At 31.2% G+C, this 72,089-nt stretch overlaps 6 protein-coding genes and 2 non-coding genes across 8 annotated transcripts; 2 read left to right on the top strand and 6 right to left on the bottom strand.

Annotated features, from left to right (window-relative positions):
* Positions 1-2,926: 2,926 nt before the first annotated feature.
* Positions 2,927-3,497, bottom strand: LOC114179293. Its single transcript, XM_028065579.1, has one exon. The coding sequence runs from the start codon at positions 3,420-3,422 to the stop codon at positions 3,111-3,113; it is 312 nt and encodes a 103-aa protein (XP_027921380.1). The 5' UTR covers positions 3,423-3,497; the 3' UTR covers positions 2,927-3,110.
* Positions 3,498-30,053: 26,556 nt separating this feature from the next.
* On the bottom strand, positions 30,054-30,511 carry LOC114176733. Its single transcript, XM_028061867.1, has one exon. It carries the CDS (start codon positions 30,446-30,448, stop codon positions 30,185-30,187), a length of 264 nt encoding a protein of 87 aa, XP_027917668.1. The 5' UTR covers positions 30,449-30,511; the 3' UTR covers positions 30,054-30,184.
* Positions 30,512-30,869: 358 nt separating this feature from the next.
* TRNAH-GUG lies at positions 30,870-30,941 on the bottom strand. The gene has a single exon. It is a non-coding gene; the product is annotated as a tRNA-His (tRNA).
* Positions 30,942-32,712: 1,771 nt separating this feature from the next.
* Positions 32,713-32,784, bottom strand: TRNAH-GUG. The gene has a single exon. It is a non-coding gene; the product is annotated as a tRNA-His (tRNA).
* Positions 32,785-33,929: 1,145 nt separating this feature from the next.
* Positions 33,930-35,646, bottom strand: LOC114175843 (probable bifunctional TENA-E protein). Its single transcript, XM_028060672.1, has 3 exons — positions 35,368-35,646; positions 34,851-35,068; positions 33,930-34,497 (listed from the first exon to the last, which is right to left on the bottom strand). Exons 1-3 carry the CDS (start codon positions 35,521-35,523, stop codon positions 34,182-34,184), a joined length of 690 nt encoding a protein of 229 aa, XP_027916473.1. The 5' UTR covers positions 35,524-35,646; the 3' UTR covers positions 33,930-34,181.
* A 6,176-nt stretch (positions 35,647-41,822) lies between these two features.
* Positions 41,823-44,153, top strand: LOC114175443 (ubiquitin-conjugating enzyme E2 32). The gene is made up of 5 exons (XM_028060201.1): positions 41,823-42,050; positions 42,545-42,676; positions 42,787-42,871; positions 43,121-43,284; positions 43,433-44,153. Exons 1-5 carry the CDS (start codon positions 41,943-41,945, stop codon positions 43,871-43,873), a joined length of 930 nt encoding a protein of 309 aa, XP_027916002.1. The 5' UTR covers positions 41,823-41,942; the 3' UTR covers positions 43,874-44,153.
* Positions 44,154-45,509: 1,356 nt separating this feature from the next.
* On the bottom strand, positions 45,510-48,422 carry LOC114174914 (UPF0481 protein At3g47200-like). The gene is made up of 2 exons (XM_028059646.1): positions 48,308-48,422; positions 45,510-46,953 (listed from the first exon to the last, which is right to left on the bottom strand). Exon 2 carries the CDS (start codon positions 46,909-46,911, stop codon positions 45,667-45,669), a length of 1,245 nt encoding a protein of 414 aa, XP_027915447.1. The 5' UTR covers positions 46,912-46,953; positions 48,308-48,422; the 3' UTR covers positions 45,510-45,666.
* Positions 48,423-55,756: 7,334 nt separating this feature from the next.
* On the top strand, positions 55,757-71,625 carry LOC114177656 (aldehyde dehydrogenase 22A1-like). The gene is made up of 14 exons (XM_028063094.1): positions 55,757-56,250; positions 56,325-56,368; positions 56,500-56,604; positions 57,821-57,948; positions 58,201-58,323; positions 58,595-58,748; positions 59,217-59,320; positions 59,408-59,486; positions 59,627-59,722; positions 59,833-59,970; positions 60,616-60,831; positions 60,992-61,183; positions 70,904-71,047; positions 71,185-71,625. Exons 1-14 carry the CDS (start codon positions 56,139-56,141, stop codon positions 71,344-71,346), a joined length of 1,797 nt encoding a protein of 598 aa, XP_027918895.1. The 5' UTR covers positions 55,757-56,138; the 3' UTR covers positions 71,347-71,625.
* The last annotated feature ends 464 nt before the right edge of the window (positions 71,626-72,089 follow it).

The following is a 72,089-nucleotide window of genomic DNA, read 5'->3' as shown; positions in this document are numbered from 1 at the left end:
TCGAGTAGTGGCTTAAACTTGGATTTCTAAATTTTATATTATGAAAAATATTCCTTCTACTTATGAATGTTCTGAATTTCTCAACACAACAAAAGTTCTTCTCGTACAAAATTTGTTTATGTTAAGCAGGAATTTATCAAAAAAATTATGAATTCCAAATTAAAATAGAACATTTTCAATAAAAATAAAAGATTGGTGGAAGTATGATATTATCAAATTTTATCATGTTGGAGATCTTTTATTCACGTTATTTAGAAAACATCTCTTACAACTTTATTATATCTTTTCACCGCATTTAAATACATTATTTTTGTTTGAGGAATTATGTTTTTCTATAAGAATAGTGAGTCTTTAATATTGTTTTTTTTTTTTTCATCGTATGGTTACTATGGTTACTGTAGGGTTTATATATATTTTCATATATGAATTATAGTTATTGAGATATTGTGATTCTATATTATATGACATTAGTTTTATACTTATAAGGCATTTGATACCACTTTTATTCCAAAATCTTCAAACAATGGTGTTATATACCTTTATTCTTATATAGTGTTTAACTGTATCCATTCTATCTAATATAAGAATTTTAACTCACACTTAAACTATTTCCAATAATATGATTATCTAAGATGACAAGTAGAATCATCTCAGAGTATTTTTCAAATTTGTTTAGATTGATGGATCTTCAAAGAACATATTTAGGAGTCAATTTTTTTTTTTTTTTGTAATTATAAAATTTTTGAAGGTGTCAAATAGTTTATCATAATTAAAAATTATTACTTTTATTTATTTATACATTAAAACAGTCTAGGGTGCCAAGCCCTTTTCGTTACCAAAAAGATTTGTAATTGTTCATTTGCATTTTAATGAAGAATCTCAAATTGAACGAAAACAAAAATGAATATAAGTAATATCCAAATTTTTAATTGGGTATGAAAACGGAAATAAATCTGTGTATATTCGTCTCGTCTTAATTTCAACTACCATCCCCATTTTCATTTGTATCCTGGTTTAAATTTACTAAAATATCTATTAAATTACTATAATATATATATATATATATTATATTTCGAAGAGTATACAATAATTTTTAAAATTTTGATAAATATATTATTATTATTCTGTGAATTTAAATTAAAATTATATATTAAAGTTATCAATAAAAAATTATAAATTATTATTATTATAAAAATATTACTTTTTTATATAATTTATTATTAAGTATTGATAAAATATTTTCAAGTATCAAACACAGATACACATATAGATAACCCAAATTAAATTATTAGCACATTATAGATATCAATATATACGTATTCTTACTTCGAAGTTAGAAATGAGATAATGAAAGCTTCGTCATTATATCATTGTTGTTTCCACGATAGTTATATAACTACATAGAAAGGGATTCTTCTTCTTTTGTCTATATTTATTTTCCAAATTTATCCTTTAAATGTATTTTTAAAATTAAAATAATTATTTTATCTATTTTACCTTTTTTTTCAACTTAACCTGTCAAAGTTTAATTATAAAAATACATATAAAATAAATAAAAATACTTACTATAAAATTATAAAAATTATTTATATTTAATTTAATAATAATAATATCTATAATAATAATGAAAAATTATTTTTTATTATCAGTTATATTTATTTAATTATAGTTTTCAAATTATATTGTTAGGGTGTGGAAAAAGGGATGAGGTTATATATTCATTCACGCGTCGAATAAAGATGTATGGATAAGAGAACCAATGCAAAGGTGATACAATTATACTGTTTCCTTTGCACATCATGTTAGCTTTTCTTTATTTCGTTTTCAAAATCGCTATCTCTTTTCATATATGCATTATTCTTTTTTCCGCAGAATTTGTTAAATTTTCGTTCAGTATAATTTTATAAAAGATCACGCGGTTGTTTTAGCTTAAGGGAATTTCGTCCAACTATACAACCTTTCCAAAAGAAAATTAAATTTAGAAGTTCATGATTTTAGCTTTAAACGGTAACTTTATAAAGAACCAAAAGCAATATAAAATTTGATATAAGGATATATAGAATAATTTGATATAAGAGTTAAGTGACCAAATCAAGATAAAATATAAATATTTTATTACTTAAATGAAAAAGTTTATGATTGGAAATATTAATTATTCAAACTTTATTTTATAAAAATTATTATCACTTTAAGAGTAAATTTTAATATATATTTTTTTTCTAAGATTCTAAAGTTAATGATTCATCATTTTTTAAGAATCGAGTTTATTTTAGTAAAGCTAGCAAATAGTAGAAAATATATTTATAATTTATATTTATGTTTAGAATAAGTTTCTCTTTGATGGTTGCATGTTGGATTGTTTACATAGATACTTGTATATGGGGTTTGATAAAGATGAATATCTATAGTCTAGAGTCACAGTATAATACCTTTAGTTTGATGATGTTTGAGTAAGTTTAAACTTTATGTACAAGATCATCTCAAAAGTACTTTTTATTAGATTAAAATGCATATGTTACCTAAGATTATCAAAAATGATTTTTTTGACTAATCACAATAAAGTTAGATTATGAATTGAAGTATGACTCTATCAGATGAGATTTTCTTTATTATATGTTGGAAGATTAGGATTTAAAAGTGGATTAGATGGATACCTTTTTTTTTTTTTTTGTTTTTGATTGTTCCTCAAGGTCTTGGATTGGACTTTCTAAATGCTTTCTATACACTATATTTTCTTGCTGAAAAAAAAAATATCGTAAACAATTATGCAAACCACCTTCTTATTTTTATTTTATCAGCAAAAGTTAAAAATAATTAAAGAAAACCCGTTAAGGTATTCTAACCCTTATAAAAAGGTACAGAACCTGTATATGTAGATACAAAAATTTTGCATTATAGCCTCAACATAACAAATCACCTATCAAAACGAGATGAACACAATCTAAAGCATTTTATTTATTTTTGTGAATAACAACATCTTTTGAACTTAGATAATAGTCATACACCGAAACTCCTTTTATATGCTACTATGGTTTTGACGTGTGAAACATATATGAAAACAATATTATAGGCAACATCATGATCATAGGTTTATATGAGAGGATTGTTGTTCATGGTTGGACACTGGGATCGGAGGCTGTCAACGTGCCAAAGTTGATGACTCCATTGGCGTTGCCTTTCACATATCCAGTTAGGTTGGTAAGACCTTTGATATCTTGCTTCGCAGAATTCACATAACTGATGAACTCTTCAGAAGTGTCACTGTTACTGTTACTGTCGGTTTTGGTATCAGGTTTGTTGGTGTCGGTTTTGTCGGTGTCGGTGTTGTTGGTGTCTGGAGTAGTTTGAGGTTGCAGTGATCGGCGGCGAGCATCATCTGAGCCAACGGCAAGCTTGCTGATTCCAGATGGAATACCTGCCATTGAAATATTGAAAGAAAACTCTAGCTTCTGAATTTCTTTTCGGCCAATTAAACTTGAAGATAGAGATAGCTTTGGAGGAATGGGTGGCATTTTATAATTCGGGAGAAGAACATTTTAGTGATCAGAATATATTCACTTCAATTACTGGTTTTGTATGTTTGTCCACATTATTTGATGTCATCGATGGCGGGGAGAAGTCATTCCAAGCTTTACCTGCTAAAAATAAAAATTAATAAATTGTTATCATATATATATATATATATATATATATATATATATATATATATATATATATATATATATATATATATGTATGTACGAAGGTCGAAAGATATTCTGTAAAATCTTCTAAGTAAGTTTTAGGGATCCATGGTTGTTTTCTAGTCACAAATAAAATGAGTTGAGTTTAACGGTTCAGTCTGTCAGCCCGTGTTAAAAGGAACGGGTTAGATTAAAGATTTCAACCCGTCAACCCGTTCTGATCTGTTCCGTCTAACTCGTCAACTTGACGGGCCAAAGTATGAGCCAACCCGTCTTGGCCCGTTGGCTCGTTTTAAAAATAATAAAATAAAATAAAAGTAATTAAAAAGATTAATTTTTTATATTATATATTTTAAATGTATAAATATATAATAGTATTGTAATTTAAATCACTAATACCTACAAATTAAGTTTGAATTATTAGTTATAATTGAATAATTTAATATGTAAATTTAATAATTATTTTAACTTATCTAATTAAAAACATTAACTAATCAATTAAAAGTTAAAAAAATATTTTATTTGACTAAATATGACTTTAATAATTTATATATAAACAAATTTAAAAAATAAAACAAATTAAAAAATTTGAAAATAAATTAAAAAACTTTTAAAAAATTAAAACAAAAAGAAAAAAAAATTGGACAGGCCAACCCGGCTCGGGCCGTTAGCCCGTACTATACAGGACATGTTGTAATTATTGACCCGTTTCTGTTTGACGGACCGAGCCAAAACGGATCGGACTGACTCATTTTGCCACCCCTAATGATATATAAGGGATCTGATGACAAAGCAAAAACATAATCTTGAATTTATCTTATCTGGAGTGATTATATTGACTTGGCAAACCGGTATGATATGAGTACATGTCGTCTTACAGAATTTTTCATATTTTTTTAGTTATTTAAAAGTAGAAGTATATTAAAGAGTAAACAAAGTTTAACTTGACACCAAAGAAAAAAAAAGAACGAAAGTCTAAATGAGCGGTCGAACAGACACCAAAGAAATGGGAAAATTTGATGATTTAAAAAAATGTAATAAAAATTGATAAAAATAAATTAAAAGAAAAAACATGGAGACAAGTACGAGCAAGGATTAATTCTCATCGGACCCAAAAAATTAAAAAAATATTTTTGTTTCTTTTGTAAATTCATTTATTATTATTTTTGGGAAAAATAAATATTTTAAAAAACCACATTTGATTATTATTTTAAAAAACTAATATGCACATATCAATTCAAAAGTCATCACAATCTTTCATTTGATCATTGTTATGATTATACTTAGAGATGGCAAATAAACCCGTCCCCGCGGGTATTGCCCGAACCCGTCCCCGTTTTGACGGAGAATTCCCGCATTGACTGGGTATGGGTATGGGTATGAGTATGGGGAATCCCCGACTTTTTCAGTTGGGTATGGGGGTGGGTATGGGGATGTACATATACCCGCCATAATACCTGTCCCCACCATATCTCCATTCTCGTTTAAATTATTAAAATATTCACAATTAATCAAGTAACCCCTATATATATATATATATATATATATATATATATATATATATATATATATATATATATATATATATATTCTATTTTTTATTTCTTTTAATTATTTCATTTGTCATGAAACTCATTCTTATCTCCAATATATTTTTTATCTTATCATAACCTTTATGTAATTATGTTAAAATGATGTATGTTAATTAAAAAAAATTATGCCTCACATTTGAATATTTATATTATTTTTTAATATTTTTATTTATTATAAATTTTCCTTTCACATGAGAATGTTTATACTCTCAATTTAAGGTAATATAAAAAAATTATTTACTTATTATTATTATTAATTTTTGTTTAATTTGAAGAACTCATTTGTTTCATTAAAATAATTTTCGTTATTTTTCAACCATTAAGTATATATGTTGATATTTGAAAAGTTTTCTTAATTCTCTAAGATATTTTTCGTCTTATCATACCTTACTTATACATTTGATTTGATTTTTTTCGATAGTCTCTCAAATTATTTCTAAAACACACATTTGTTAGTTTTTTAATATTTTTATTTATTGTTTTTATTTTCATCATGTAGAATAATATTTCGATATATTCTATCTAATTATTTTTTATTTTATAACTCATTATTAATCATATCAGTAACCCATATCAGTCACTATTTTTCGTCATTGGTGGTAGTAGTTGATTTATTGTCTGAATCAATGACTAAATTAGTGACCGATTCAATGATCGAATCGGTACTTGATTTAGTGACCAATTTAATTACTAATTTATTTGTAATTTAATGACAAATTTTTTGGTCACTAATGATATTTCTATTTAATTTTAACCACTTCAAACATAATTTAATAATTAGTTCTCTAAGGTATTTTTCATTTTATCATACCTTAATTATACATTTGATTTCCTTTGTGCGATTTCTTTCGATAGTCTCTCAAATTATTTCTAAAACACACATTTGTTAGTTTTTTAATATTTTTATTTGTTGTTTATTTTCATTATGTAGAATAATATTTCGATATATTCTATCTAATTATTTGTTATTTTATAACTCACTATTATTACTGTAATTTTTTTTTCACTTTAATTGTATAAATAACTTTTATTTACTACAATATAAAAATTTAATGTAATTGCTATGAATATTTTTTTGTTACTATCCAACATATATTGAAGTTCAAAAGATACAAAATCTATGTCAAAATTTTATTATTATGTTTATTATTTGTTCTTTGTGTCATTTTGATCAAGTGATGTATTATAACTTTTATTAGTGTATAAAAAAGAGATTCATTATAATTTAAAAAATTGAAATAAACAAACATTTAAAATATATTTTAATTTGAATATTTGTTTTCCTTTTATTATTATGTTTATTATTTGTTCTTTGTGTCATTTTGATCGAGTGATATATTATAAATTTTATTAGTGTATAAAAAAGAGATTCATTAGAGTTTAAAAAATTGAAGTAAACAAACATTTAAAATATATTTTAATTTGAATATTTGTTTTCCTTTTATATTTTTTTGAAATATTTTTTAATTTTATCAACTAAGTTCATCAATGTTGTAGTTTGCAAATTTAATAAATGTTTTGGTTCACATGAAATTTTATTTGGTATTCTAATATAAAATGTAAACAATTATAATTTATTTTAAGGTATTTGGCATCGAAGAAAATCCTTCTAATATTGAATATTTCATAATATTATGTTTTTTACTGTAATTTTTTTCTTTTATAAAAATTAATATTGAAGTAGTTAGAACTCGGGTACGGGTATGAGTACGAGATTATACCTGTTATCCGCTGGGGATGGGGATGGGAAAAAAGTTTGATACCCGTTGGGTTTGGGTATGGGGATGGGATGAATTTTTTATGCGGGGATGGGTATGGGATAGCGAAACCCGTCCCCGTCCCGCCCCGCCCGGTTGCCATCCCTAATTATACGATACAACCTTATTGTTTTGTTCTCATCTTCATTTCTTTTTTATCAATTTTAAAAAATAAATTTATTGTTTTATTTTTTTTTATCAACATACCTATTTATAAAACAAGTTTAAGACTAAAAAATAATTTATTATAATCTAATCAAAAATTGAGAGAAATAAATTACTAAAAAAAATTATGATAATCAAGTTACAATTAAAAACCCTCTATACAAGATCACATAATACATTATTTGCTCTTCTATATTCATGAATATATAAAAGGGTAATAAGATAAAAAAAAATAGGGCTAAATATTAAACAAGTATTGTACTACTAAGTGATTTATTTTCTTTTAAGAATAAGAGAAGATATGAAAAAGATGAGGACAAAAATAATGAGTTTATGTTTAACTTCTTCTTTTTTCTTAATAACAAAAGAAATCAGGAGTAAGAGATGAATACAACATGTAAAAAAACACAAAATATATTGTGAAGAAAAATAAAAATTATTTTAACAATTTTTTTCTTTATTATATTTAATTTTATATTGTACTATTTATTAATATTAAATATTATACTTTATAAAAGAAATAAAAAAATATCTAATTTGATTTTTATTAATTTTTGGTGGATTACTATCTAATTTAAAATGATATACATAATTTAAAAAATTTAAAAATACATATAATTTAAAAAGTTTTAAACACATAAAACTTAAAAAAAATAAGTTAAAAAGGTTGGACTCCACCCGCTCCTTCGTGACTCCGCACACTGGTAGTATAGATAGACATGTAAACATGAAAATTCTAAGCATGTAAATGTTGACAGAGATGAGACATAAGCTTCATTGTCTATATATATTCCTTTTTGTCTTTACAGTTGAGAAAACTGTATTACTTTTACATTAACGAAATGGATAAAACTTTCTGATATCTTTCTATATTAGTGACCGGACTTGTGTGTGACACCTCTAGCTACAACAATGAAGTCCCCTGCACATCTGATAATGTGATAATTAAGTCTCTCTATTTCTTATCAGCTTTTGATAAAAAAAATTAAAAAATTTAAACTTAAAAAAAAATATATGAACAAAAAACAAAACAAAAAATTTAATTTTTACAAATAATAAAAACAAGACAATTTTTTTTCATATTTTAAATTTTTTACTTATTTTGAAAAATGATATTATGATTTAATTGTTGGATTAGAAATAAATCATAATCTGTTTTTCTAAAGATTTAAATAATGTATGGTAAGAGTTTTATATTACATATTTAGAATATATATAAATTTTAAATATATTATTTTAATTCCTCTCTATTTATCATCAAGAAACCATTGAATACATATAAAATAATCATGCGACCCGGTTAACCCCAGTGACAAGCATCATGCTAATTCCATTAAGCTAAAACAACCGCATGATTTCCCATAAACATTATCCCGAACAAACCTCTAAAAAATCTGCAGAAAATAATGGTGCATAAATGGAAAGAAATAAAACGATTCTGAAAAGAAGCTAACAAAATGTACAAAGGGAAACAATATAATTCTATCAACTTTGCATTTGTTCTCCGATCCGAACATCTTATTCGACGTATGATGAATATATAACTAACATGGGTTCTGTTTCCACTCCCAGAAACAAGGTAACAAGAAATAATATCATTTTAAACCTATTGTTAAATATAATATAACTGAATTGAGAATTTTCTTCTTACTTTCTGGGGAATGCATATCCCTATATATATGTAATTAAGTTGATGGAATAACAGGTAAAGTTTGGAATGACTCATCCCCAATATCGGATCAAATCAAACTGATAGGTTATATATTTTTTTATATATGAGTTATTGTTATAGTCATCTATGACATAGTTATTAGTTTTACACATATAAGACTTTAGACACCACTTTTACACCAAAATTTTAAGGCAATGTTGTTATGAGCTTTTATTCTTATATAGTCATCTATTATTTCTTTTCCAATCACATCTCTCACTAAAATGTTATTCTCCCCGATAGTATAAAAAGGTGCCACCCATTTCTCCTACCGATATCCATCTTCAACTCTTATACAAAGTTCAGAAGGTAGAGTTTTTGCTTCAAGATTCCAATGGCAGGTGAGGCTCAATCCGGATCACAACAACCTCAAACCACTCCAGACACCAAAAACACCGACATCACCAAACCCAACAACGACAGTAACAAGAAGAGCGAGGTTTCTGAAATGTTGAATGCAGAATCTGCGAAGCAGCGTGTCAAAGGTCTCACCGACAGCGTAAAGGGGACATTTCCTTCAGTAGCCTATATTCCTTTCGATCCATGAACGTCAATTCTCTCATAATATATATAGCTGCAGCAAACTTAATAATTAACTAAATAACCTCTGCTGCTCATGTTGCCTCTATGTTGTTTTCGTATGTTTCACTTCTCAAAACCATCATACTAGGAATAAAACAGGAGTATGGGTGTACCACTATTATCTATGATCACAATGTTACAAATCTTGCTATTCAATAAAATAAATATATAGCAGCTTTGCATAATTATTTACTGATCTTTTTTCATCAGCAAGAAACTACAGTATATATATATATATATATATATATATATATATATATGCAAGTATATACCCATGAGCATGTAAACAATACACCGTATAATATTATAGAAAACACTAACAAAAAAAAAATTAAACACAAAATCTAATCAGAAGGATATATTTCACTATTTATCAACTTTACTAAAATCAATTAGATTGTTGAAAATGATAAATATTTAACTTAGAATATTAGATAAATATTGAAAACAATTAGTTCTAAAAGTATAACGATTTTTATAAAATGAAATGTAAATAATTAATATTTCTTTTTATATATTTTTAATTTAATTAATAAAATAGTTTCAATTTATATTCTTAGATTACTTCATCCTTATCATTTTATTTTTGCTTTTGGTTCTTAATAGATTTCTTTTTCAAAACTAGAATTTTGAACTTCTCTAAAGGGTAACTTTGGGATGAAATTACTCCATCCTTTTATAATTCTATATTTTGCTTTCTGTTCTTAATAGATTTATTTTGTAAAGCTAAATTTTTGAAATCATCTAAATTTTAACATTTGGAAAGGTTTTATGGTTTGGACAAAATTTCCCTTAAGCTAAACAACATTATGATTTTTCATAAAATTGTACAAACCAAATTTTAACAATTTGCGGAACAGAGCCGAACATATGGAACGAAATTTTCAAAATTCAGATTTGATAAAAAATTTATCAACAAAAAATAAAATAAATAATAGAAGAGCATCGAGGTGCTCTAATTCTTTTTTTTAAAAAAAAATGTTAAACCTGTACCGCAATGCAACACTTGACTTCAAGGTCAAACTAACATCAAATTAAGAGAAAAAAAAAAAACTCAAACCGGACCGCATCTCTAGTTGCACATAGATATACGCATACCATCCAACAAAGACTCATAATTAGCTAAAAGTAGGACAACCATTACTTAACTACAATTAATATGGATAAGATATAAAATAAACATTAATATGGATTTTTAATCTAAATTAAATCAGATTAAATCTAGATTTATTAAATTCAACATAGGATTAACTCAATGGGATCAACCCAACTTTCCTTGACTTGAAACCTTGTTCGACTAAGTTTAACTTGAATCTAGGACGATCCAACTTGATCCAGGCAAGAGTCGACTCACCTCGACTTTGATTGGTGAACTTACACAAACATGGACTAGGGTAGACTCATTGTGATCTGGGCCAGCCTAACTGTCGACTTGGATTAGGCTTACTCGGTTTGACTTGGACCCAAACTGACACAACTACCAAGTCTCAGGTTTATCTCGACCTAGGCCCGAGCTTACTTAGTTTGACCTTGGTCCAACCGACTTAATTGAACTTGGACCAATCTTGATAGGGTAAATTGGATGAACTTGGATGACAAATAAACTTGTTTTCGTGAGTATTGCTTGAACTCGTCCTCGTTTTGATAGGGAATCCCCACATTGACTGACTATAGGTATGGGGAATCCTCGACTTTTTCAATTGGGTATGGGGATGTACATATCCCCACCATAATACCCGTCTCCCCGTTTAAATTATTAAAATATTTACAATCAATTAAGTAATCCTATATATATATATATATATATATATATATATATATACTTTCTATTTTTTATTTCTTCTAATTATTTGGTTTGTCATGAAACTCATTTGTGTAACATTCCTTTTTTTTAATAAACTGTATTATTTATTTTAAATAAAACACTTAGAAAATCTTCTATGTTTACTAATGTTTTATATTTTATGTAGTTTAAACATTAAAAATATATTTTATTATGATGTAATTTTTACTTATTGAAAATAACAATAAGAACAAAACAAATATAATATATATATTAAACAAATATAATATATATATATATATATATATATATATATATGAAGAATCTTTTAAAAGAGATAAAAAAATATATAGAAAAAAAAAAGAAGAGATAAGAAGATAAGAAGAAAAGAAAAAAAAGAAGATAAGATGAGAAAAGATAAGAAGGAAAGAAAAAAAAAAAAAAACCTAAGAGATAAACATTCATTAATGTAGGTAATGATGAGAAAGATAAGCACATGTATAAGCTTATATATATGTATGAAATGAGAAGTTAGGGGAGAAGTGAGAAAAAGTGAGAAAGAAAGAAAGGAGAGAGAAAGAAAAGAGAAAGAGAAAGAAAGAAAGAAGAGAGAGAAAGAGAAAGAGAAAGAGAAAGAAGAGAGGGAAAGAGAAAATAGAGAAAAAAAAAGTTTAGAGCAAAGATTCAAAGAGATCCTAGTGCTCTTCAAATATTATTGTGCCCTTCAATCAATAAGGTAAGTGGGGAGTGAGGTTAAGCTCTTATATATTAATCTTGATAAGCTCATGGTTTTTATATTAATCTTTTATTTATTTTGAATCATATATTATTCTTTTTACTTTCATTTAACTTATTTTCATTTATTATCCTCTTATATTTATTTTATTTAATCTCCAATTATATACTGATCCTGTTTATTTATTTATTTTATTTAATCTCCAAATATGTATTGATCCTGTTTATTTATTTTATTTAATCTTTAGTTACGCATTGGTCCTATTTATTTATTTTATTTTATTTATCTCTAGTTACGCACTGGTCCTATTTATTTATTTTATTTTATTTTTATCTCCAGTTACGCACTGGTCCTATTTATTTATTTTATTTTTTATTTATCTCCAGTTACGCACTGGTCCTATTTATTTATTTTATTTTATTTTTATCTCCAGTTACGCACTGGTCCTATTTATTTATTTTATTTTTATTTATCTTCAGTTACTCACTGGTCATGTTTATTTATTTTATTTTATTTTATTTATCTCCAGTTACGCACTGGTCCTGTTTATTTAGTTTATTTTATTTATCTCCAGTTACACACTGATCCTATTTATTTATTTAATTTAATTTAATTTATCTTCAGTTATGCACTGGTTCTGTTTATTTATTTTATTTAATCTCCAATTACGTACTGCTCCTGTTTAATTTATATTTTTGTTTATTTATAACGTTCTTACCCTTATCTAATTATTTATTTAAAGTTCTTGCTTTGATTCTTATTTTATCATTATTTTTATAATTAAAAATAAATAAATGTGAAGTGAAAGTATATATTATTTTATTTAGTGAGCTTGGATATAAGAAAATTGTATGTACATTTTATCATTGTTTTATATTCTTTGTATAGTTTATACGATGACATGAATTGATAGTCATCACATTTAATGACCTTTGAAAATATCCAAGAATATGTCGGTTAAGTAAGAGTTAAGTCTGGTTACATTAAGTTGAGATTAAACTAGTGTCAAAGTGTTTGTATTTGGGAAGTCACAGTTTGGTACACTACGGGATGAAAGGCAGGGACCATGGTGGGGTCTAAGGAAGTTTTACCAAGTAGGTGAATATCTGGATAGTTCAGAATAGCGCCCTGGACTAGGATATTCATAGGCCAAACTTGGAACTATCTGATACCTGCTCGGCATCGCCAAGGTTAGGTAGTGAGTATATATCTCTTTTGTGAGCCGATGAATGGCTAGTATTCTCGAGAAAGAAATAATTATGATTGTACCAATATTTTATGAGAAATACTCAACTACCTAATCACTTCCCAAAGTAACTTTTGATGTTCAGATTGGATCATCAGAAGTGAAATATGGATCCATATGTCTGGTAAAACAAGATCAAGTTTTGTGGTTATAGGTCCAAATCTAGGCCCCCGGTGTCTGCATTGTTTGTTGAGTTTATTAAGATTGATATTTAAGGCTTATAAAGACCTCACTCCTTTCATATTTTTCTTTCATATGTACCTGTTGCATAAGCAGAAGAGGAACCTGCTCAGTGAGGGTTGTTCGGGATATTATTGGTGGATCTTCTGAAGATTGACTCATGGATAATTTCTATTTAGGAGATATTAAAAATATAGATAATCTTCTATTCTGAAGTAGAACTCTTAATATTTTACAAATATATATTTTTGTAATATTTCATGAACAATTATAGAGATGTAAACTATATATATAAATATGAAGTTATGTTATTATTAATGTTCTCTCAAGGATAATCTTATGGTAAAAAAAAAAAACAATTAATTCCATATCTTTTTATCAAATAATAATTATTTAGTATAGTAATCGGGGTGTCTTCCATGTTTGTAGTCTCTACTAGTAAGTAGAGGTGCAAGTTGTTTGTTCTTACATTTTTCTTGTAAAGGAGAAATGCAAGATAAGTAGATTAATAAAAGTAAGTAATAACAACAATTAATACTTGTAGTAAGGATAAGTTTTAATAATAGTTAAAAAAGAAGAAGAAGAAATCTAAAGAAAACTAAGGAAATTGTTCATTCTTTCAGGAAAAGATGGATAACGGACCAAACATTACCAATGAGTTGTTGGAAAGAATGACAATTGTCCTGGAAAATATGAGCCAAAAACAAAATGTTGAACCCATGGAAAATCAAGGATTAGAAACCTTTCGCAGGAATAATCCACAAAAATTTAAAGGGGGATTTAATCCTGAAGGTGCTCAATCATGGATAGCAGAAATTGAGAAAATTTTCATCGCAATGACGTGTGCAGATGCAAATAGAGTCACATTTGCTACATTTATGCTCGTTGAAGAAGCTGAAAACTGGTGGAGATTTACAAAACAACAATTGGAGGATGAAGGGAGAGAAATTAATTGGGAAGTCTTTAAACAAAAGTTTCTAGAAAAATATTTTCCAGAGGATCTTCGGAGGAGGAAAGAAGTTGAATTCCTTAATCTTCGTCAAGGAATCATGTCTGTAGGAGAATATGCAGCAAAGTTTGACGAGTTGTCAAAGTTTTGTCCTTACTTTCATGATAGAGTTGATGAACGCTCCCGTTGTTCCAAGTTTGAAAGTGGACTAAGACCTGATATTAAACAAGCAGTTGGTTATTTAGAGATTTCTTCTTTTCCCACTCTTGTAAATCGTTGTAGGATTTATGAGGATGATACTAAGGCAAGACAAACTCAGTGGAGACAAGGAGGGCCTTTGAGGCACAAAAGAAATGATTTTAATAATAAGAAACCCTACCAACGTCCATCTCATACTTCGTGGAATTCTTCAGGACAAAGACATTCCTCTGCTGCCAATAATTCAAGCATAACCAACCTTATCAAATGTTTCCACTGTGGAGGATCTCATTTGTCAAGAAACTGCACCATAAGGACTGTAACTTGCTTTAATTGTGGGAAATTGGGTCATTATCGTAATGAATGCAAAGAGTTAATTAAGGAGCAAGGAAGTGGGAGAAGCAACAACAAAGGAAATAATCAACTTGGAAGACCAAAGACAACCGGGAGAGTCTTCACGATGAATGGTACTGAAGTTGTTCAATCTGAAGATCTAATCCAAGGTAAATGCATCATAAATGGTCACCTCGTTAATGTACTATATGATTCAGGTGCTACTCATTCTTTCATATCACATGAGTGTGTCAAACATTTAAAGTTACCTGTCTCTTTATTACCATATGATTTAATTGTGTCTACTCCTACCAATGTTCCAGTCACCACTTCACTTACATGCACAAATTGTCATATTTCTATAGGGAATAGAAAATTTTCTGTAAATCTTATATGTCTACCCTTGTCTCATTTGGATATTGTTCTTGGAATGGACTGGTTATCTTCCAACCATGTTCTCCTAAACTGTCACGATAAGACTTTAATTTTTGAATCACACATAGGTGAAGTTTTTGACTCAAAAGATTTAAAAGAAAGTACTACCAACCACAATGAAATCCCAAAAGGATCTCAAGTATACATGATCTTAACTTCTTTAAAAGTCAAGGAAATTCCAGACATTATTAAGTTTCCTGTTGTTTGTGAGTATCTTGATGTTTTCCCTGAGGATGTTCTTGGGTTACCTCCACAAAGAGAAATAGAATTCACTATAGACTTGGTACCAGGATCAAGACTTGTGTCTATAGCCCCTTATAGGATGTCACCTCTAGAGTTAGCAGAGTTGAAAAAACAAATAGAAGAATTGTTGGATAAACAATTCATCAGACCTAGTGTTTCTCCATGGGGTGCGCCAGTATTGTTAGTTAAGAAAAAGGATGGCACTATGAGGTTGTGTGTGGATTATCGTCAGCTTAACAAAATCACCATTAAGAATAAATACCCTCTACCAAGGATTGATGATTTGATGGATCAATTGAGAGGAGCTGTGGTATATTCCAAAATTGACTTAAAATCTGGCTATCATCAGATTCGAGTCAAGGCGGAAGATATTCAAAACACAGCATTTAGGACAAGATACGGTCATTATGAGTACTTGGTAATGTCTTTTGGTATGACCAATGCTCCTGCCATTTTCATGGATTATATGAACCGTATTTTTCATGAATTTTTGGATAAATTTGTGGTTGTTTTCATTGACGACATTTTAATTTATTCCAAAAATCATGAAGAACATGAGAGACATTTGAGGATTGTGTTACAAATTCTAAGAGAGAGACAATTGTATGGAAAATGGTCGAAGTGTGAATTCTGGTTGAAAGAAGTTCAATTTTTAGGACATGTGATATCACAAAATGGCATTGCAGTTGACCCCTCAAAGGTTCAAGCGGTATTGCTTTGGGAACAACCAAAGAATATCACAGAAATACGTAGTTTCTTAGGATTAGCAGGCTACTATAGAAAATTCATTGAAGGATTTTCTAAATTAGCATTGCCTTTGACTAAGTTAACACGTAAGGGAAAACCTTTCGAATGGAATGAAGCATGTGAGTTTAGTTTTCAAGAATTGAAGAAAAAATTAACATCTGCACCTGTTTTAATCCTTCCTGACCCTACAAAAAATTTTGAGGTATATTGTGATGCATGCGGACAAGGATTAGGATGTGTGTTGATGCAAGAAAGAAAAGTTGCAGCTTATGCTTCACGACAACTCAAGCAACATGAGCTTAATTATCCTACACATGATTTGGAATTAGCTGCAGTGGTGTTTGCATTGAAAATATGGAGACATTACTTGTATGGGGCAAGGTTTGAAGTTTTTAGTGACCATAAAAGTTTGAAGTACCTTTTTGATCAGAAAGAACTAAACATGAGACAACGTAGATGGATGGAATTTCTTAAAGATTATGACTTTGAGCTGCAATATCACCCTGGGAAAGCAAATGTTGTTGCTGATGCTTTGAGTCGAAAGTCTATACATGCATCCATGATGATGGTGAAGGAATTGGATTTGATAGAATCATTCAGAGACTTGAACTTAGCTGTAAAACTTAGACCCAATAGCATATGCTTAGGAATGTTAAAAATATCAAGTGAATTCTTAGAAGAAATAAAGAGAGCTAAAGAAAGAGATCAATTTTTGCAAGAAAAGTTGATAGCAAAAGTTGAAGGAAAGGAATCAGAATTTCACAAGGATTCAAATGGAATCATCAAGTTTAGAGATAGAATTTGCATACCTGCAAAAGAAGAGTTGAGAAAGTTGATAATGGAGGAAGCTCATAAGAGTAGCTTAAGTATTCATCCGGGTACTACAAAGATGTATCAAGACTTAAAGAAAATGTTTTGGTGGTCTGGGATGAAGAAAGAAGTGGTGGAGTTTGTTGCACGTTGTCTAGTGTGTCAGAAAACAAAAGTTGAACATAGAAAGCCTTATGGGGAACTACAATCCTTAGATGTCCCAGAATGGAAATGGGAAAGCATATCCATGGATTTTGTGACAGGTTTACCAAAGACTGTGTCAGGTCATGATGCAATTTGGGTCATTGTGGATAGGTTAACAAAATCTGCTCACTTTCTACCTATTAACATTATATTTTCCTTAGAAAAGTTAGCTCATTTGTACATAAAAGAAATTATCAAGCTGCATGGAGTACCTTCTAGTATAATTTCTGATAGAGACCCTCGTTTCACATCTAGATTTTGGGATAGCTTACAAAAAGCCTTGGGAACAAAAGTTAGGCTCAGTTCAGCTTATCACCCTCAAACTGATGGACAATCAGAAAGGACTATCCAATCTTTAGAAGACTTGTTGAGAGCCTGTGTTTTAGAACAAACTGAAAGTTGGGAGAAATTTCTACCACTTATAGAGTTCACTTATAACAACAGTTTCCACTCAAGCATAGGAATGGCTCCATATGAGACTCTATATGGGAGAAGGTGTAGAACCCCGTTGTGTTGGTATGAGAATGGAAATTCCTTAGTTTTGGGTCCAGAGGTAATTCAACAAGCAACTGAGAAGATTAAAATGATCAGGGAAAAGATGAAAACTTCTCAAGATAGGCAGAAAAGTTACTATGACAAACGAAGAAAACCCATTGAGTTTGAAGAAGGAGATCATGTTTTCTTGAAAGTTACACCTGTAACTGGGGTTGGTAGAGCTCTCAAATCTAGAAAACTTACACCCAAATTCATAGGTCCTTATCAAATTCTTAAAAGAATTGGTTCTGTCGCATACCAAATTGCTTTACCTCCAAACCTTTCAAAACTTCACAATATTTTTCATGTGTCTCAACTTCGTAAATATATTCATGACCCTTTTCATGTGATAGAACCTGATGTAGTACAAATACGAGAAAACCTTACTTATGATGTGCTTCCTGTAAGGATTGGAGATCGAAGGATTAAACAACTTCGGGGAAAGGACATACCTTTGGTAAAGGTATTGTGGAGTCAACAAGGTGAAGGTGATGCAACTTGGGAATTAGAAAGTAATATGAGAGAGATGTATCCCCATCTTTTTGCAACCACGTGAATTTCGGGGACGAAATTCCTAGAAGGAGGGGAGAAATGTAACATTCCTTTTTTTTAATAAACTGTATTATTTATTTTAAATAAAACACATAGAAAATCTTCTATGTTTACTAATGTTTTATATTTTATGTAGTTTAAACATTAAAAATATATTTTATTATGATGTAATTTTTACTTATTGAAAATAACAATAAGAACAAAACAAATATAATATATATATTAAACAAATATAATATATATATATATATATATATATATATGTGAAGAATCTTTTAAAAGAGATAAAAAAAATATATAGAAAAAAGAAATAAGAGATAAGAAGATAAGAAGAAAAGATAAGAAGAAAAGAAAAAAAAAGATAAGATGAGAAAAGATAAGAAGGAAAGAAAAAAAAAACCTAAGAGATAAACATTCATTAATGTAGGTAATGATGAGAAAGATAAGCACATGTATAAGCTTATATATATGTATGAAATGAGAAGTTACGGGAGAAGTGAGAAAAAGTGAGAAAGAAAGAAATGAGAGAGAAAGAAAAGAGAAAGAGAAAGAAAGAAAGAAGAGAGAGAAAGAGAAAGAAGAGAGGGAAAGAGAAAATAGAGAAAAAAAAAGTTTAGAGCAAAGATTCAAAGAGATCCTAGTCCTCTTCAAATATTATTGTGCCCTTCAATCAATGAGGTAAGGGGGGAGTGAGGTTAAGCTCTTATATATTAATCTTGATAAGCTCATGGTTTTTATATTAATCTTTTATTTATTTTGACTCATATATTATTCTTTTTACTTTCATTTAACTTATTTTCATTTATTATCCTCTTATATTTATTTTATTTAATCTCCAATTATATACTGATCCTGTTTATTTATTTATTTTATTTAATCTCCAAATATGTATTGATCCTGTTTACTTATTTTATTTAATCTTTAGTTACGCACTGGTCCTATTTATTTATTTTATTTTATTTATCTCTAGTTACGCACTGGTCCTATTTATTTATTTTATTTTATTTTTATCTCCAGTTACGCACTGGTCCTATTTATTTATTTTATTTTTTATTTATCTCCAGTTACGCACTGGTCCTATTTATTTATTTTATTTTATTTTTATCTCCAGTTACGCACTGGTCCTATTTATTTATTTTATTTTTATTTATCTTCAGTTACTCACTGATCCTGTTTATTTATTTTATTTTATTTTATTTATCTCCAGTTACGCACTGGTCCTGTTTATTTAGTTTATTTTATTTATCTCCAGTTACGCACTGGTCCTATTTATTTATTTTATTTAATTTAATTTATCTTCAGTTATGCACTGGTTCTGTTTATTTATTTTATTTAATCTCCAATTACGTACTGCTCCTGTTTAATTTATATTTTTGTTTATTTATAACGTTCTTACCCTTATCTAATTATTTATTTAAAGTTCTTGCTTTGATTCTTATTTTATCATTATTTTTACAATTAAAAATAAATAAATGTGAAGTGAAAGTATATATTATTTTATTTAGTGAGCTTGGATATAAGAAAATTGTATGTACATTTTATCGTTGTTTTATATTCTTTGTATAGTTTATACGATGACATGAATTGATAGTCATCACATTTAATGACCTTTGAAAATATCCAAGAATATGTCGGTTAAGTAAGAGTTAAGTCTGGTTACAATAAGTTGAGATTAAACTAGTGTCAAAGTGTTTGTATTTGGGAAGTCACAGTTTGGTACACTGCGGGATGAAAGGCAGGGACCATGGTGGGGTCTAAGGAAGTTTTACCAAGTAGGTGAATATCTGGATAGTTCAGAATAGCGCCCTGGACTAGGATATTCATAGGCCAAACTTGGAACTATCCGATACCTGCTCGGCATCGCCAAGGTTAGGTAGTGAGTATATATCTCTTTTGTGAGCCGATGAATGGCTAGTATTCTCGAGAAAGAAATAATTATGATTGTACCAATATTTTATGAGAAATACTCAACTACCTAATCACTTCCCAAAGTAACTTTTGATGTTCAGATTGGATCATCAGAAGTGAAATATGGATCCATATGTCTGGTAAAACAAGATCAAGTTTTGTGGTTATAGGTCCAAATCTAGCCCCCGGTGTCTGCATTGTTTGTTGAGTTTATTAAGATTGATATTTAAGGCTTATAAAGACCTCACTCCTTTCATATTTTTCTTTCATATGTACCTGTTGCATAAGCAGAAGAGGAACCTGCTCATTGAGGGTTGTTCGGGATATTATTGGTGGATCTTCTGAAGATTGACTCATGGATAATTTCTATTTAGGAGATATTAAAAATATAGATAATCTTCTATTCTGAAGTAGAACTCTTAATATTTTACAAATATATATTTTTGTAATATTTCATGAACAATTATAGAGATGTAAACTATATATATAAATATGAAGTTATGTTATTATTAATGTTCTCTCAAGGATAATCTTATGGTAAAAAAAAAACAATTAATTCCATATCTTTTTATCAAATAATAATTATTTAGTATAGTAGTCGGGGTGTCACAATTTGCATCTCCAATATATTGTTCATCTTATCATAACCTTTATGTAATTATATTAAAATAATGTATGTCAATTAAAAAAAATTATGCCTCACATTTGAATATTTCTATTATTTTTTAATATTTTTATTTGTTATATATTTTCCTTTCACATGAAAATGTTTAATACTCTCAATTTAAGGCAGTGGCGGAACTAGGATATGACAGGGGGAGCCACGGCTCCCCCATTTTTATTTTTATTTTTGAATTTTTTTATATATTTTTATATATTTTTTAAAATTATATTATATATTATTTATATTAAAATTATATTATGGAAAATTATAATGAAAGATAAAATAAAAAAATTTAATAGAGATATTAATTTATAAAAGAGATTAGAGTTTTTTTTTCTGACTATAAGAGCTTTCCACCATGTAAATTATCATGAAAGTGTGTGAAGAGAGATAAATACAAAGATATAGGTTGGGAAATAGAAGTTAGAAACACATAGATTGAGATTCATATTATAATCCTTAATTATGAAATTTAGGGATTTTGTGTTTTTCGCTACCTATGGTAAAAAAAAAAATTTAAGTTTTGAATTTATATAGTATTGCTTATTTAATTAAAGTAGTATGAGTTTTGTTATGTTTTGCATTGTGATAATTGTGATTTGTGAATATAAATTTTATTTTTTCTACATAGGTAAGAGGTGATAAATTTATATTAGAATTATAATAAAAAGTAAAAAAATTGATTCCTTTCTTTCAAAGAGGAAGGTTTGTGATGAAGATGAAAAAGAAATGCCACATTAACTAAACTTGAGAAATTTAATAAGAACCAAAAATTTAAGACAATATAAAACAAATCTCTAAAGTTCTCAGAGTTACATAAATTTAACAATTCATTAGAACGTGATATGGGAAAAACGACATCAAATTTGACAATACCACCAAATCAAATTGATGAGATACGAATGACTTATCTAAAATGGTATTCATGAATTGGTATCATGATATAATAGCGAATGATAGTAATATTTTTTTAAATTCTACTATTATGTGTGTTTGTTATGGAAATGAAGAGAAAAAAATGAATAGTTTTTCTTCTAAAGAAAAATTATATATAACAAATCTAATTTGACCCCCTACAATTTTAGTCCAAGTTCCGCCACTGATTTAAGGTAATATAAAAAAAATTATTTACTTATTATTATTATTTTTTGTTTAATTTGAAGAACTCTTTTGTTTTGTTAAAATAATTTTCGTTATTTTTCAACCATTGAGTATGTATATTGATATTTGAAAAGTTTTCTTAGATCTCTAAGGTATTTTTCATCTTATCATTATCCTTAATTATACATTTAATTTTCTTTGTGCAATTTCTTTTAATAGTCTCTCAAATTATTTCTAAGACAAATTTGTTAACTTTTTAATATTTTTATTTATTGTTTATTTCCATCATGTAGAATAATATTTCAATATATTCTATCTAATTATTTTTTATTTTCTAATTCATTAGCAATCATACTATAATTTTTTTACTTTAATTGTATAAATAACTTTTATTTACTACAATATAAAAATTTAATATAATTGTCATGAATATTTTTTGTCACTATCCAACATATATTGGAGTTCAAAAGATATAAAATCTATGTCAAAATTTTATTATTATGTTTTTATTATTTGTTCTTTGTGTTATGTTGATCAAGTGATGTATTATAAATTTTATTAGTTATTAGTATATAAAAAAGAGATTCATTAGAATTTAAAAAATTGAAGTAAACAAACATTTAAAATATATTTTAATTTGAATATTTGTTTTCCTTTTATATTTTTTTTAAATATTTTTTAATTTTATCAACTAAGTTTCATTAATGTTTGTAGTTTGAAAATTTAATAAATGTTTTGGTTCTCATAAAATTTTATTTGGTATTCTAATATAAAATGTAAACAATTATAATTTATTTCAAAGTATTTGATATGGAAGAAACAATCATCATCCTAATATTAAATATTTGATAATATTATATTTTCTTTACCGTAATTTTTTTTTTCTTTTATAAAAATTAATATTGAAGTAGTTAGAAAACAGGTACAGGTATAGGTACGAGATTATACCCGTTACCCGGTGGGTTTGGGTAGTGATGGGGATGAATTTTTTTTACGAGGATGGGATATGGGATGGGTTTGGGTTATGGTTCAGGTTGAAAGAAATTCCTACATCACATTAGAAACATGAATCATACATCCAGAATCAATCCACCAAGCATTATGGGGAACTTCAATTAAGTTTGATTCAAAATATACGTGAGCATTATGCTCACCTTTCTTTTTGAACCAAATTCTACGCTTTACGCAATTCTTCTGGAAATATCCAGACTTTTCTTAGAAATGACATTTGTCATTTTTCTTCTAGATTTTGGTTGAGGACTCGTCAATCTTTACTAGTCCTTTACCATTTCCATGTTTATTTACAACTTTCTCTCAAACTCCTTGATTCTACACATAATGAACACCCGAGAAAACTTTCATCCACTTCTATCTTAGAGACTTAAGTCTTACTACGATATATGTCATCTCGATCACATGCTCGTGCATAGTCTGCGAACAGTCAAACTTCATGGTGGTCAATGTACTCATCAATATCCCAACAAGGGACTTATCAACAGTTTCAGAGCGCTCTTCCACAAATTTCTTAAACTCTTTCACATTATCAATCTTGGGAAGAGCAACCTTAATGTTGCTTGTTATGCTCATTCGCATAAACATTTAGATAAAATCTAGTCAAGGAAATTCGACTCATTGAAGACTAGAACAAACATATAAAAATACCGAAATGTAGACTTCAATTATGACATGCCTAACATTAATGCTTTGAGTCATAAAACTAAACTAAATACAGATTTAGACATAAATAACCACTTTATGCATAGTAATGTTCTCCTTTGGGAGATCCACTAATACACAAACATAAACATAATGATGCTGATCATATTATATAACATTCTTGATAATTAAAATATGCATCAACTAGAATCACCTACTACCTTTAGATATATAAATAATAAATAAAACTAGTGACACATACAAAATTATCTACCATAATGCTCATTAGTTATAAGAATAATTAATCAACCTTTGGACAATCCTGAAATGCCTTATAATAATGAACTTCAATTAACTCATAAATCAATTATTTATAATTTAGCATCCATACTACGAGTAATTGAAATAAAATCATTAATAATTTGAAATAAAAAAAAAACTTTAAAATTTTGGTCACTTTGGTGACTAACAAAATTTATCATAGTTGATCTCAAGTAAATAAATATACATTTAATTGTTATAAATCATACATAGCATTCTTATTAATTTTAATTTAACAATAACAAAACATACACATTATTGTAAATTAAAAATACATTATTCATATAATAAAAATATTAACGTTAATTGGTGACACAATTCAATAATGTCACCCCACTTGATCCATGAAAAACAAAAAAATTAATCCAACAATAATTGATTCATAGAATTTGCAATTCAAACATTCAATATTTTTAATTCAATAATTTCTCATAATAATCCAAACCTCTTTTTATTTTTTTCATTTAAAACACAGCGGAAACAAACAATATAATTGCACATTAAATATTTGCTTGATCCATAATTAAACTTGATGCCCATGGAGGACATGTAACCAACAAGAACTTTCATCATCATGTCATTGAATTCAATTAAAGCATAAAGGAAAGACTTTAAAAAAAACAAAAACATAACAGTGCAATTCTCCAATTAACAATAAATTCCTAAAACTTATAATTAAGGTTCATAAAATTGGGAAAGAAAATAAATTTCAAAATCCCTAAATCCATAATTAGGACTTATTTTAATTTCAAAAATCCCTACAAACATAATCAGGGTTTACAATATCCCACAATCCCTAAATCATAATTAGGGTTTACTATAGCATAAAATTCCTAAATTCATAATTAGGATTTATACTTTCATAAAATCCCTAAATTCATAATTAGAGTGTATAATAACTTTAGGAGAACACAATTTGGGAAAAACATCATAACTGGAGAATCATAAATCTAATAACACTTGCTCTGATACCACATGTAAATTATTTTGTAGTTTCCATGTAATAATACATTATAGAAAACTATTATTAGATTCATTATTCTCACATGTTCACGCAGATAATCACACATTCATGCTCATAAATCATAATAGGATACTAATCTTGATCCATGAAAGATCCAATAATAATGAGCTCTTCAATCTTTGTTCTTCAACCTCCTTTTTCCAATCTATCTTTTTGCCTTTATTACTCTTCTCACACTTTCTTTCTTGATGGCTTATTGTGAGAGAACCTTATGACCAGAGATGGAACCCTAATATCCTTTTATAAGTCAACGTCTATCAAATTGGACTGAGTTTTATTTTATTTTATTACGACTTTTTATAATAACTAATAGGTCCTTATATTTTATTAAATCACAATTAAACCATTATAATATTTCAAGTGAGTTACGTAATAGAATTAATTCTTGAGTAACATTTTCTTCTCACTTTCTCGGGAATGCATATATCCCTATGTAATTAAGTTGATGGAATAACAGGTAAAGTTTGGAATGACTCATCCCCAATATTGGATCACATCAAACAATGTGGAAAAGCATAGAGAAGGTGTAATTGAAGTGAAAATATTCTGATCACTATCTTTTCCAATCACATCTCTCACTAAAATGTTATTCTCCCAGAGAGTATAAAAAGGTGCCACCCATTTCTCCTACCCATATCCATCTTCAACTCTTATACAAGTTCAGAAGGTAGAGTTTTTGCTTCAAGATTCCAATGGCAGGTGAGGCTCAATCCGGATCACAACAACCTCAAACCACTCCAGACACCAAGAACACCGACATCACCAAACCCAACAACGACAGTAACAAGAAGAGCGAGGTTTCTGAAATGTTGAATGCAGAATCTGCGAAGCAGCGTGTCAAAGGTCTCACCGACAGCGTAAAGGGGAAATTTCCTTCGGTAGCCTATATTCCTTTCGATCCATGAACGTCAATTCTCTCATAATATATATACATAGCTGCACCCAACTTAATAATTAACTAAATAATCTCTGCTGCTCATGTTGTCTCTGTTGTTTTCGTATGTTTCACTTCTCAAAACCATCCTATTAGGAATAACACTGGAGTATGGGTGTACCACTATTATCTATGATCACAATGTTACAAATCTTGCTATTCAATAAAATAAATATATAGCAGCTTTGCATAATTATTTACTGATCTTTTTTCATCAGCAAGAAACTACAGTATATATATGTATATAAAAGCCATCACTTAACGAAAGTAAGTCCTATTAATGAAAGGAACCTAGTAGAAAAAATAAATTAACATGGGAGAAATTGATTGAGTAGAGATGAATGAGAAGTCTCTGCTTGTGACTTAGAAGAAATCAATCACTCAAAAAAAAAAAGAAGATGAATGTAAATGAAATTTCTGCAATGAAAACACGATAAATATCTCAGACCACTATTCACAAACATATAAAGTATAAACCGAAGAAAATTCAAACTGAAAATGGAAAAATGAAGCAACCTGTTTTGACTCTTCAAATTTGATGAAAAATTAGTCTTATTATTTATATTTTAAAAGTAATTACAAATAGTCGATACAAATTATCTGAAATTCTAAAAAATGTGTATCATTCTGTCACATGGGATTTTTTTCTCTCTACAATATATTGGAAAGATTAGGATTTAAATGTAATTGGACTAACTGGATGAAAGATTGTCCAAAATTAACTAAAAATCGATCTTGGATAATAGGAATCCATCTAAGAAGTTCACAATTAAGATAAGGAGATTCTTAACGTCTTTTATATATTTTACTGTTTGTGAAAGTCCATGAGGAATCATAAGGTAAGCAGTCGCAAAAAATGTGCTTAAAGGGATCAAAGTGAGATATAATTAAAGAGATGAAAATTAATATATTACAATTTTACAATTTCCAAGTGACACAATCTACAATAAAATTAAAACAAAAAATATTTTGATCATTAAATGTTTACATAAATGTTATTATATATCATCATGCTCATGATGAATTTTCAGAAGGATTACTCATGGCATAATATGAAATTTGTCATATATTACCATGTTGTTGAAAATAAGTGTTAATCTAAATTTCATATTTGTTATAAATGAAAAACTGAGTATTTTATAATATAAAAAAATTATAAATTTAATAGTTTAAAATTTTGAGTTAAAAATAGTAATTATCTTTGATGTAATCATGCTTAATGTGATTATGCTCAGTTTTGATTATGATTTTATATATATATATATATATATATATATTCTGATAAAAGAAATATCATGTACACAATTATGCAAACCTCCTTTTAATTTATTTTATTGAATAACAACATCTTTTGAACTTTGATAATAGTCGTACACCCATACTCCTTTTTTATTCTTATAATGATGGTTTTGACGTGTAAAACATATGAAAACAATCTATAGGCACCATCAGCAGCATAGGTTATCCTTATTTAAGTTGCATGCAGATTTTATATATATATATATATATATATATATATATATATATATATATATATATATATATATATATATATATATATTTATGTATAAATATATTTATGGATGTTCATGGTTGGACACTAGGATCGGAGGCAGTCAAGTTGCCAAAGTTGATGACCCCATTGGCGTTGCCTTTAACATATCCAGTTAGGTTGGTAAGACCTTTGATATCTTGCTTCGAAGAATTCACATAACTGATGAACTCTTCAGAAGAGTCACTGTTACTGTCGGTTTTGTTGGTGTCGTTGTTGTTGGTATCAGTTTTGTTGGTGTCGGGGTTGTTGGCGTCGGTGTTGTCGGTGTCTGGAGTAGTTTGAGGTTGTAGTGATCGGCGTCGAGCATCACCTGGGCCACCGGCAAGCTTGTTGACTCCAAATGCAATACCTGCCATTGAAATCGTGAACGAAACCCCGAAAACTCAAAGCTTCTGAAAGTTTATTTTCAGCCAATTGGGCTTGAATATAGATAGCTCTAGAGGAATGGGTGGCATTTTTATACTCTCGGGGAGAATAACATTTTAGTGACCACAATATATTCACTTCAATTATTGTTTCTCTATGTTTGTGCACATTATTTGATGTGATCCATGGTGGGGAGAAGTCATTCCAAGCTTTACCTGTTAAAAATAAAGATTAATAAATTATTGTGATATATTGGTGGGCCGATGAAAATAACATGTCTTGAAAAGTCGACAACTAAAGAAGTCGGTGTTACTGATTATATAATGGGCTCTAAGTCCATGATGTTACTTGTTCCGAGTCAAAAAAACTTCAAACTTATATTTGACTCTTCTTATTTATTAATACTCTTGTAATAAGAACTTGATGAAGTTTGGGTTAAATTATTGCTTTGGAGAGTGCGAATGTACTCGAGGTCAAAAGGTATAGATGTATTGTTTAGATGTTTTTTTGTATTTATTTTATTTTTCTATTAATAAGATGATTCTCAGAAATTTTCCCAAAATATATATATATATATATATATATATGTATATATATATGCTTGAATATGTACTTGTCCTATCAATATTTTTTGATAATATTTTGAGAGATTGATTCTTCTGATGTAGGAGCCAAGAATCATATGCTTACCTATAAATTTGATGAACTTAGAGATTGAGTCTTCTGATGTAACTACACGTATCATAAAAGCATAGTATATTGATGGACTACTCATCAACTAAGTGCCTTAAACTTTGATTTCTAACTTTTATATATATTATGAAAAGTATTTCTTTCACTTATGAATGTTCTTAATTTCTCAAAACAAGTTCTTCTACAAAATCTTTTTGTGTTAGGTACGTGTTTATTAAAAGAATTATGAATTTCAAATTCAGATAGAACATTTTCAATAGATGCTCGCAAATATGTTAACTAAATTTGGAGGTGATTAGAATTTTATGTTTTTTTTTTTATAAATGTATAACTCATGAGTTTAATCTTTTAGGTATTATACTAGTCGTAGTATGATATTATGAAATTTTATCATTAGGATATCTTCTATTCACGTTATTTTAAAAACAACTCTTACAACTTTTTTATAAGTTTTTACCGTATTTAAATACACTTATTTTCGTTTTAGAAATTATGATTTCTACATTTATAAGAATTTGAAGTCTTTAACGTGTGTGCTATATAAGAATTATGTTCACCATGATTTTCATTTTGTTTTAAGGTGTTAAGGAATGGAGTAACATGCCTAACATACAATTAATCATAATATATACTCTAACAATAACTCTGACATTATGTTAGAAAATAAATTTTAAATCTCATAAAATCAGTTAAAATCAGTTTGTAAAGGTGAGATCACTTATCTAATATACTTGTATGATATTTAGTTATAATGTGAACTTTCAAGAATTATTATATTTTATTAATGCTTACTATTTAAAGTCAAAAGTTGTCTTTAAAAAAATTCATATAATTTACAAATTATTTTATTTTGCAACAAGAATTTTTTTATTTTCATATAACAACTAAGAAAAAAAAATCAAGCATGGTGGTGGCGAAGCTTAGTCTTGGTTTCCAATATCATTTATTAAATCTTATATTTTTAAATTAATTTAAGAATAGAATTAGGAGTCAATATTGTTAATGAATAAAGAAATATAATTGTTCCATATTATACTTGCTATACGGGCAAGGTAAAGATGATAAAAGAAAAACTTGTTCACTTACAACTGATAAATAATGAACAGTATTTTTTATTAAAATTATATATATTTAATTTAAATACATTATTTTTATTTCTAAAATTATTAGTCAATATCGGTGATTATACCATACATCATATAATGTAGTAAACATATTATTTTCTTAAAAAATAAATAACATTAGTAATAATAATAATAATAATAGTAATAATAAAATTATAAATATCAGCTTATTCTATTAAGATATAGTTGAGTTGGTGGCAGTCGCAGACTCTGGCTATTTGAAACTGATCATGATTTCCGTTAACCTAATTAAGAACACATCATGAAAATATTGGAACCACACGCAAACTGCGAAATTCTTATTATTTATTATTTACGTATTTCAGAAGACTTTCATAGTTCATACATATATATAATCGCGTAGGTTATACATTCCTTATTCCTTCAATCTCAGTGACTTAAGCCTCCAAATCTCCAAAGTTGATAGCTCCATTAGCGTTCCCTTCGGTGAAGCCAGTTTGGTTACTGAGACCTTTAATCTTCTGATCGCCGGTGTTCCTGAATTTTCCAACAGAACGCCCCTTCCTTCCTGTTCCTGCTGCCGCAGAACCACCGTCGCTGTTCGGTGGCGTTGGGTTCTGACCACTTTCGCCGTCATCCATGCTATTTAGCACATCAACAAGACCCTTCAGAGCTTCGATTTTTTGTTGAAGGTCTGCCATATCAAAATTTTACGTATGATATTTCTCTCTTTCAGGTGTTGATTTATTTGTCAGAATGCATCACAGAGAGTCCTTTATATATATGCACTATGAAAAGGAGGAACGGTTGTTCTGAAACTTAATGCAGAAGCATGCACTTTGTTAGTGGAATTAATGAATAATCTCTCAGATAAAGTTATATATTCTTGGTGGAGTATAAGGTTCCGTTTGATGGAATGTTGTTTTTATCAAAAAGAATTTCCAACACCTAAGCATCTTCTTCCTGTTCTTGATATAACAGATGCGGTTTGAATTTGTTGGCCTTTCTTCTTATTTATTCGGAAAGCATATATTCATATAATAACGCGTTTTGGACGAAAAAACAAAAGTGTAAGAGAATGGCAAGGATGATGAAGCTGTCTAAAAAATTGAAAAAAGTGATTGTGGCTGCTGGGATTCGAGCCCAGGTCTCCACGGCCACAACGTGGAATTCTCACCACTAAACTACAGCCACTCGTTGTTGTAAATGTCCTTTGAAATAAAATATATATATAATTTTTAGTTAACTAATTTTTTTGGTGCATTTTTTTTTTGTTTTTATGGTTTGCTAGTGATAATACGATTTACTAGAAGCTTTTACTGAATATATATTTTGCAGGTTTTGTCAATTAATTATTCCACTCAATTAGTTAATAATAAATATGTAAAAAGTTTATATAAGCTGAAAATTATATTTCTTAGAAAACATTAATTGAGAATATTCTGTAAAATGTTTTAGGAATCAATTCCAATGTTTGGTTTTGACCGATTTTTTATCTTTCAATCTCTCACGCACCAAACATCAAATAAATAGAAAAAAGAAATAAAAATACATCAAATAAATAGAAAAAAAAATAAAATATACTTAAGAAAATTTCCTTTATTTTATACTAGCGTAACACAGACGCGATAACCTGTATATATATATTTTTTAAATATGCGTGATATTAGATAACCTGTATGTATGTATTTTTTAAATATGCGTGATATTATATTAGTAGGTGATAATATTATATTATTAAGTTAATATATATATATATATATATTAAAATTATATTTATTAAAAATAAAATGAAATATATCAGAACAAATAAAAAAAAATAATCATTAATAAATAAAGAAGAGAAGAGGTAGAGACATCTGATTTTAACGGTCAATTTTTAAAAATTTAATAAATTGTTATATTTAAAGAGTAAAATCGGTATTTTGAAAAGTGGACACAAAAAGGGAATCCTCTTTATATATTGTTATAGATTACATAAATTAAATATATTTAAAATTTAAACCGTGTTTAATGAGATAAAATTTGTTTTAAAACCATAACAGTAATACTAAGAATGTTTATGTTTATTCTAAATTTATTAGAAACAAACTCTCGATAGTTTTTTTAAAGGTTAAAATACTCCGTTGGTCCTCGTTTTTGTTGCAGAATCTCAATTTGGTCCTCGTATTTTTATTAGTCTCAATTAGGTCCTCATTTTTGTAAATTAGTATCAATTAGGTCCTTTCCGTTAGTAGAGAACTAACACCGTTAAGTAGGTGCCACGTGTCAACTCCTCGTTTTTTTGAATTTTTTTAATTTTTTTTGAATTTTTTTTAAAAAATATTTATGCCACGTGTCACTTCTATGATGTGCCACGTGTCAATCTAATATGGTGACACGTGTCAAATTAATGTATGAATCTCAATTTGGTCCTCATATTTGTTAAATTGATTTGATTTGAGTCCCAACTTTTTTAAAAAAATTTCAATTTCGGGCAATCCAAATTTAGACCAAATTTTACTTTTATATAATGTTATGATTATTTTTATTAAAATTGATATTTTTATTAAATATTTTAATAATATTAATTATATTTAATATTAAAATTTTAAATATATTTATTTTAATTTTTTATAAAATTATTTTAAAATTTTAAATTTGAATTTATAAAATTGTTATTTTTAAGCCAACTCTAAAATATTGTTGATATTGAATATTATAATATAAATTTATTAATTTATATATTTATAATTTTAAAATAAAATTTAAATAAAGTTTAATGTAAAGTATAAATTTAAATAAATTAAATGTTGTTAAAAATATGTAATAGAAATATCACTTAATAAAAGTATCATCATTACATTTATAAAAAAATTAAATTTACAAAAATACAAATACGAGAGATTTGATACTAATTTACAAAAATAAGACCAATAAAAATACAAGAGATTTGATTCTTAGGAATTTGAAAAGTAAATTTCAATGTGGCTGCTGGGATTCGAGCCCAGGTCTCCACGGCCACAACGTGGAATTCTTACCACTAAACTACAGCCACTTTGTTGGTCGCAAGGTTCTACAAAGATAATATCTCTACTAGACTGAAATCAATAGGTTTAATCTTATATTTAACCAGTATAAAAATCCTTATAGTAACTAATACAGTTGAATCTGGTACTAAATAATTCTTTTAAAAATTCATTCACTTTAAAACATATTTCGTTTAAAAAAATATTGCAACGACACCATTCTATTCGACTGTCAAACATACAGTTTTTTTTTTCATGTGGCTGTAATACATTTCAAATTTAATTTCTTAGAAATGAAATACAAGTTTATTTTTTCTGATAAAAGATAAGGTACAAATTAACTCCATATACAGTATCCCGTTTAACTTGCAATTGGTCCGAAAAATAGTTCCCGAGATTCAAGTATTTGATTGAAACTATGTTCATTGTTTGTTTATTAGTCTATTTATTAGATTATAAAAGTTAATCGATTATATCTACCGATCTCCTCGCATATTTGAGCTTGATTGAGAAGAATTTGGCCGTCAAAGCTTTACTCTGTTGGCAATCTCTACTCTCTTATAGAAGAAATCCATGATCCTTGTTCAAAATACATTCTTAATTCATGCTTAAACTCATCTTAAAAAAGTAAAAGTAGCTTAATTGTTTCTGCGATTCAAATTTTGACGAGTTTGTCTTATAATATAAAATAAGATTTCATGATTATCCATATAAAATCAGATATCATTATCCATATAAAATAAGATCTCATGATTATCCATTTTTTTCAATAAGTAGTCAAAAATATCTGTCCCAGAAAATTAGAAAAATATCTTTGTCCCAGAAAAATTAGCGCTCTTCATGTTCTTTCTGCTACAAGTGTAGTTGTTTCAACTTCGGGACTACCACTGTAATGCTAATCACTGTCACAGCAGTTTCTAACCGATCTAATTCTATAATGCTGGTTAGAAATTTGTCAAATAATTCATTCCCTTGTTGAAAATGTTATTGAGAAGTAGCATGTCTGATAACTCAAACGAGAGGTTATTATGTACATGCTATGAATATATTAGTTTTTAACTGTTAAAAAATATGAAAGTACACTGATACAAACTACTGAAATATGCAATTTCCTAACCCCGATCTTTAAAATTAACTTGGTTTTTTGTTTAGTGATGGTTTTCCAACTAAAGCATTCAGAAACAAAGCCTCTTTCCTTCTTTTAACTTGAGATAAATGGGGGACAATAAACTTGAACAAAATGTAAGATTCCAAACTCATGCTACATTCATATGCTTGAGATTTTGCTAACAACTATTTTTCTAGAAAATAAACATTGCATGCAGTACTTTGAGATGTGAAATGGTCCAACCCAAGAACATATGTAGCATTTTCCTAGGCTTTGATTATTTTAGCATATGAATATACCATGGATTCTTGAACAAAATCAGACATTTCCCCGGCTCATGTTCCAGAAATCAACCTCGTACTCCAGAACATTTAGGAACATAGCTTCAGCCTTTTTGAGTTCTTCATCAGAAGCCTTTTGCAAGCGCCGTTCGGCAATGTTCTGCAGGGATAGGCAATACTTAGCAAAAGCCTCATTGCCCCACCTTTCACAAGTCCCCTTCAGTTCTTCCGGAGTTTTGGAACCTTCTCCAATGCAGTGAGCAAAGCTCTCCTGATACACTGCTTCAATAGCCCAAAATGCTGTGATAGCCACACTATATTCCACGTCCGGACTCATTAGACTTTCCAGCAACCTGTCACAGTGTTTCATACGTTACAATACAAACAACCTAAGAGACCAGAGTACCAAAACATTTGTCTAAGATTCCATGTATCCATGTCTGTTTTGTCTAAGATTCTATGTATCCATGTCTAGGAGAGGTTTTTGTTTCATTACATTAGAGTACACCTAGGAAACACCTAGGAAAGGATCTAAACCGTAAAATCTAGCCTACAGTGCATTAAATTTAAACATTGGCATAATTGACCATTTTAAAATTCAATCATTTCTCAAATCTCCCACAGAAATTGTGACAAAATTTTGTTGCCTACAATAGATTGATCAGAACATGAGTTGAATATGATGACAAAAGATTACCAAACCTACCCACAGTATTTTTTGTTTGCCTGCTGAGGAACAACTTCAGAGAGTGAAATACCCCACTTGCTAGCTTCTCTCTTAAACCATGATATCTCATCCTCCAGGGAAGCCACGCCCCCCAATATTACTTCCATGTCACCACTCTCATCTGATTCCTTCCAAGCTTTTATCAACACACTGGCCACAAATGGGACAAAAGCCCGAACGAACAAGTAATCTTGTGCCTGCATACAACAACTATAAACAACAAACTTCTTCCGACACAAATTTTGTTATCAACTAAAATTCATTCAAAATTAGGTATTCTGAAACCGAGTTCATTGATAAAACACAAAATTGTGCTGACATTGCACAAATTGCGAAACAATTTTTGACAGGGCTACTCAAAATTGTAGTAAATAATATAATGTCAGGAACCTGAACTATATAAATCAGAAACCAGTAATCTGCCAAAAGAAATTACATTTGTAACTCCCAAAAGAAAAACAAAGCAAGGAAAAAAAAAGGGTGAAGTATTACTAACCAGCCATGATTTGAAGGAAGCTATGTTGATGGAACCATCGCGAATGCTAAGAATAAGAGGGTGCCTTGTGGCTCCGTTGAAGAGAAGACGGTGCTTCCTCAACCATGTCTCAATCACACCGACCTTCTTCTCCTCCCCTTTTGCCTTTTCCTCCATCTTATCGATTTCTCACTCTTGTTTCACTACTAACTCACATTTATAAGCTTCCAACAATTTGAGGACAAAAAATATATGATATAATATTGTTTGATTAAAATTAATTTCTTTGTTGAAATCGACAAATTCCTAAAACCAAACATGGTGTGTATGTTTATGTTGAAATTAGAGTTTTGTATTAACATCGTAGAAAATTATTTTGAGAAAAATAGCATGGCACTTTGAATTATTAACTTTATATTGCAAAAACTTTTGGTGCCACGTGGGGCTTGAAGCAAGATGAAGGGCATGCAGAAGTACGTCTGGCAATGTTGATGGGCTTAGCCTTTACAAGTGTCCAAAGTTTTGGAAATGTTAGTACTTTCCACACCGATTCAGGTACACTCAAAAATGGGATAGATAGAACCGATTATCTAAACGGTGGCGGTTGGGTTAAAAATGGAAGAAAAACTATTAACTATTGCTGAAAATCAATTTTGCTCGTCTAATCTGTGACAAAAAGAAAACAATAGTTTCTTCATAAAAGCTTAAATTTTGCATGCGTTATATACGTGTCAATAAAAACAGTTAGAAAGTTAGTTCAAAGTTGAAGACTGAAATTAACTTATTGCATGTAAAAGTAAAATTGTAAAACTGGACATATTTAAATGTCATTTTATATCATATTTGATCTTTTGAAATTGATAAAATTGTATTTCGAGGTATTATATTATGTTTAATTAGTTTAAAAATATTTTAACATTCAAATTATTTCGATTATATTCTTTATTATTATTTTTAATATCGTTATTGTAAAATCTCAAAGTATTTTAGAAGTGATGGTGGTTTAAAAATAATAAAACTCGATTATTGTAATATTAGAAAGGTTTTAGTATAAATAGAATTGTTATAAACGAGTTTCATTATTTTAAAACACATCATTTTTCTAGAAACCACTTTTTTAGAGCTCTTTGACTTCTCTATAAAAGTTCTATTTTTTCGGTCGTCTGATTGAAGAACCGAGACAGTAGGATTGATCCTCTCAGTGAGCTCTTCAATTTGGACATATCAGTTTCTCCGTTCGTGTGAGTTAAGTTTTCGTTGTCTTTATGGTCTTTTTCTGTTTTTTGTTGCATGTAATCACTCTACCATTTGCATGTGCCGTTTTATTTATCAATATGAGTCTTTGCTAATCAGTGATCATAATAGTATGTCCTATTCGTTCTTGTGATGTTTCTATATGTAGATAGAGCATCCTGTGGAGTTAGAAACGTTTGACGTTTATAGAATTGTTTAAGCAGGATCCTGGGTAAGGGAAGCTAATGTCTTTTATGTCTCACAAACTTGTTAGGAATGTTATTATATAATTATTATGTAATTGACTTATGTATTTGATATGTGAATTGAGTTGTGATGTTTGAAAACGATAAATACTTAGGTTTTATCTGTTGTTTGAGAATAATTGTATGATATGGGTGCAATTGGATGCAATTGGTGTGAATATTTTGATAGAATTAATGTTCGATACTCAAATGGTCTTTGGTGGAGGTTTTGGAGTTGTATGGATTGGTTTAATAGGTATAATTCTGCTTAAATTAGTTTATGTAGAATTATGTAGATTTGCTTACTCGCTGGGCAAATGAATTGATCTGCAGAATTATGCAGAACACTGATCTACAAAATTATGCAGATTCGCACACTCGATGGGCGAGTGCTACTCGTTGGGCTAGCATGGGTCAGTGGCTGGGCTAGTGCTACTTGTTGGGCGAATTTCCAAGTCAGAAACTTTCAGACCTGGACCAATGGTTGGGGGAGTGGTACTAGCTGGGCGAGCGTGAGCCAGTGGTTGGACAAGTGTTACTAGCTGGGCGAGTGAGTCAGAACCTTAAACTTGTATTTTTGAGTTAAATTGGGTGGTATTTTAGTTATCATAGAAGCTTTGTAATTATTATGAATGATGAGTATACGATATGAGATTGTTTATATGATACTAAGTTGAGATTGGTTAATGCTAACCCAAGGAGGATTAGCAGTGATTGTGGTAGTGTATGCATTGAGGTGGGGATTGTCTTAGCAGTTATCCTGACGCTCTAATAACCATTCAAATTCTCAAGTAGAGAGGAATGGGGTATGTGGTGAGAGGAGCAAGAGGTCCTAGCCTAGGGTTTTTCCTTGACCATAGGTGCTAACAGGCTGACCTTGTATGTGGTAGAGTTTTGACTCTTAATTTGTCGCTCTGCAGAGCATGAGATGCCACTACAAGTGCATAACTGACTGGATCCGACCTCAATGCATGTATCCGGATTAGTTGAGACGTAGTTTAGAAATATATGTGTGTGAATATATGTTTGTTTGTAGTTGTTAGATATATCAATATTATATGGTTTAAGAAAATTCTTTGAAAGTCATTAGCTTACCTTTCTTCTGTGTTTTTATCTTGTGTTGTATGTTTTCCTTTTACGATGATCACCTATTAGTAGGGATGGCAATTAGGGCATGGCCCGCAGGCCCGCAGAAAAAACACGGGGCGAGCCAAGATAGTGAGCCCGCAAGCCCGCGTGGGCTCGGCCCGCATAGGCCTGCGGCCCGCAAGCCCGCATAAAATTTAAAAAAAAAAAACTTGCACTTTTGTATATTAATTACTTCTTTTATGGACTCTTGCATTAACATCTCAAATTCTTGTATAACTGGAAAAGACAAGTATTATGTAACTTTTAATGTGCTAAAATTTAAAGAATACATTGTGTATGTCATAGTATGAATATGATGAAAATGTTGAATTATCAATTTATCATCTAATTCTCCAAAGTCTTTACTTAATTTTGTGAACTTCTTAAAGTTTCCCAATTTTTAAACATTGAAAGTTTTATCATAAAAAAAAATAAAAATTAAAAAAAAAAAGGGCCGGCGGGCCAACATATATGCGGGGCGGGCCAGAGTTTGCGGCCCGCATAAAATGTGCGGGGCGGGGCGGACCGACCCGCGGTGTGCGGGCCTTATGCGGGGCGGGCCTAAATTGGGTGGGCCGGCCCGCATTGCCACCCCTACCTATTAGGTGGGAGCAGTGGTGGATGCAGTTTCAGAGACACCTCTCAATGGGAAGTTGTTGTAAGTAGTTAGCCCTTGTTTAGAGTAGAAATGTTTGGTATGTATAGTTGATATATTTATATAGTCTGATCATTTGTAAGACTTATTAATATACTTTATACATTTATTTATATGTTTTAAACACTAAGATAGAATATCCTATTTTATTAGTTTTAAGCTGCTAAAATGGGATGTTACAATGTTGTATTTTTATATTAATATTCTTACGCAATGTCTTAAAATGTTTTTAACTAAGTTTTAAGAAAATTGTATCACTAAGTAAAGCTGATACTTTGGTGTTGATTTATATGTATTACGCAATAATAAAACCTGCTTAATTTAAAAAAAATTATAAATAAGCAAATATAAAAAGTTATAAACTTAGAACTAAGGTTTTATTAGAAGAATGTTAGAAATATTGTAAACTCAATAAATTGTTTATAAAGTTAAATAAGTTTTTAGCTAACAGAGAAAACTAGGAAGTAGTAGGATTTTCTTTTCTTAAAAACAATTACTATTTTTATTTTTCTAAATTTTGATATATTTTAAAAATAACTTCTGAAAAATAATAACAAACTAAATGGACTTAATAATTTTATTTCACACACACCCGCTGATTAAGGCCCAAGTAGTTCCATTGTTTGGGGCCTCAATTTGGCGCCTTCTTCCTGCACCTCCAAGAAATCTCCTGTACCCCCAAAATTTACGTTTATGCCCTTATTTAATATATTGTGAGAATGGGTGAAAGTGGGTACGGACGCAGTAAATTTCATTTACTGCGTCAACGTCCCTGCACCCCCAAAACGTTATTATACGTTACTATTTAGTATTCTTCTACTCCGTTTCTTCTCCATCATCCAGCTTTCATTAAAATTTTTGCTCAGTTTCATTGTGGTTTGTGTGGTTCGTGGTCGTGAGAGCTGTATGGGAAACGGAATACAGAATTCGTTTCATAACGTTTTGAAACGGATTCTGTATTCCGTTTCAAAAAAATTTGCAATTTTTTTTATGAAACGAAATACAGAATCTGTTTCAAAACGTTATGAAACGGATTCTGTATTCCGTTTCATAAAAAAAATTGTTTTGAAACGGATTCTGTATTCCGTTTCAAAAAAATTTGCAATTTTTTTTATGAAACGGAATACAGAATCCGTTTCAAAACGTTATGAAACGGATTCTGTATTCCGTTTCATAAAAAAAAATTGTTTTGAAACGGATTCTGTATTCCGTTTCAAAAAAATTTGCAATTTTTTTTATGAAACGGAATACAGAATCCGTTTCAAAACGTTATGAAACGGATTCTGTATTCCGTTTCATAAAAAAAATTGTTTTGAAACGGATTCTGTATTCCGTTTCAAAAAAATTTGCAATTTTTTTTATGAAACGGAATACAGAATCCGTTTCATAACGTTTTGAAACGGATTCTGTATTTCGTTTCATAAAAAAAATTGCAATTTTTTTTGAAATGGAATACAGAATCCGTTTCAAAACGTTATGAAACGGATTCTGTATTCCGTTTCATAAAAAAATTGCAAATTTTTTTCTGAAATGGAATACAAAATCCGTTTCAAAACAAAATATAAACAAAAAAAAACACCAAACGGAATACATATTCCGTTTCAGCACGAAAAACATAAACACGAAACGGATTCCACAATCCGTTTCGTTAAAAAAAATAAAAACGGATTTGGAATTCTGTTTCAGCTCTGTGCAAAACGGATTCCACGTTCTGTTTCATTAAAAAAAAAACAGAAACGGATTTGGAATTTCGTTCTTTTATCTAATTTAAAGTTTAATTATCATTTAGTTTTATTTATTTTTATAATTACATTTATTTTTGAAAAAGTTATTTACAAATCAAATTATATATATATATATATATATATTACTTTATTTTTAGATATATATTAAAATATATGAAAACATAATAAATAAATAAAACAAAAATTAAAAAATATATTTAAAATCTTGAAGCGGATTCTGTCATCCGTTTTGGCATTTTTTGGGGGTGCAGAGGCCTACAACAAAAGCAGATTCGTGTTGACTGGGTGTAAGAGTGCAGTTAATTTTTTTTACTGTGTTTTCTCTTTCTTCATTTAAGGGTAAAATTGGAAACAAAAAGGGTTTTGGGGATACAGGAGAAATGCTTTGGGGTGCAGGGAGAAGCCCCTCAATTTTCAAAGTCAACCTTACCTATAAGCCCATCTTTTACTTGATCCTTAAGTTATAGATCATGTTTGCTAATTGATGACAATTTTCCTCCATTTTACAACCTTTTTGCTATATTATTATATTTTCCACCAGGCAAATTTATGGAAGCTATGTAGGATCATCATCAGTGATAAAATTATTTTTCTAGATTCAAAAACTTCTGTAATAAATCCTATCTTGCCGGGTTGTTAGGATTATAATTTATGATATCATAGTAATTTTAATTTCTTATTCAACAAGTTTTTTTTCATATAAATACATGTCAGTACTTATATAAACATTTTTAAATGCGATTAACAAAAAATATACAAATGTATATAAATTCACAAATACTTAAGTTTTTTGAAAATATATTTGTATTTTGTATATGACTTAGATATCTATAATTTTGACAAGAGATCTCAACCACTGTTTTATAATTATAAGTTTTTTTTATTCCATAAAGAAAAAAATTATTAATATTAATTTGTGAGAATTCGCAAATATAATTATGAACATTGATGAGTTCAAATAGTTTTACATTTACAAATTCTCATAATATTTAAATTTACACACTTATATATATATATATATATATATATATATATATATATATATATATTCACACTTAAACACCAAATTAAAAAGCTACAATAAAAAAAATCATTTTAAAACCGAAGTGCACTGATTACCAAAATCGTTGCTGATCAGATTTTATGATCAAGAAAAGAAATGAGATTAAACTTGAAAAACAAAAATAGGCTTTTATAAACTAGAATTACTTTATACAAATTATTCGTAATACCATTTCCAAATTTGATTTGATTTTAAGTTACATAAACTGATTAAAAAATTATTAATTGTTTTTGTGAGTTCATGTTTAGTTAATTTTGAAAGACTTTTGGGGTTCCGAAGTCAACAGAAGAGAATATACACATCAGTTCCATCAAATCCAATGAAAGAGTGCCACGTAGGAAAAATACAGAGATCATGACGTGTCCCCAAGGAGCCAACCAAAGTTTCTCATCTGCAATATCCATTCTGATATTTTCTCCTAATCACATATAAAAAACAAAACAACACAAGACAATAGACCATAGTATATTTCCCGTAGCACTGCCGTTTGTTGTTGTTCGATTTCACAGAAGAATTGGGTGTACGCCATGGCCGACAAACACAACCTCAAGAATCCAGCCGTCAAAAGGATTTTGCAAGAGTTGAAAGAGATGCAATCAAACCCTTCAGATGACTACATCAGTCTCCCTCTCGAGGTTCTCTTTTTCCCTTTTCAATTTTTCATTCATTCCCCTTTTGTTCAATTGTTCTTAGGGTTTTCCATTGCATCGTCTCTACTTTTCGGTATTCAGTTCAACAAATTGTTTGACGGCAGGATCAGGTCATTTTGCTACCAGTTGCAATTTAATTAAAAATATTGTTGAAATTTTGGTTTTGTAATTGTGAACAGATAATTTTTTGGGATCGGATAATTGTGAATTTTTCTTTTTTTCGGATCGGATAATTGTGAACAATTTGACCTGTGGTCCTTTTTGAAAAGACAAAGAGAGGGACCATTTTTTGAAAAAGAAACAAACTTGTAAGGATATTTTGTTTCATAAATATTTTTATGAGAAAAAAAAAAGAATTAGAAAAATAAAATGAGTTCTTTTCATAAACAAAAATCAACTCGTATATCAAATTAGGTTACCAAGGGGTTTATTCCATTGAAAGTGTTTTCTGAGCAACTTCAGTGTGGTGTTTTCTTCAGGAAAATATATTTGAATGGCAATTTGCGATTAGGGGACCTCGTGACACTGAATTTGAGGGTGGTATTTATCATGGACGGATTCAGTTGCCTTCAGAATATCCCTTCAAACCTCCTTCATTTATGTTGTTGACAGTAAGATGTTTGTTTCCTTTTGTACTTAGTTGATTCTTACGTTGAAATGTTTATCTAAATTTGTTTGATTTGCTGACATGAAACCAAATTTCACAATGTTATCATTTCAGCCCAGTGGTCGTTTTGAGACCCAAACCAAGATTTGCTTGAGCATATCAAATCATCACCCTGAGCACTGGCAACCTTCATGGAGTGGTAAGTTTTATTTCTTCCCCCTCCTTAAACTAGAGTTTGTTTGTTTCTTTGTTTCTTTGTTTGTTGTTGCTAATTCCAACAGGAACGAAAATTGAGGGAGGGAACATAATTTTGCTTCTCTTCCTCCCATCATCTAAAACATATCTTGTAATCCTTGTTAAAAGCCATTGATTTGAAATATTGGAGCTTCATTCTTTGCTTTTTATGGAAGAATGTTCTCACCGAGTTGATGCAAATCTATATTGGCAGTGAGGACTGCGCTAGTTGCGCTGATTGCATTCATGCCTTCCAACCCAAATGGCGCGCTGGGCTCATTAAACTACAAGAAAGAAGACAGGCGTGCCCTAGCCATTAAATCCCGTGAAGCACCTCCAAAATTTGGGACTCCTGAACGTCAAAAACTGATTGATGAGGTAAAATGTTGTTCATTTTTCTTGTCCGGTGCATTTTTGCATTGCTATTTTATTCTGGTAGTACTAGGTAAAATGTTGCATGTTGTCTATTTCTGGTGCATACTTTCTGAAATATATCTTGTACTGATTCAGCACACTTCTATCCCAGATACACGAGTATATGCTAAGCAAATCATCCCCTGTTCCAGAAGGTGGTCCCTCACAAGTTTCTGAGGGACAATCCATCATAGAGGAGGCTGAGACCCTGGTGAATTTGAAAAATCCTGAGCCTTTACCTGCAGGAGAGGGGATTCCAGATAAAGCAGGTGACAGAATAGTTGAAGAACAAGAACACCCTGTCAATGCTAATCCTAACCTTGCAGGAGTTGAAGTTTCAATGGAGAATACATCTAGTGTCCCAAGAAACCAGTTGCTCCAAAAGTCAGATGCAACGGTTCAAAATCTGAAACCAGAGACAAGGGCTCCAAAACCAGACGACCGATTGTTCACACTGGCTGCTATTGGACTTACTATAGCAATTGTGGTTCTTTTGCTGAAGAAGTTCGTTAAATCTACAGGACATGGTGCTGTTTTCATGGATGAATCTTAGATGAATTATTGCTCATGTTGGCTTAAAGATCAAGATTCTTGGCGCGATGGTAGTTTACAGGGAAGTCTAGCATTTATTTACTGAAATGATATTTTATGATCTTTCATGTGTACGTATCTCTTGTAACTGTTGTAATATAATATAAGTACATACTACAGCTTTGAGTTCGTGAGCAAAGGTCTACGATGTGGTAGTTAATGATGCTTTATTGTTTGGTTATGACTATCCTAGTTTATGCATACTGACGTAAAAGTACTCATCAGTGACAACGTTGGATAAACATGTTCATGCTTTATTGTATTTCCTTATGACTCCTTTAGAGAAGGATTATCGATAATGTCCTCTTTTTCTAAACTGGTTATAAGCCAATAGGCTTATCTTCTTTTCTATGCAGCAATTGAAAAGAACCCAGCTTACATGTCTAAATAGACAATTAGGTTAGGTAAAAGGAACACTATCGATAATCTTTTCTTTACATGGTCAAGAAACAACCACTTTCACACTACAGAGTAGGTGATTCTCGGAATCACGGCTTGTTCCCATTTCCTAATCTAGAACCATTGTTTCCATCACATTCTTGTTCTCAGCTTGTTTTCCAAAGCTAACCAAGGTAACTCTGAAATAGTCACCATTAGCCACACGTTGACGTGATACCTACTCTTTTTCTCTCATAGTAAAATGCAACCCTAAATCCACCAAGAATTTCCATCAATGGCTTAACTTTTAGAAGCTTCTATAGCAGCGGATCAGCCAGCAAGATAAGGATATACCAAATAGAAGACAATTACCTTGTAAGAAGAGGCACAAAAATCAAATATATGAACACACAGAGAAAGGAAACAAACCGTTTTCAAAAATTGTTTATGCTCAAACTAGAGTTCATCCACTGTATGGTTAGTGATAACTAACAAAACCAACTACACTGCAATATTAATTAAAAACAAAATAAACAACACAAATGAGAAATCATCACACATTCAACAACATTGAGTAACAAACAAAATCTATTCAATCGAAACACGAAATAATTTGTACTCTCTGTCCTCGTTTCAAAATCAACCCTAACCAAGAACGTCTTATTTAGAGCTTAAATTCGCCACACTTGATGACACTTGAGAAGTGGTGCGATTTAACTGTTTTAAGAACATCCACAGCTATCGTTACATTGAACGAGAAGGAAACAACATTGTACTTTTTACCATGACCATTAATTCAAGAGAAAAAAAAAAAAAAAACTGCTGCATTGCATCAGCATACTCCGTGCTAAGATCCCTCTTCCTACTTTCATATTTGGATGGAATGGATGAACTGGGACAGGTGGCACTTCTCTTGGTTCTGATACATTTTCTCCTCACCTCGGAAAAGCTTGCAAAAAAATAAATACTAATCAATACATCTTTTAAAAATTTAAATACTAGATTATTAACAAAAATAAAAAGTATTAAATTTATTACCTTGAAAGTAGGGAAACCAAAGTCAAGTTTCACAAAGATATAAAGATTGAAAGCATCTATTTCAAATGGGGCGTGGACGTGCGTGCTAATTAACTTTTATGTGTTTGCTTACGATTATATTTGACATTACCTCTGGTTCTTTATATATTTGTTTAAGGGTATCTATTTTTAAGTATATGTTGTTTTCGGTAATCGAAAAAGAAATATTTATTTAACTTTAGGCATCTCTTTGAAAACCTCAGAAGACATTATCCGCATTAGCACTCCAAGATATAATGCAACATATTGATTGATATATGCAAGTAAAAACCAACGCCCTCCAAATTTGCAACATGTGATTCATGTAGTACGAGTTTTAAGCCAATTGCATTTCAATATCTTCCTCCATGATTTCGGGGCTCGTTTATACTCCAAAATTTGTTCAATCAGTCCTGCAAAATAGAATTTATCCTCCTCGTAATCCACTTTTCTGCAAAGCCTCTTCAACAGATCACAAACTTCTTTCTCAGGGTAACTATTCATGATCAGGATCCTTAGTTTGTGGAACAACTTGGCATCATTTTCAGTGCACACCATGGCCTGCATCAGAAGGGCATAAGATGTGAAAGGTTGACTATCATTTTGGTGCTGCTCCAATGCTATCATATTGGAAAACAGCATTTCTGTGAAATGATGGAGTGTGAAGGGAGGAACTTCAAGCACCCCATTTGCAAATTTCAAGTTTAGTAAGCACTTGGCTTTGGATCTCTTGAACCTAATCCCATCCTTCTTGAGCTTTGTTGCTGACTCAAGATCACCTTGAGATACACTTTTCTTGGACACTACTCTTGCATAGTTTGGAAGGTAACACTGGCGAATCAGATCAAGAAAATGGTAACCCTCTTGGCTAAACTTCTCGTTCACAAATTCCCTATCCCCCGGCAACATTCTTCTGAAGAATCGAAAGGTAAGTTCGGAGAGGGTCAGGGTCTGGTCATGTTGTACTTGAACGAGTACAATTTGAAACAACCTTTGAAGAACGAGGAATGGTATTTGGTTTTCTAACAATACAAGGTCACACCTCACCCTATTGAGCAACCCTGGCGTGACAAATATGGGGTCACCACCACGTCTTATACCCTTTAGAGCATATTTCAAGAGAAGCTCAATGATGAAACACCCATCAACTAGCATCATCTCGATGAACTGGTTGCTTCTCAGGTTCAGTTCTTCTGCATAAAAATTCCGTGCTGGCTTCTCTAAATCGCTCAGTGCATTCACACATTCGTGCAAACTTGACTCTAACTGGTTTGGTTGTCGATTCAGCAGTGTGAACAGGTAATGCCACTTGCGATCTTCCATGTACTTTAGACCATCCTTGCCATGATGGAGAGGACCAATAGAAACTGTGCCTGGGATGTACATGTTCTCGTTTGCTTCTACGAGTTTCAATGGGACTCTGAAGATGGATTTCAAAGATGAAACCGCTTCAAGCTTCTCTTTGATCGATGATACAAGATCTTTATCTGCTTGTGTCTCACCTGAAATAGGGTTATGATCCGTGTTTCCTAACTGATCCCTGGATTTGTCAGTGATTGTTTCCATTACAAGATAGCGGAAAAGTGTTCTTTCTCTTTATCAAATCCACTGTCGGAGTGAAAAAAGAGATTGTGTTATTCATACAATAATCCTTACTTGCATATTACATGTTTTATTAAGAAAAAAAATTGTAGATGCAAATGCACATGCTTCTCTCGAATATACATGAGGCACCAAAAGAGGGTCGTATCAAATTTCAAATTTCAAGGAAAAGAAGAAGGAAGTAATGTCGATTAAATTTGCAAACCTAAACCACAAGGCAAAAGATAAGAGCTAGGGGAAATCAGGGAGGGGGGAAATTCGATAATTCAATTGCAAGTTAAATCTATATTTTCTAAACACAAAATTTTGTTATTCACAAATGGGTTTGGGTTTGATTTTGATTTTAAAAATGATATTTTTATAAAAATAATCTAAATATAAAATTAAAGATAAATAAATATTTAGAATATTACACATTAAATAAATAGGTTATAACATAAAAAGATTAACAGATTTGGAATGTATTCAATATGATGTGATTTTTTTTTAATATTATATTAAATTTACATAAACTTATAAACATTAAATAGATATGAATTAAAAACATATAAACTCTGGTTTACTATATATATATATATATATATATATATATATATATATAAAATAAAATGTTTATATTTTTATTCATATTTCATTTTTTAAAATAAATTATAATACTTTTTTAAAAAAGAATAAAAGCTCGTCCAACCCCATAAGATTATAAAATATTTTATATTCTTACTTGTATTTCCCTTTTTTTTATTTTTTTAATAAATTATGATATTTTTTTAAAAAGAGAAGCTCGTCCAACTCCACTAAAAATATTTTGATGTTTATAAAACACACATCTTAGTTTTATATTCATTGTATATTTTTGTTTTAAAATATTAAAAAATGATATTTCTCACATTTTAATACTAAATACACTTTTAACTTTTTTTTTGTATGTACTTACATTCACATTCTATGAATTTAAATTTAGTTTATTTTTAAATTATATTTTTAGAAATCCAATTTATCTTCACCCAAATAGTTTAACTATATTTTGGCCATTTATAAGTTAAGTCTTCACTTCCGTGTAAGCTAACATCATCCCATAATCTGTATTTTGCTTGAATAATATTACATTCTGTGTCCTTAAAATTATTATGAATGACATAAATATCAATCAAACCACATGAACAGAAAGTAAAATCTGAAAATTAAATCAGCAACCCCATTCCCAAATTTTTGTTTCTTAACTTCAACAATCTTGCTATACATTTTTTTAATAGTTCCAGTTACCCATTGCTGGAGAACTGGTACTAAATTAATTACGAAAAAATATTGGAAAAAACTTGATAAAAAAACTAGAAAAAGAAACAAAAAGAAAAACTTAGACCTGTATATCTGTGAGCTCTTATATCAATTATCTGAATATTTGTTTCTTCCCAATCTGTATCTCTGTTTCTGGCTTTGTCTACCTCTGAAGGCAATGCAAGAATGCTGCATTAATCGATATCTTAACAGCCCCGAAAGCAATAATAGTTTCGGAAACTACCGAGGCTACTGCTACTATATATACATAGATTGATCAAAACTTGTTAGAATCCTAGATAACTTGAGAAGTGTGGTAACAGAAAGGAAGTGGAAAAACCAATGAATAAGGAAAGGGGGAACAAAACTAGTCACGTACATTCTGAACTGTACAAAACAAAAAGAAAGCACAACCTGCTGAAGGTAAAGCAGAAACCTATTAGTAATTACTTAAGATATAGTTTAAGAATTGTTCACACTAATTATAGGAGTCAGCATATCAACCCTTGCATCATGGTTTCCCTTCTTTCATCTTATATTTTATTCCAACTCAAGTTAGCTATAGTTATCATTGATAATTGTTATTTTATGCAGCAAAAATCTTCGAATATTAACAAGAGTTTTTTCTGCAAGCACATGAAATTTTGCAGGCATTATCAGTAAGAGAAAATTTTAAAAAGATATAAATGTATGTTTTCGATGAGAAATATTTCGCAAAAAAGTGAGTCCTTTTTGTGAATTTTTTTAGTAAAACATCTTATAAGATGTAATAGGAAAATAATCGCACACCTACAAATAATTCCTATAAGTCCAATAATTTCACGTAGAAATCGAGACCTAAGATAATTTAAATGCATCTTTGTCCTCCTACAATCTGATTTTTTAGGGGTTGTTCTCATGCGAAAAAATATTGTAATAGCAGAATGGAGAGTGATGAATAGGGGTAAAAACAGTTGTTCTTTGTTGGAAAAAGGAAGCGACAAAAGACGAATAATTACAAGATTACTACATAAATTGATCTCTCTTTTTGGAAGAGATTTGACGGATAAATATGGTAAATTACCACAATATCCTTATTGTCTATGTTATTATATGTGAAAAAAATTACGTCGCTGTTGCACTCATAGGCATGGACTCGAGGTCTGCGAACAAGATCCCTGATGCACACATTTGTATCCGTTTCCACCTTTCCACTTACCACATTTGTATCCGGTTACAAATGGTAGTATCCGGATAAATGTTACTTGTATCCGATTTCACACTACATTTGTATCCAATGTTTATTTTTTTTAAAATTAAATATTAAATTTTCTAAATCAAATATATTTTAATATTATTTATTTTCAATTCATAAATATTTATAATATTTTTATTTATTATAATAATATATGAAAAATTAATTATAATTTATCTAAATATCATTTAATTATACTTTTTTAACACCAAGGACAATTTTGTCATTCTATATTTTTATCTATTAAATTTAATTTTTTTAGTCACATCAGTCAAATCTTTCACAAACTTTCACAAATTACTCTTAAATCCACTCACTCCCAAATCTATAAAAAAAAAAACATAAATATCACATTCTAATCAACCCAAAATAATCATCTCTCTCCCTCAAATCATCACTCGCATAAGAACATACCCTTAAGGACAAAACCGTGACAAGACACACGCTCCAAAGGAAAAAATACCTTGAATATATGCTAATTGACATTGCTTCTGTCATCAAACTTAGGATCAAAACATTAACGTCCATCGTGAGACCGATAACGAAATCATCGACCCCTTAAGTCCTTCTATGTTTATTTAGTTTATTTCAATTTTATTGAATAGTACTCATTTGGTACAACAAAGATATAAAATATTAAAACATCAATATTGTAACAATATTTGTATAAAATAAATTAATACTTTTGTTTATGCGGGTTGATTGGTAGTGTGAATCCTTTTTTACAAGTTAAATGTGAGACGACTCAATCTGCATTATCATCCTAATTCTTCTTTCTTATAATAATTTCTTATTTATGATCATACTTGTACAACTTTAATAACTAACAAATAATGTATAACACCACAAGTGACCACTCAGTTCTACAGAGAAAAAAAAAACTAAATTAACTTGAACTAAAAAATATATTTATGTTAAACCAGATTCAACTATTTATTTTAAATAATGATGTGAAGTGGAATATTTTTCTTAATTCAGAAAACTATGGTTTTGTGGTGAAAAATTGAGTTGTACAATTAATTACTATTAAAATATTTTTTTAAATAATATTTTTAATATTGTAATTTTATTTAATTTAGTTACACCACTTAAAAATAAATTTTTTAATTAGTTAAATTATATAATCATTTTAAAAAATAAAAGAAATTCAAATTTAACAAAATGAAAGTAATTTGTGTAAATACTACTTTAATAACTTTTACAAAATAAAGAAAAAAATTATTTACACAAAAAACTTTTTTTTTAATTAAAACGCTGAGTCAAATACTTAAATATGACTTCTATATAAAAGCCTTCAATTAAAATACAAATTTTATTTTATTTGGATTTTAAATATGTTTCTATTATACATTTAAATCCACCTAAGTATATTGAATCATATAAACCATACATCATATTTAATAAAAAGAAGTTACAGAGAAAAAATGGTTAAAAGAAATTGGAAACCACGGCGAAACATCAATTAGACAATGTGTGAAAATCCATATGAGGATTCTCAACCAATCTTGTTTATTGCATTCTAATTGGAATCTATATTAATTAAATCCTAAAAAAATTGGATACTAAATCCATTCCATTAAAATATATATGGAGTGATCTGGAATGAATTTAATATAAATATGAACTGAACTTAGTTGGATTTTTTTTTTACAATTTTCTTGTTTCTTTTTTCTTCTAAAGAGTATTAAATAATTGCACCAATACAATCCTGTGAAACAAAAAAATCCTGGGTTTGAGACTCCAAAAACTGACAGCACCCTTAAAATATTGTGGGATTTTCTTCTTAAATCTTTTAAAACACATTCAATCAAATTTATTCTTTTAATATTTTCACAGTTCCTAAACTAACATTACACGTACATGTACATTTATTTTTGTATGCTATCAACATTATCAGATCAGTAATATATAATAATACATATTCGGGAAGAGGTTTTCCGAAATATCTTACCATCTAAAACGCTTGTTTAATAATGACTTAAATATCTTTTTTTTTTCTCATTTTTATAATATTTGTTGCGGATTGTTTTCTTTTTGACAGGATACTTAAAATGGTCATCATTTTTATCATGTTTAAAAGTGATTCTCATTTTCACAATTGTGTGACACCGTTTAAATCAGTAACGAAGTACTGTACAGGTAGCACCTGTTTGTATTACGTTGCATTAGGGTGTGTTACATGTATTGTACAGTGCTCAGTTACATATTTAAATGGCATCACAAAAAAAGACCAAATAAAACACGAATTGTGGGAATGATGACCATTTTAAACATTTGATAAAAATGATGATCATTTTAAACATTCTGTCAAGATGAGGATCATCCACAGCAAACACTATAAAAATGAGTACGAAAAAGTTATTTAAATCTTTAATAATTTAAGATAACATTTCTCTCTTTCATAATAATTATTTCACATCCGAAATAATTAACAATGATGTGTAATGTGTTTCTGTATTTAAAAGTTTCGACCTTATAATTTTCCTTTCATTCAGTCGTTGGAATCTGTCAATTTTTTTTGTCTTTTGTGTGTGTCTAAGATTCCTTTGACGCAACGCTTGTGATCATCTTTCCTTACCACCAACTACATCATTTTTATTAATTCTGAAGTAGCTTTTCATTAAAGTTTTTCATTAAGTAATACAAAAAGAGAAAGTAAAAAGTATTATAAAAATAGAGTTCAACACACCAAAAAGACCCACTACCACTCCTCTGTTCAAAAAATCAAACAAAAACCAAGATCAATTTAACAACAAACACTCATTGTTAACCGGAAAAACATATAAGTAGACTCCAAATTAAAAGTATAGATCAAATCTTGTAGTCAGGACAATCTCAAAATTGTTTTTCACCCTTTTTAACAATTCTAACCATTCTTAACACTGCAATCTCAATGGCAAAATTGGAGTTCCACTGAAGCCACCAAACCAACGACTAGAAGAGGAAATGTTGTGATTTTGTGTTCTCCACAATCAAGATGAACAAGAGTGGCTGCAACTCCGAGACATTGCTCTACGAAGGAGAAGACAACACTTCAACCAACACCTATTCACCAACAAACTTCCTCTAAGAAGGAGAAGAGAATAATGGACGAGACAACAATGAAAAAAATAATGATAAGAATGAACTTGAAGCTTCTCCATTAAAAAGAAATAAATTCACACGTAAACAATCCTATTGTCATTGTACAATTACAAGTTTTGACAGGTATCCATTATTGTTGACACATCAAATGACTGTTATTGTCGTTTTTGAAAAAATAACGGTAAGGACCTAATTAATACACTTAAACAAAGTTGAGAATCAAATTAAAACAAAAATAAAAGTATAGACCAAATTGACACATATCTATCAAAGTGAGGACTATCCGACCAATTGAGAAAAAAATGTGACCCTTATCAATTCCATCTTCACATTTGTCAAACTAATGGAGGTTTGCACGTACTTAAAAAAAACATAACAAAAATTTGATTTCTTGAAAATTGAAATTTCTTGATTGGGAAAAATTGAGGTTAGAATTTAACTCCCAATGATCAAATTTTAGCTTGGTATAATAAATTGAAAAATATATTATCCTTTTATTCATCAAAGTACACTACCTATGTAAACACTTTTCAAAAACTTGTTCAAAGAGTGATAGATGAGGAAAAATGTACTCATTTCAACCTTAACTCCATTCCACCTTCGATATCATTTTTTATTTCAATTTCAAAGACTACAACCTTAAATCCTAATAGTTAAAAATTTAAGTGTAAGTTTAACTCTACATTAGTTAAAAATGAGAAAGTTGAGTAACATAAAATATAAAACTTATATATTTATTATTTTAAGATTTTGAGTTGAAAGTTATGTCAATCTCTTATATAGATTAAATTCAATTCTAGTTGCTTTAATTTTTGTAGTTATTTAACACAATATATTAGATTTATAAATACTTTTTTTCCAAATAGGGTTAATTGAGCAAAATTTTCCCTATCACAACCCTAAATTCATTTCATCTTCAATATCACTATTCATTTTAATTTCAAGAACACAACTCGAGACTCGAGAGGAATAACTCACAATTACTATCTAAGATCAAAAGAAACATGTCTAATAAACACTCCTATCTAGAAAAAAACATTTAATCCAAACTAAATTAATTCTAAACTAAGTTAAATTGCATAAAAAAACAAAATTATAACTTATGATATTACAAATATACTAAAAATTTAAATGTCTATTAATAATGATTAAAAAAACAATTCTTATAATTTAAAATAATTTAATTTATTCACATCTTTCAATTTAATGCCAAATATAAACAAAAAATAATATATAGACTGTAATTTTTCTCCTTAAGTCCTTTCATTACAAGATAGTTAAAATCAAAATTATAAGTAAGATCGTAAAGGTAGGTTCATATAATCATAAATCGTGAGATTGTAACACAGACAGTCAATTTAACTTTTTATAATAAGTTAAATATGTTTTTACTCCTTAAACTTTGATGCGAAATTAAAAGTTCTTCTTGTCTGAAATTTGATACATTTTGGTCCTAAACTTTAAAAGTGAATGAATATAATATTTTTAGTCCAATTACATTACAGTATTTTGACGTGTCCAACACATCTTCTAACATATATTAAAGCGAGAATATGTCAAACTGTGTATATAACTCAAATACTAACATAAAACGTCGTTTGACATGTAAAGAAAAATTAATGGATTGGCTAAAAGGACTATATCATTCATTTATAAAGTATAGGAACAAAAATGTATCAAAATTTCAAGGACAAATTCTAATTTCACATAAAAATTAAGAGACTAAAAACCTACTCAACATTTTGTGATATATATATATATATATATATAATTTTATAAGGAATAGAAATTAATCCAATTTTATATTTTTAAATTTTACATAGAAAATAATTAATGTAATAAAATATGAAAATACAAAAAGAATTCAAATAAAATAATAGAGGAAAAATAAAACAAAAGAAACAATTTGTTATGAGTTATTATACAAGATTGTAGGAGTAAAATTGGGTAATTATAGTTGTATTAAATTTTAATTGAAAAGTGGTGTGGTGTGTTGGGATTTTAATTGTATTAATTTTTTATTGAGAAATGAATATTTATTGTATTAATATTTAATTTAATTAGGTGAAAGGTAATTGTGTGACCGAATTATGTAAATTTTAATTATTCACTAAAGAACGTGTGAATAGGTAGTGCAACAAAAAATTCGAAAAAAAAAAAAACTATTTACACAATTTTACGATGTTGTTCGACGATCATAACAATCTTACTATATTACGATTATACCATCATAATATTCATAAATATTATATAAATCGTAGAATATTAAGAACTTACAAATTAAATTTCAATTTTGACTATCTTTAGTGACGTTACTTATATAATCTCTCTCCTTCGTTAGGGTAAATTTACTTCATAATCAAAATATTTTTCACCTCTTTTAATTTTATTGTGGCATGATAAGACAATAAAATAATGTTAGTGTCACATTTAATGTTTTTTCTAATATGATAAGAATAACTTAATTGACTAATTTTTTTTATAAAATATAAAAATAGAAAGATCTTTAAAAAACAATGAAAAACGTTAAAAATAATGATAATAAAACGAAACAAATTATTAATATTTTTTTTACAAAAAAATATATGGTATAATCGGTGTTATACTTTAATTAATATTAGAGCTTTCTTTTACGTATTTATATTTTATTTAGTATTATTAAAGAGTTGTTCAGGTCAAATACATTTATAATAATAATAATAATAAAAAACAAATAAATATTTTTTTAATCAAATAAAAGTTTGATTTTTAAATTTTGAAAATAAATAAATATAATTATACAAATGGTATTTGGAACAAACAGGTTATTTATACGATTTGTGATGTTAGAATGAGATAAGTTTCAAAAAATATAACGTTATTAACTTAAAAAAAGTATATCTATTTTTTTTATAATTTAGGTATTAAAATATATTAAAATTTTAAAAATAAATAAATTATAATTTTTTGTAAAATTTAAAAAATATCAAAATATTTAATAACAATAATAGTAATTTAAGAGAAAAATACACTCAACAATATGATAAGTTCAGGCTTGACTCATCAACACAGCCACGCACGCGGGTCCTGAGAGAGAGAGACACGAAAATTGTGAGTTTGGTCTCTTCTTAGCCCAGTCTTACTAAAAGTACTCCAAGATACCTACTATTTATTTTATTTTTCTATTTTTTTTGTGAATTTATTTTAATCACTCCTTCCTTTCACAAGTAAAGAAAATGATAAAGAATGCAGATAGAGATCAAAAAGGAGACCCAGGAGAGAAGTAAAGTACATTAAAAACGACAAGACGCATCACGCTACGAATGGAATCTGGTTTCCTTTACCCTCATCTCGTGCCATCAACTGAATTTTCCGCTTCGTTTCGCTCATAAAGATAGTTATTGTTAACACCAATGCCATCATCATCATCACCATCTTCACAACCTTCACAACGCTTACACTTACACTGAGTGAGTGAGTGAGAGTGTTGTTCTGTAAAAACACTCTGCTCAGCCTTCAAGCTAGAGAGCATCGATCGAACTCCAAGCCCTAGGTGTTGCTGGTTTTGTTCCGATCGAATCTGCGAATTTTCATTTCGTATTGAATCTCCGAATTTTCAATGGCGTTTTGGTGGCCATTGCTCGTTTTAGCGTTTGCTTACGGTATCTGTAGGTTCCTTCTCATGCTCATTCCTCCTAAGGTTCCTTCCATCGACGTTGACACTTCCGATGGTACTCTATCTCTATCTATCTATCAATCTATTAATACCTACGATGTTGTGATGCTGAAATTGTGATAATGACAGTGCTGGACGATGGAAGCCAGCAGCAGGAGAATAGTTTCATATATGTGAGTCCATCTCTTTCTCTCTGCTTTGGTACAAATTGTATATGATGGAAAGAATCTTGCTAATTGTTGCATGGAAAAGTATTGCGTTTATTTTTCACAATCGCTGGGATTTGTCGTTGTTTCAAATCCAGGTACCTCCGAGGGGAACGTCGCAGCAATCAGGAAAAATAGTTCAGTGCTATGAGCCAGCAACTATGAAATATTTGGGATACGTTCCTGCATTGACGCATGATGAGGTCAGTGAGTATTTGTCTGTTACCGAAGCTCATAATAATGGTTTAAAAAGGAACTGTGAAGCACCAATAACTTAGTTTGCTAAAAGTATTCGTATCCAAAATGTACTCTATATTGATACTCTTGGATACTTTACCAATGCATACATGTGAAGCATACAAGCCTTTTAACAAAAGTTATTAAAATCCACTTTACTTGTACATGAGATATTGAAGCATGTGCAGTAATAGAAATCATCGGCACTTGATGAACCAAAATTTGAAATTTGTCCTCGTTAGGAATGATTTCGAGAAAGGAATAAGATTGATACTGTTCTTATATGTAGACAATACAAAGTAATTAATGATGACAATGATTACAACCCGTTTATTTTGGTTTAGTATTGTCCTCGAAGTATGTTCCTATTCCTAATTTGAACTTGTGTAATGACAATTATATATTTATTATGTATTATGAATATTATATATATCTAGATATGTGTTGCGTTGCGATACTGGATATACACATCGTATCTCATCTTAGACTAGGAAGCACATCTAGTTTTCAATTCAAGCAATCTTCCATTTACATTGGTGCAAACTGGTTTCAAGCATTCTAGAAATCCACTAGGACATCATTTCCATGCAAGAATTATGCTGGTTGTGCTGAAGAAAATCTGACAGGTCATATATTCTGCCTTGTGGATAAAATTTTGTACTAGACTAGAGCAGCGCTTGTGTGCATGTGCAATATAGACAGCACGGTCCAAATAGAATTTTCTACTCTACAATAATATTTACCAGAATAGCACCATTTGAGTGGGAAGCCAAATTGTTAATGATTGGCATTGGCACATCGTTGGTCAGTTTTAATGTGATTACTGACTATTCATTTTGTTGTCCAGTTGAGGAACAAGTTTTATGTTACTCCTTTTATATTTTTTTTGTCACAAATTTTTCTGATGTTGACCATATTTTTGTTTCCATCTATTTTTTTCTTCTTTATGAATGTTTGCACTTATTTATAAAAAATGATTTACCATTAGCATTCTTATTGGTTATTATACATGTGGAAACATTAATGACAAGGCATCCAGAGGTACCAAGATGACAATGTTGATGTGAATACCAATTATTACAGAGCATGCACCTTAAAATACTGGTCCCTAGTTTTTGAGTAATTTTCTTGCAAGCAAAACATTTCCAGATTAACTATAACTGCTTTTCCATTTATGGATAGGTCAAGGATCGAGTGGCAAAAGTAAGGAAGGCACAGAAAATGTGGGCAAAGTCCAGCTTCAAGCAAAGGCGTTTATTTTTGCGTATACTTTTGAAGTATATAATTAAACATCAAGCACTTATATGCGAGTAAGAGCACTTATTTTTGCATGGTTGTGAGGGAAGTTTTATCATTCTGTTTACACTGCTTGAAAGCATTTGTGGTATAAACTTAAACTTATTGTATCACTTTTGTGATGTTTTAGGAAATGTATGAATCTTTTGTAGCCATCCACTGTTTTTAATTATCCTATTCTTAATTCATTTTGTCTGAAGTAGATGAACATAGTGGTTATTGCATGAGAAAGTGCTAACATACTCTAGTTTATGTTCTTCCGGTAGAATATCTTCTCGAGATACCGGAAAGACAATGGTCGATGCCTCTTTAGGAGAAATAATGACAACATGTGAGAAGATCAATTGGCTACTGTCAGAAGGCGAGCAGTGGTTAAAGCCTGAATATCGGTACCTTCTTTTGCCAGTAGTTAATCAATTTCTTTCCTTGAACTTATCATCATGTATTATCTGTCTCATTATATTTTCAGTTCTTCCTGTGCCTTTGGTACACCAAATCAAGCCTTATAACTTGACATCCATTGTTTTATAAAAAAATAGTTATAATCTCTTCCTTATACATTCATTTAAATCTCTATTATAAAATATCAAATTATCTAAAGTGACTTCTACTATCACTTTCTTTTTTCTCTAGCGTTTGATAAATAAAACACCTTTGCAGATCTTCCGGGAGATCAATGCTCCATAAAAGAGCTAAAGTAGAATTTCATCCTCTCGGAGTTATTGGAGCAATTGTTTCATGGAATTATCCTTTCCACAATATTTTTAATCCTATGCTGGCGGCAATTTTTTCTGGAAATGGCATTGTGATCAAGGTATAAAGTATATTGTTGTCTACCTATCCAAAATTATTCTTCATGCTGTGTGTATATCATGTTGTTTTATACATTGCTTACATTTGTACTTAATGGCAATTAGGTTATATTCCTCGCTAAAAATATATTAAAAAATGAAAATATCGTGCATGGTGCAATACTCGCTCTTGCTTTAAGAGATATAAAACTTATGATGAACTTGCATCTAATAACCATTTAGAAGATTGATATGGTTTCTGCTAATACAATTAAGCTGAATTTCAGCTCAAGTTAAAATGGGCCTGTGCACTATCTATGCATTAAGCCCAAAAAGGCTATTGCACAAGGATCATTCTAGAGTCGGAGACATGAAACCACTTTTGAGCTTCCACGTACTACTCTCTTGAGCTTTCAGGAGAATTGGTATTTAACTGTATAAATTGCTTTTATGTTTTTCAATGTGACTGAAAATTATATACTTAATGTTAGATATCAGAACATGCAAGTTGGTCTGGATGCTTTTACTTCCGGATCATCCAATCAGCCCTAGCTGCCATAGGAGCTCCAGAGGACCTTGTTGAGGTGATAACAGGGTATGGCCATTTGTCTTACCATTTAGTTTTCCTTCTTGTTCTTTGGTTGTTTTTATCATCTATGGCACTGATTGGACCTTCTTCCAGGTTTGCCGAAACAGGAGAAGCATTAGTATCTTCTGTTGATAAAGTCATATTTGTTGGATCGCCTGGTGTTGGTAAGATGGTACGATTCTTCTGGCTAGTTGAATGTTTTCTTGCCTAGAATTGGGTCATAGTTCATTATTTCCAATCATTCCATTCATTTTTATGATGACGTCCTATTTCCCATGACTTGGTATGCAAATACACTTTCTTTCTATGCAGATAATGAGCAATGCTGCCGACACACTTATACCAGTGACACTGGAGCTTGGTGGGAAAGATGCATTTATTGTCTGTGAAGATGTAGATCTAGATCATGTATGAATCCTTTCTACCTGTTCGGATTCCCCAAAGCTTGGATGTAATTATTAATCATAAGAGCTTCATGAGTACCTTAGTTTTAACAGGCTTTGATCTGCTGAATATAGGTCGCACAAATTGCTGTCAGGGCTGTTCTTCAGTCAAGTGGACAGAACTGTGCTGGGGCAGAGCGATTTTATGTCCACAGGGAAATTTATTCTTCTTTTGTCAGTAAAGTCACCAAAATTGTGAAGTCTGTTACAGCTGTAAGTGTTTTAATAAAATAAACCTTTACTCTCTGTAACTTTCACAATGGGTTTCTGATGCATAAAATCATTTATATTTGCACTTCATTGCCACAAGATTGTTCCTTTCAGAAATCTATCGTAGTGTTTATACATCTGTTGTTTTTGTTCTCATTCATTGTCGAAAACTATGAGAAGAAAAAGTCATCTATTTGACTCAGAATACATTGCATTTGTCATCTATTTTTTGTTGAACCTATGCATGTTTTTTGTTTTTCTCGTTTCTCCTCTTCTTTACCAGTGCAACCCCAAGCAGCCATTTGATGCATAAACCTTTGAAAAAAATGTTAGCATTGTGTGTGTGTTCTTGTGGATTTGGAGCTCTTCAAAATAAATTGTATATGTGATCATTGATGTATAGCAAAGAAATAGAATGTAGTGATGAACAAATTACATTTGCATAACATCACTAGCATGCTCCAACTCTCTTCTGAGACGATGTTTTCCCTTGAAACAGAAAGTACTGAAATCAGGATTTCATGATTATATACTGTTTGAGAGGAGCTTGGTGTTAATTGATTATTGAGGAGTAGACTTCTGTTGTAGAACTAGAGTATAAAGAAGTCAATATTTTTATTTAACTTGTTGGCTATTGATTTCTTACAGGGCCCACCACTTGTTGGAAAGTATGATATGGGAGCTTTATGCATGCATGAGCATTCTGAAAAGCTTGATGGCCTATTAAATGATGCTTTAGACAAAGGAGCTGAGATTGTTGCCCGTGGGAGTCTTGGAAATATAGGTGAAGACGCAGTTGATCAATATTTCCCCCCTACTATCATTGTGAATGTGAACCACTCAATGAGATTGATGCAAGAAGAGGTAACAAAACATGCCAATTGAGATTTTATTAAATTTAGGTACACATCCTGTGATAGGCATGCATCTCATTTGTGCTTTTACATTCAAGAACTTATCTTCTATGTTGTATCCTTCAGCAACTGCTTACCAAATTCTTCTAATAAATTCATTGCTTAACTAGGCATTTGGCCCAATCATGCCAATAATGAAATTCAGCTCTGATGAGGAGGTTGTCAAACTTGCAAATGACTCAAAGTATGGGCTGGGCTGTGCTGTTTTCTCAGGCAATCAGAGTCGTGCGAGAGAGATAGCTTCACAGATACATGCTGGGGTAGCTGCAGTTAATGATTTTGCATCAACATACATGTGCCAGGTAAATTTGTGTAATGATATGATTTATCTTGTCTATCTTGCATTTTAACTTTTGGTTTAGTATGTGTGTTGATCTCCTGATCGTGCAACAAGTAGGCTGACTGCAAAATTTCTCTGGGGATGAGAATTATATTAGAGATGCTCCGGCAAATATTATTAAGCTACTTAATTAGGTTGAGAGAGAGAGAGAGAGAGAGAGAGATAGAGAGTTTACTATGCATGTGTTTGCTAGGAAGATGAAAAAAGCAGCTGCATAAGCAAGGTTTGAAACAGTTGAGTCATACAATTGGGCTGAACAACCTACTACTGGATTTTAGTTCAAAAGGTAACAACATACAAAGGTGTAGAGAAATTTCACAGGCGTGTTAATGTGCTTATCACTTTATATTATGTGAAAATAATATGTATATGCTTTTGCTAATTTCCTGTTACATTCATTTCGTTATGCCCTACTTGTGTAGGAAATAAGGTATTTGACATCATGTGTAGTTTCGAATCACATAAAGATGCATGTTTAAGAGAAGGATATGTTATTTTTATTTGGGAAAGTTGTGTTTTTAGTTTCTATACCTTTGGTTAAATGTGGTCAAAGTCCTTATACTTTCATATAGATGAATCTGGTTCTCAAACAAATAACATTTGTATTTAGTATTCTCTCTCTTATGCAAACGAGGTAATTCTAGGAATACCAACTCGAAGAATTACAAAAACGTAGGGGATTTAACCAATAATAATCCCAATCTGAATGTTATTCAAGAAAGAAGATATAATGAAGAGTTTGAATGAGAAAAATTACAAAAATTATTCAAAACATTAGCAGTTATCTTAATATATAATTGCTAATCAACTGTTACAAACTAACTCCTTCCCACATGGCTACTAAACCAACTAACTACTAACAAACAATTTTTTATCACTTCCCTCCCCTTAATAGCATCGTTGCCCTCAAGGATGGATGTTTGAAAACTTCTTCTTTAGATCATAGTAGTATTCCCATGTGGCATCTTCTGATAGGTGTTGCTTCCATTTTATCAAAACCTTGGTCACAAGGAACCCCCTTTCTTCTAATAGTCATTCTGTCTAAGACGGATTCAGGTTCTTTTCCAGCACATGCATCCTCCTGTTGATATGGTAAATTAGTTGTGGCCACCAAGTCTCCTACATGTTTCTTGAGCTGAGAAACATGGAAAACGTATGAACCCTGCTCTGAGCTGGAAGATCCAACTTGCAAGCTACTGAACCAATGCAGTCCAACATTTTAAATGGCCCAAAATATTTAGAACTGAGTTCCGCATTGCTTTGGAATGCCATGGAAAACTACCTACACGGATGTAGCTTAACATAAACATAATCACCAATCTCAAATTTACAATCACTCCTATGTGAGTCAGCTACCTGTTTCATCCTTTTTTGGGCTCTTTTTAAACGGAATTTTAGAGTTTTATCTCTTCTTGCTTAGTAAGACTCCTATCCACCATTATTCCACATTAGATTCCCTCGGAAGGTAAGGGAGATGAACGGGTCCCTACTACCTATATATGGTCTCATACAAAGTGGCCTTGGTGGTAGTGACAAGTGGTATTATACCACCACTCAGTTAGAGGAAGCTACCTTGACCACAAGTGTGGAACATAGGCACACATACACCTTAAATAAGTTTTGAGGCACGGGATTAACCACCTTAGTTTGTCCGTCAGTTGGAGGATGGTAACTAGATGAAAGTTGAACATAGACTCCCTGTAAGGTCATGAGTTCTTGCCAAAATTTGGCTAATAAAAATGGAGTTTCTATCATTGGTGATGGAGTTAGGAAACTCATGGAGTTTGAACACATTATCCATGTGAGCTTGGGCAACATCACTAGCCAAATAAGGATGTGATAAAGCCATGAAGTGCGTTGCTTGACTTAAGCTATCATCCACAACATATATCACTTGCTTGCCATGAAAATTGGGCAATCCTTTAATGAAGTCCATGGTCATCTGTTACCAAATCAACTTAAGAAGCGAAAGGGGCTGAAGCAACCTAGGTGAAGCAACTGTATCATATTTGCATTGCTGACATTTTGAATAGTGTTGAATAAATTACCTGACATCCTTAATTAAACCCTTCCAATTTACCACCACCTTGATTCTTTGAGTCATAGAATTGATTCCCTAATCGCGACCCCCAACTGAAGCATGTAACCATTGCATTATGTCACTTCTTAACTTAGAATCACTTCCCACTACCAGCTTTCCTTTCCTTAACTCATTACGCTGCTATTGGTAATGGTTATGTGTAGTTGAGTCACTATGTATGTCCTTAATCAACTTTTGCAAGTTAGCATCCTTCTTCCAGGATATACGAATTTTGTTCATCCAATCATTGTGCAATTGATGGGTGATAATGTTATTGCACTCAACACCCTACCTTCTTGAGAGTGCATCTACCACCATGTTTTCCTGGCCCTTCCTATATTCAATAGAAAATTATTTTTTATTTTGAAAATCTAGGGTAGCCAACACAGACATATCAGTGAGTAATTTCTTCAATCTTCTAAATATACCATTCGGTAACTGGATAAAGTCGTCTTTCTTTAATATATATGTTAACGGCTTGGCCACTACTCTATACCCCTTAAAAGTATCCTATAATACCATGTCAGACCCAATAATCCACGCAACTACTTCACCATCCGAGGGAGGGGCCAATTGACCATAGCTTCTATTTCATTGGGGTTTGTGGATACCATTGGTCATAGCACAATGTAACACATGCCATTTTCCTCCTATCTGGAACGCCATTGCTAGCTTATCAAAGTTCCACGAGATGTCCCCCAATGCCACTAACCACTCTATTCCTAGCAACACCAAATCACAACAACCCAAGGAAATAAAAAACATGTCAGATGTGAATGTTGTTGGTTGTATAGTCCACGTAAATCCTTTGACCATACCAACCCCGTCTGCTACCACCACCTGAATTGGGGTTTGTTGCTTAACCTTACACCCTAATCTCTAAGGCATAGCAACATCTAAAAAGTATGTGTTGATCAACTATCTATGAGAACGTAACGGTTTCTTGTTTTAATAACCAGTAACACGTATGGTTCTAAAGTTTGCCACCAACGCATTAAACAAATGTCAACAACTGCTCTTGCTCTTGACAATCATCAAAACTCATAGCTGCATAATTACCCCCTTTGTTTGCTTCATCTTCCACCTTGAGAATGTGCACCTGGATCTTTTTGTGAGATAAGCTATGTTCCTAGGAGTTGAGATTAAAACAGACAAAATATGTTTGAGGGCTTGATTAGAATTCCCTCTACTATTCCTGATATTTATATATATGATGAAGGAGATACAAAAAAGGTGAAAAACTAAAGGCTGCAGCTAGGTGCTAGGTTAGAGGTTATCCAACACTCAACCTCCTAGCCTACACATCATGATTGCCTAGATATATTAATTACTCCTACACTCCCCCTCAAGCTGGAGCATACAAATTGTATGTACCCAGCTTGGAACAAATAAACTCAATTCGAGGTCCTCTTAATGACTTGGTCAACATGTCTGCGAGTTGGTCATTCGATCCCACAAACTCAGTACATATTTCCTTTGCCAATAACTTTTCACGAACAAAATGACAGTCTATTTCTATATGTTTCGTTCTCTCGTGAAACACTGGATTTGAAGCAATGTGGAGAGCAGTTTGATTATCGCAATACATCTTCATAGTCTTGATGTCACAAAACTTAAGTTCTTGAAGAAATTGCTTCACCCATATAAGTTCACATGTTAGTGATGCCATGGCTCTATATTCAGCTTCAGCTGTCGATCTAGCTACTACACTCTGCTTCTTACTTTTCCATGAAATAATATTACCTCCAAGGAATACATAGTATCCAGTAGTAGATCGTCTGTCCATAGGAGATCCTGCCCAATCCGCATCACAATATCCAGAGACATGAAAGCTTCCTCGATCTTCATATAACAACCCTTGCCCGGGAGCCTTTTTTAGGTACCTTAGAATGCGGATGATAGAATTCCAATGGCCAACACATGGAGACTGCATAAACTGACTAACCACTCCAACTGCAAAGGATAGATCTGGCCTTGTAATGGTGAGGTAAATTAGTTTTCCAACCAGCCTCTTGTATCTTTCAGGGTCAGAGAATAATTCACCTTCTTCAGTTGTTAACTTTTGATTTGGGTCCATAGGACTCTCTACTGGTTTACAATCAATCATACCAGTTTCTTGCAAGATATCAAGAGCATACTTCCTTTGAGAGATTACAATGCCATGTTTAGACTGTGCCACTTCAATGCCCAAGAAGTATTTGAGGCTTCCCAAATCCTTGGTTTGAAAATGCCTACACAAGTGCTCCTTTAATTGAGATATGCCAACAATATCATTTCCTGTAATGACTATATCATCAACATATACTATTAGGTAGATACATTTCCCAGGAGAAGTATGCGAGTAAAAGACGGAGTGATCTGCCTCACTGCGTCTCAACCCAAAACTTTGAATAATGGAGCTGAATTTTCCAAACCAGGCACGTGGTGATTGTTTGAGGCCGTATAAAGAGCGATGCAATTTGCACACCATACCAGACTCCCTTTGAGCAACAAATCCAGGGGGTTGCTCCATGTAGACTTCCTCCTCAAGATCACCATGAAGGAAAGCATTCTTGATATCCAATTGATGAAGTGGCCAATGACGAATGGCGGCCATTGCAAAGAAGAGTCGAATAGCAGTCATTTTCGCCACAGGAGAGAAAGTGTCACAATAGTCAAGGCCATAAATCTGAGTGTACCCTTTGGCAACTAATCGGGCTTTGAGCCTATCAACCTGACCGTCAGAGCCAACCTTAACTGCATATACCCATCGACAACCAACTGCCTTCTTGCCCGGTGGAAGGGGCATGAGCTCCCAAGTGTGGTTGTGTTCAAGAGCTTGCATTTCTGCAATCATGGCTTGTCGCCATCCAGGATGATCAAGGGCTTCCTTCACATTTTTGGGAATAGGAACAGAAGACACTGAAGATAAAAAAGAACAATAGAAAGGCGACAATCTGTGATAACTAAGAAAATTATAAATAGGATGGGGGTTCCGAGTGGAACGAATACCTTTTCGGAGAGCAATGGGCCAACCAGAATTACCTTCATCAGGAGGCGTGGGAGCAAGAGACGAAGGAGAAGGATCTGAAGTCGAGGAGTCACCAAATTCTTGGATAATTGGGCTATCCGTCAGAGTCCTGTGTGGGAGGTTGGGACTCGGGAAGGTATCAGTAGGTGGGGATAGGGGCTCGGGAGTAGGTGGAGTAGGACTTGGGTTGACAGAGACATCTGAGATAGGGGACTCAACCACAGGAAGAGGGAGGACTTGTTGTATGACATGAGTGTCTTGAACAGAGGAAGAGAAATAAGGGGTTTGTTCAAAGAATGTGACATTGGCAGACATGTAGTATTTCTTGGTTTCAGGAGAGTAACACCGATACCCTTTTTGAAGACGAGAATAGCCCAAGAAGACACATTTGAGAGCACGAGCAGAAAGCTTATCTAGACCTGGAGACAGGTCGTGAACAAAACATACACAACCAAAAACCCGATGAGGAATGTGAAAAAGAGGGTTATCTGGAAACAAGATGGAGACAGGGACTTTATGATTGAGAGAGGAGGAAGGCATCCGATTAATAAGAAAACATGCAGTTAAGAGGGCATCTCCCCAATGATGGACAGGGATATGAGCACCAAGCAAAAGTGTGCGAGCAGTTTCAACCAAGTGTCGATTTTTTCTTTCTGCTATACCGTTTTGCTGTGGTGTGTGGACAAGTGGACTGATGCAAGATACCATGTGAACTTAAAACTGCAGACAAAGCAGATGAGAAGTACTCTTTGGCATTGTCACTTCTTAAGATTTTGATTACTCGACCAAATTGGTTCTTGATTTCGTGTAAAAAAGATGTGAAGATGGATAACAATTCAGAACGATCTTTCATAAGATAAACCCAAGTACATCGTGAAAATTCATCAATGAAAGTAACAAAATACTTAAAACCAAAAGACGAAATACGACTAGGTCCCCAAATATCGGAATGAATGATGGAAAAACTAGAATTACATTGTGAGAGAGACTTTTTAGGAAAAGCAGATCTAACATGTTTGCCTAGTTGACATGATTCACATTCTAAGGTGTGGAGACCACTAAGTTCAGGACACATTTTTTTTAATTTAGACAAATGAGGGTGACCAAGTCGATCATGTAACACTTTAGGACTAGGAGCTGCAACACATGACACTCGTGGACGAGATCCAAAATGATATAAACCGCCGGCTTCATATCCTTCTCCAATCTGTCTCCCCGAACCACGCTCCTGTATAACAAAAGATTTGTGATCAAAGGTTACTGAACAGTTGAACAATTTGGTTAACTGGCTTAAGGAAATTAAATTAAAGGGACAATTAGGGACAAAAAGGACAGATTTTAGAGTGAGGGAGGGAGACAGGATGACTCGACCGACTCCCTTTGAGGAAGTTTTAGAGCCATTGGCAAGGGTTATAAAATGAGGTTTGTCTTGAAATGAAATGGTTGAGAACAAAGAGGTATTACCAGAGATGTGGTCAGAAGCACCAGAATCAATTACCCATGAATGGTGACTGTCAATGGATTGAGAAATGCAAGCTGTTGAAGTACTCGGGGCTTGAGATGATTGTGTCAGGCTGCTGGACTTGAGACGTAGGTACTCTTGATACTCGTCCTCAGTGAATTTGGACTCAGTAGTGTCAGCCTGAGAGACATTAGCAGTCTTAGAAGGAAAACCATGTAAGGAGTAACAGTTTTCTTGAGTGTGACCCATCCTCTTGCAATACGTGCATTGAGGACGTCCACGGCCTCCACGTCCACCTCCTCTAGGTCCACGTCCTCCTCTTCCTCGAGTAGCGGCCATAACAGATGAATCTACTCGAGCATGAGATTCTTGAATTTCAAGTGTTGGGACTTTTGGGACACGAATCATACGCTGGATCAGGGTGTCCATGGAAGGGACCTCATGAGAGGTCAACAGTTGATCTCTAATGTGATTGAAGTCTGGATGAATGGCGCGAAGAATCATCACCATATAGTATTTGTCCAGCTTCTTCTTCATTTCATCTGAAGCGTCGACTTCGAGAAACATCCGCAGGTCTTCCACGGCTGATTGTGCTTCATTCATGAAGGAGATCATGTCATGATTGGTCATTTTCAGAGATGCCAACTTGTCCGCCGAATCATATAGGCGTTGGATATCGTTGGCATAGATATTCTGAGTCCTCTTCCAAAACGAGTGACATGTTTTGAATGCCCTAAGAGACATTAACAGTCTCGGCTCCACGGATTGCCACAACAAGGCACACAATTGAAAATCTGCTTGCTTCCACTGTTCGGCTTTTTCTTGAGGCACATGGCTTCCGTCTTTCTCAAGGTGGTCATGATGTCCTTGACCAAGGAACCACATCTCGACAGGAGCGGACCAAGAGAGGTAATTTTGTCCATCTAGCTTCTCGGAAGTAATGGAAGGACTTCCAGAGAATGAAATAACACTTCCAGAGGCCATTTCTGATCAAGGGAACAAAAAACAGAGAGCAGAAACCCAGAAACGCAAAAAACAGTGGAGATTTTTAAACGACCGAGGGAGATGTCCGCAAGGGTGACGTCTGGACCTCACTGAATCGGAGTTTTGAGGGTTGGAACAGCAGCAGAAGACTCCGGCGAGAGCTACGGAGGTGGCGCCGTGAGGTTCCGAGCAGCAGAAGGCGGCGCGTGGGCTGCACGCGCCTGTTCGCAGCGGAGAGAGAAGCGGCGCGTGGCGGCGCGTCGACGGGAGGCTGGTTCCGGCACCGGTGGGGTTGGCTGTCGCTCGGAGAGGCGCTCCAGATCCAGTGGTCGCCGGCGAAAACTGAGGTGGTCGGAGACGGCGGCCGACGGCGAACAGTGGCGGACTGCGGCGGAACAGTGGCAGACAGCGACGGTTTTGTGAACAGTGACAGTGGGTAGCTTTGGATAGTGTTTTATGGCAGTGAACAGCTACAGACAGTGATTAACAGTGACGAATAGCGGCGGACAGCCGCGGACGATGGCAACAAGTGCCAATGGACAGACCAGACGGAAACCAGAGCGGGATCGACCCGCTCTGATACCAAGTTGAGATTAAAACAGACAAAATATGTTTGAGGGCTTGATTAGAATTCCCTCTACTATTCCTGATATTTATATATATGATGAAGGAGATACAAAAAAGGTGAAAAACTAAAGGCTGCAGCTAGGTGCTAGGTTAGAGGTTATCCAACACTCAACCTCCTAGCCTACACATCATGATTGCCTAGATATATTAATTACTCCTACACTAGGAATAGGGTGCATCACAAAAATTAACATAATCCTGGTTTCATTCATATAGGGTAGAAGGTAGTTTCTATTTTGGCTCTAGTAGCCATACTTGAATCAATTCTCGACCCACTTACAGGTGTAGCTGTGGGTTCATAAATTCCTTTCTGCTGTGTTGGCTCCTGTTCCAGGTATAGTGGCTTCATAAATTCTACCTAAAGTGAATGCTCGGCTAACCATAGTTGGGGAGAACATGCGGACCATCATCTCTGTTTCCTTCTTTAAACTTCCCTAGAAGCAACGCAACGTATCCTCCTCAAGTTTTTTCTTCTAACAAAAGCATCAAAGTCTTCATGGTATTCATATACTGAACATCACTGCCTTAATCTCATCAACTCCGCCATAGGGTCATCCCCTAACTCACCAAATCTATCAATCAACACCTTTGTATATTGTTTCCATGAAAGCATTGGAAAATAGGGTGCAAATCGAGCCACTGCTGTATGCCGGTGCAACGCTTTCCCTTCCAAAATAAATAACTAACTTGATGCACACTTGCTCAAGTATATTGTCAATCAAGTATATTGTCAATCAAGAAATAATGCTTGAGTTACTGTATCCATTTTCACATTCTTGCCAAAAGACAAGGAAAATCAATACATGACAATCACGTACCACATCAATTCGGGGCCTGAGGAGGACAAACCCCACACGAACTTACCCACCTAAGCGCCCCCTACCTACTTGAGGCTTCAACAGTTCTTGAATTTGATCTTTAAGAGATTCTACAAGAGTTTTTTGTATAGATCCTGCCTACTCCATCCTTGATTCCAACCTGGAACTCATACGTTCTTCCAAGTCTGTAATAACTGCAGCATTTCGAGTAGCCTCTGCCATCTACAAACCCAAATGAACCGAAGTGGATGATACCAATTTATGCAAACGTAGTAATTCTAGGAATAGCAACTCAAAAGAATTACAGAAACATAGGGATTTAACCAAGAATAATCCCAAAATTATTCTAGAAGGAAGATACAAGGAAGAGTATGAACGAGAACAATTACATATTATTCCAACAATAACAATTATCTTATCATATTACTGCTAACTACACTTTTACAACAGAAAAACTAATTCCTTCCCAGGTGTGGCTCCTAAACCAACTAACTACTAACAAACAATTTCATAACACTCTGCATAAACACAATGACATGTTTGATATTAAAAAGGCAAAGGAAGACTGATAAAATTAATAAATTAAAAATGATTAAAATTCCTGGTGGAAAATAGAAATTGAAAGTGGGTAAACCTGTTTAACTCAGCCTAGGTTATCATTCAATTTTCACTGAAGTAATTTTGCATTTTTTATTTTGCAGTCCCTTCCATTCGGGGGTGTGAAACACAGTGGATTTGGACGATTTGGTGGAGTAGAAGGTTTGCGAGCTTGCTGTCTTGTTAAAGCAGTTGTTGAAGATAGATGGTGGCCATTTATTAAAACCAAGATACCTAAGCCTATTCAGGTCAGTCAGGGACACTTTTTGTTAATCTCCTTCTCGTATCTTTAGATGCTTAAGATTTTCATATATATATGGAAATGAGGTAGTATTTGTTACTTCACTGTGAATAGAAACTTTAATGGGCCTTTTGTCTGTCACAGTATCCGCTTGCAGAGAATGGCTTCGAATTTCAGGAGTCACTTGTTGAAGCTCTTTATGGTCTTGGCATAAGGGATCGTTTGCGAGCATTGGTAAACGTTTTAAAAATGCTTACGGAGCAGAACCCTGGTGGCAGCAGCAGCAATAAAAGAAGAAATGACTGATTGTCTGTTCGGGTAACGTGGACATGGCTGATATTATACTGAAATCCTGATGATGCTATTTGCTGTGAAAGAAGAAATGAATAATTGGATGGTTGCTCTTGCTTCTCATATTTATCTCTTAACTACAATTTTTACACATCTGCTTCCTGTTCTGTTCCCTCCTTTTTTGTGGAGCTTTGCTATTAGTTTAACATTATTTTTAAATGCTCCTGCCATCCAAATCAAACTTATCTTTCTCTCTTTGTATCAAAGAAAAATTTCTCTGCAGTCGTTTAAAAATTACCCCTGATCATATGCCCATTTAAGCATGTTTTTTTGTCTTTCTTTTCAAATGTTAATGGAGATTAAACAGAATATTTAGCTGGGTTATCTGAACTCTAGGAGATAACGGAGTGTGGGCAGTTTTTTCGTGCACCTCCATACCCTTGCATCTATTTTTTTTCTTTTTCACATTTTGTTCTTTTTTAGATTATATAATTCGGAAGTCATTTTTTGACTTTTTGATTACATTCAAAAGTAAAAAATAACTTTTGGATGGTGTAACATGAAAACCATTTTTTTCCTTGAAAAAAGACTTTCTTATTGCGCAATTCAAAATGTTTTCAAATTACATAATCTGAACTTTCTAATCATACAAACCAAAAATGGTAAAATAGAAAATTTATTTATATGGTGTAGGAAGAAACTGTCCGTAGTGTGATTTTAGTCTAGATAGTTCTCTAGTTTTGAGCTCGACAATTGAA

This window comes from Vigna unguiculata, chromosome 3 (genome assembly GCF_004118075.2).
Source record: "Vigna unguiculata cultivar IT97K-499-35 chromosome 3, ASM411807v1, whole genome shotgun sequence".
NCBI classification, from domain to species: Eukaryota; Viridiplantae; Streptophyta; class Magnoliopsida; order Fabales; family Fabaceae; genus Vigna; species Vigna unguiculata.
This window is presented reverse-complemented; position numbering and strand designations above follow the sequence as displayed.

Coding starts and splice junctions, on each gene's coding strand:
- LOC114179293 (XM_028065579.1), bottom strand. CDS start 3,422: ATGGCAGGTATTCCATCTGGAATCAGCAAGCTTGCCGTTGGCTCAGAT.
- LOC114176733 (XM_028061867.1), bottom strand. CDS start 30,448: ATGGCAGACCTTCAACAAAAAATCGAAGCTCTGAAGGGTCTTGTTGAT.
- LOC114175843 (XM_028060672.1), bottom strand. CDS start 35,523: ATGGAGGAAAAGGCAAAAGGGGAGGAGAAGAAGGTCGGTGTGATTGAG. Junction 35,069..35,367: donor CTTCCTTCAAATCATGGCTG/GTTAGTAATACT, acceptor TGTTGTATGCAG/GCACAAGATTACTTGTTCGT. Junction 34,498..34,850: donor GCAAACAAAAAATACTGTGG/GTAGGTTTGGTA, acceptor ACACTGTGACAG/GTTGCTGGAAAGTCTAATGA.
- LOC114175443 (XM_028060201.1), top strand. CDS start 41,943: ATGGCCGACAAACACAACCTCAAGAATCCAGCCGTCAAAAGGATTTTG. Junction 42,051..42,544: donor ACATCAGTCTCCCTCTCGAG/GTTCTCTTTTTC, acceptor TGTTTTCTTCAG/GAAAATATATTTGAATGGCA. Junction 42,872..43,120: donor CTGGCAACCTTCATGGAGTG/GTAAGTTTTATT, acceptor CTATATTGGCAG/TGAGGACTGCGCTAGTTGCG.
- LOC114174914 (XM_028059646.1), bottom strand. CDS start 46,911: ATGGAAACAATCACTGACAAATCCAGGGATCAGTTAGGAAACACGGAT.
- LOC114177656 (XM_028063094.1), top strand. CDS start 56,139: ATGGCGTTTTGGTGGCCATTGCTCGTTTTAGCGTTTGCTTACGGTATC. Junction 56,369..56,499: donor AGGAGAATAGTTTCATATAT/GTGAGTCCATCT, acceptor TTTCAAATCCAG/GTACCTCCGAGGGGAACGTC. Junction 59,487..59,626: donor CGCCTGGTGTTGGTAAGATG/GTACGATTCTTC, acceptor CTTTCTATGCAG/ATAATGAGCAATGCTGCCGA.